The following is a 72089-nucleotide window of genomic DNA, read 5'->3' as shown; positions in this document are numbered from 1 at the left end:
TTTGATTAGATATGACATTGTCAAATAAAATGCAACTAATCTGCAACACAGAATATTTCTGACAGATTCACAGCATCCCAGATTTTCAATTGAGGACACAGACCACCCATGTGCATTGCCTGGTGCTAATTTCCCATTTAAACATCTGTCTTGCATCCCAAGGCCAGATTCACTGAGTAGAGCAAAACAGCGTGAGTGTAATCCACAAGCAGTGCTCACAGTTCTGGTTCGTTTTACAGGTGATTTAGAAAAGTTGCACTCTTTTCTAAATATAGGCACCATCAGTTTATTTCAGCATCAAGCACAAAATACAGGACATGCTTTTTTAACTAAGTAAATTTTGCACATTTTGCAGTAAACTGTGTTGCAAAATTTAATGTTTGCTAAGGAACTCCAATACATCTGTTAAAGGGTCATTTCCAAAAATCTCTAAGTTCCCACTTCTTGTCACTGCACTCTCTTTTTAAAATGCCAAATGTACTATTTTTTTTGTTAACCGGTTTTGCAACGGGGGCAAGAGAACATAGACAACTAGGTACGTAGACAAGAATTTAGAATGAAGATGATGATGAAGCTGGCCATAAACACCCTCCATTGATAGTCATGAATTATTCCAGGTGCAAGGACGGCAGACCCTGCCCAGAGGCAGACACAGGAAACAAGGATCCACACAGGCCACACCCAGCTGCTCACACAGCAGCCATCACAAATAGTATATGGAAGTCTAATAGTTTGTCACTATTAGACTTCCATTTATTGGGTTTGCAGACTCCTCCATGAAAAGAAATGATGAGTCAGTGCTGGTGTGTCGCTACCTAAACTCAATTAGCATTTTATTAGGAACACCTGTGCAATTTAACAATAACATAATGCCATCAAGGACAACACCAACACACAATACAGCTTAAATAATAAAGTCAAATATCACCTAGAGTATTTTCTTCATTTACTGTTATTAAACATCTTTTTTAATATCTGTACAGTGTGTTCACTGCAGGTGTTTTTGCACATCCAGCGCTATTTCAGGTTGATTTCTCTAGACTTGTCCAAGACAGCATTATTTAAAAAGGTACCTCGCGAGTGATTCGCCCGTGTTTCTTTAAACTGAATTTGACAATATTTTTTATATTAATAATGAATGAAATGACTGCATGCAATCTAACAGAGGCTGCTTACAGACAAGTAACTGCAGTTTTCTGGATCTTTTGAGTCACCCAGAAGGATTTTAGAAAAAAAAGAAGCTGATAAACATTTCCCAGGTGATCATTTTAATTCAATTCAATTCAATAAAACTTTATTGATCCTGAAGGTTGACCCCGAAGGAAATTGGGTTAAGGCTGCCGACCTTTGCCAGCGCCGACTTACCCTTCTGACCATACATACATTACACAAACATCACATGGGGAAGACAGGTCAGAGAGGTATAACAATGGAAAATGCACCACATGAGGAAAGATAAGGAGAAAAAAAATAACTCCCCCCAGACTGAGCTCCAACAGGGAGATCAGTTTGAGAACAGAAAAAAACACCTCTGCACATAGCACATGAAAAAAAAAAAACTAAATACGCCAAAGAAACACATGACAAGCAACAGGGGTGGGTAAAGGGTGAGAGACAGCCGATTTAGACAGTGCATCCGGGCCTGCGTGCGCTGGTCTCCTTGATCCACCGTCAGCATCGGGGATGAGTGTGTGCATATCAGTGTATATGTATGTGTGTGCGTGTCCAGAGTTCAGCTGAGACAGTGTCCTTCACCCTGCTAGGCTAAGTAAACAGTCTTCTAGCCAACCCAGGTGGTCTTGCATGGAATGGGAAGGAACAGTCTAAACCGGGCGACCGTGGCTCAGGGGGTTGGGAATCGCATCTGTAACCGGAAGGTCGCCGGTTCGATCCCTGGGCTCTCTGTCCTGGTCGTTGTGTCCCTGGGCAAGACACTTTACCCTACTTGCCTACTGGTGTCGGCCAGAGGGGCCGATGGCGCGATATGGCAGCCTCGCTTCTGTCAGTCTGCCCCAGGGCAGCTGTGGCTACAACTGTAGCTGCCTCCACCAGTGAATGAATAGTGGTATTGTGAAGCGCTTTGGGTGCCTTGAAAAGCGCTATATAAATCCAATCCATTATTAAACACAGTCGTTATCAGGGTGTTTTTTTGTTCGGCTCCAGCCTTGCAACCGCAGCTGGCGCCGAGAGGGTATCCGCATGAAGTGATGGTGCTTTTTACTTTAGTGCGAACAACTCATATGAATTTCAAAGCTGTTCTAACAGTCCAACACTGGTCTCTCAATCTCCTGTTGGAGAGCCACGAGCTTTCTATGATGTTATCCAAACTTACGTTCCGTGATGTTGTCGTTCTTTTTGCTCAAAGAGCAGGTTCTGAGAACTCACGACCGCAGTGCACTTCCCCAAGATGTGATCGAATTTGCGCTCAAAGGTGTTATTCGAGCTAGCCCCTCCAGATGTAATCCAGTTTTTCACTCAGAGGTCTTGTTCTGAGTATTCACGGCAGCCAAGATCTTCTCCGTGCTGCACTCAATGAGCCCATTTTGAGAAACTCACGCCTCGTCCCGTCATTTCAATCCCAGCGGGCAGCCTTGTGGGGGTTTGAACAGCCGGTTCCGCTTCCTTAATTCTTCGATAAGTAGTGTTTGTGTTGCAGACGGGTGGAAGGGAAGTTTTTTATCCCCAGCAGGCTCACAAAACAAGTATCATCACTTGGGTGAAATGTGTTCAGGTCCATTACACACACTGAGGCTGTGTTTGCTTTTTAATGTCAGGTTCTGTTTGTAAGGTAAAGAAACAATCCATACTGCAAAGTAAGTTACGGGAGTTTTGTATATAATTATAGAAATGTCCATGAAACAGTCTGAATTAATGCTAGTACCTGCACCAGCTGAGTCTACTACATTTTTCGATCCACGGTCAAAGTATCCCCAAGGTGGTCCTGATGCTTTCATCAGGGTGCATGTTAAAAACTTGACACAGGGAGAAAGTGTGTGAGTAGAAAAGTGTTGTGTAAAAACCAGTGCGTTTACCATTTACATAAAAATTCAAGTGCTAAGCCAACATAAATGTGCAGTTTGTGCAGTGGCCACTTGTGACTGACTCCAAAAGTGAGTCCATCCACACAGACTGCCATGTTAAAATGCCTTATTTAAGATCATTACAGGCAACATATAGTACAGAAACCAGCGGGTGATATCACACAGATGATATTTCACATGCACTGTGTACATAAAGTAAAACATTGAGTTTTACACAGATGCTCATACAGACAACACGGTGTGCGATACACATGCTTCATCATCAGTGTTGAATTAGTGACTTGCAGTGTTGGTCAAGTTACTTGAAAAAAGTAATCAGTAACTAATTACTGATTACTTATTTTCAAAAGTAATTAGTTACTTAGTTTTTTTTTTTAAATATTTACAACCTGAATAGGTGATAAAGTGATAGATCTTTCAGCCCAATTCTATTTTTTCTGCATAATCCATCATATAAAATGTAATCAAATGAAAAAGTCTCTTTTTGAAACTAGTTTTATTAGTTTTAATCTTTTACTGTGGGGCAGGGATAGCTCAGTAGGTAAAGTGGTCACCCCATGATCGGAAGGTCGGCGGTTCAAATCCACTTAACGGCTACCCTGAGGTACCCCTGAGCAAGGTACCGTCCCTACACACTGCTCCCCGGGCGCCTGCTTAGTGGACTGCCCACTGCTTCACTGAGTGAATGGGTCAAATGTAGAGAAAAACAAGTAATTTCCCCATGGGGATCAATAAAGTATCCATTATTATTATTATTATTATTATTAACTTTACGCATCAAGCAAACATTAAATTATATGCAACATGCTCTGACTGGAAGAAATTTGTTTAACATTTAAACCTATTTTCTGCATATTCCAGCACATAAAATAAAATATTTTTTGTGTTTACATTCACTCTTTCAAATAAATGCACATAAAACACAGCAGAAAATAAATAAAATCAAAGACTCAGTGGTCCCGTTGCTCTATTTTTACCTCTATAGCAGGAGTGGGGCAGGCGGAGGTTTGCCCTGGTGCAGATGTGCCGCAGCGGTCAGTGGAAGCATCTGGGAGTTTCCCATTCCGTGGCAGCGTAAAAAGAAGTTTTCTTCCCACGCAGTGAACAGCGGACGCTAATGTTTTTGTTACTTTTTACGGAATCAAACTCAAAGTAAGATCGGTACTTCCACGCTTTAAACGCTGCACGCTCATACTCTCTGCCGCACTCGTTATATTATCCATTGTTGATCTGCACACAGTTGTTGCCACGAACGTCGCGCTCGCTTACGTCATTATCATGAGACACTCTCGCAAAAAAAAATCACGTACGGTCCTTACGGGAAAGTAACAGTAATCTAATTACCTTTTTTGCAATAGTATTCCCTTACTTTACTCGTTACTTGAAAAAAGTAGTCGGATTACGCGTTACTGCCCTCTGGTGACTTGTAATCGAGACTGATATTCTTCCCTGGAAAATCGAGTGCACACTAACACACAAGTGTGGACTTTCAAATTAAAAAATGATCAGCAGGGTTTCAAATTTCCCTGATTTATGTTTCCTATAGCAACGAAGTAGTGTGGCCTATAGGTATGATGTAATGTGGAAATTGTAGGCCTGATTGATTGATTTTATTATTATGCCACATATTAAACAATATTCCCAGTCTGAATAGGCTTACAACAATAAAAAGACACCAATAACAAATAACCCGAGCCAGAGTAGACCGTACCTTACAAGCACTAAATAAAAATCCAACTTGACATCGTTCCTATTTGTTGCTGTGAAGCAAAAGCAGTTGTAGGTTTGTGTCAGTGTAGTTGCTCTCGACCTTAAAACTAAAATGCATTATTGCTGATGCGGTCAACTCCACCTCATCGCTAAACCGCTTCATGTATCGTTGATTGGCCATGTTGGACAGAAAAGAGCACTTCTATAGAGATTTAATGACTGTAATCACTCTAATTACATCGGATCACCAACCCCTCAATTAAACCCAATCATTATTTAGCAAGCAGGCCTGCTTTATTCCTGTGACAAAGGCGCTGGTGCTCACCATCCTCACAGTGAGCCACGCTCCAGCCATGAGCTGGACAAATGTGATTCTGGATGTCGGGGGCACTGAACAAAACAAAATACCGGGTCCCTAATGAGCATTAAAAAAATCAGCAGGAAGAAACCGAAATCTTCTGTCTGTGCAGCTCCACGTCTCAGCATTAGCTAATTCCAGCTTCCTGCTCATTGAGTAGAAAGGAGTAAATGTCACATGGTAGAGATCAAAGGCAGCAGTGGGATGACACTGACGCCTCATTTGGGGAAGGAAAGTGGGACTATACAGAGATAGAAGTATTGAACCGCCCAGAGCCGATCAATGAACCGCCTGCACATCTGGAGGAAGGCATAGCTGCATCCCTCTTTATTGATCTCAGAATTAATTAGTGCAGCTTCCACCAGTGTTCTCACTTGCTCCTTAAAAAGGAAGAGGATCAAAAATCAAAGCGTTCTCTGCCCCCACTCAACCGCAAAGTCCACTGACCCCACCAAACCTCCAAACCCTGCCCCAGACTTAGGTCATCCTGGGAAAAAATACACCGGGTGGAGGGGGAGCTGACTGATGATAAAGGTGGGAGGAGGATGAGAATAGCATAGCCGAGGGACATGGTGGTAAATGGGGTTTATGCCATACAGACAGGTCTCTGTTGTGTTGCCAGTGTGCTGCATCAGGGGGCCAGCGGGAGGTCTAAATTGCTGCATTAGTCAATAAAAAGAGGTCCATTACACTTATTGGAGAAAGAGTTTTCTCAAGGACAGATTGACCTGTTGGAGGGATCCACTTGGCAAAAAAAAAACATGTTTCCACTATTTCTCTATGTCCTCAGTTGACAAGCACAGACAGTGGCTGTAATCCACAGCTACAACTTGACCGCATGGGTTTAGGCATGAATCCCTCTTTCTGTGGTAAAGCAGCAGTCTCATGACCCTCAGATGTCATATGCAGGAACACCTTTATTCATTTTCCACAGCATATATCCACTGAGAAAATGATCATTTTTTTCACGTAACCATCATTTTTACAAAATAAAACATGGATAAAGCAACTCTGTTGGTAAACATCCATCCATCCATATTCTTCTGTTTATCCGCAGTCAGAGCCTGTCTTCAGTCACCATGGGGCAAAAGGACAGATGGGGTGGCTTGACTCGGGAGTGAGAGTGGTGGTTCAGTGCCTCACTGCTCTAGTCTGCATGCCAAAGTATCGTTGGCTAAGACGCTGATCCCTGATTTGCTCCCGATGTGTTCATCAGAGTGTGAGTGTTATGATTATCTTAAACAAGTTACAGTCAAAATTGAAACTAAAGTAATATTTGGGTGATTTGGATTTTTTTCTAGGCTCTGTATGATGTCATAGAGAGCAGATATCAGATACCTATGGCCATCTCCCACACTCAGGCACACAGCTCTGGCTGGGACCACAGAAACACCAACCTGACACTTTTAAACGTTCTGTTTGCCCCTACGAGGGGCAGTCAATCACAATAAAAATGCTTTCTGGAGGAAGGAGTTAAAAAGCCTGTTTCAGACAGTGGATGAACATGAGGGCTGCATAAAGGCACACAGTGCCAGATAAGAGTGTGACAGCGTAAAACACAATAGAACAACCAGAGAGAAGACAGAACTGGATCAAGTGTGAGCTATTAATGCTGCCTTTGATATTATACAACAGTACTATAATTCAGTGTTTTGCCTTGTTGCTGTTCTTATTATGGGACTTCCTCTGTCTCTCTCTGCTTTCCTGTTTTTGGATCTAACACCTAATAGCCACTTTGTGTCAGCTGGCGGGTGCATGAACAGCTTGCTGTGGCATTTAACAAAGCTTTTTCCGCTGTAGGCTAATTACTACTTCTTGAATCTGAAATGTAAATGTTTTGTTTTTTGTGTTTTTTTTCTCCCAGGCATAAGCTTTGTTGAAGCATTTGGATTAGCCACCTGAGGTAACCTGCCTGTGATGACTTTGCCTTACTGTTTTTAGAATTAGTGCTTAATTACAGCTGTTTCTGCTCCCGCTGCAGTTTGCACCCCCTCTCTCTCTCTTTGAATCCCCTTTCCTACATCTGAATGTTGCAGCTTGAATAGGCTCATTTTGGAGCTTTTAGTTAATCACTCTCCTCCTAATCTCGGATATACAGTAGCAGTTGCAGCAGTGTAAAGACGCACAGTCTCAGCAGTGGGAAACAGAAGCCTGATATCAAACGTTAGCCATATTTGAAGACGGTCAGCAAGAGGGATGAGTGTTATAAGGTTTCTTTACTTGAGAAGGAAGAAAGCCACAAGCCAGATGCTTTATATTATAGTGTAAAGACCCTCCAATATTAGAAAGACAACAATCATACAACCCTATGAGCAAGCACTTAGCAGCAGTGGGAAGAAAAAACTCCCTTTTAACAAAAAGAAGCCTCAGGCATCCTGGTCAAAAATGACTCCAAGGTTCGTGACAGTATTACTGGAGGTCAAGGTAATGCCATCTAAAGTAAGTATCAGCTACACATCGTGTTTCTGAGATTTTTAGAACAGAGTACAATAACTCACAATAACAGTTTAGTCTGAATTTAGAAGTTGGATATTTTCCAGATCATCCAGGTCTTCATGTCTTTAAGACTACAATTCTAGTTCTAATAATATTACCCAAGAAAAGCATTAATGACACGTTGTGATCTCTGCAGCAAAATATTGTGGCCAACAGGGTTGAATGCTGCACTGAGGGGTAGCAGAAACAGCATCAAGCATACTGTAATTTGACCAAATGTACATGAATACATGAATATATGTACATGAATTTCCAGGTTATGATCAGCGCTGTTCAGGCTTTTTGTGGTATTTCCATTCGAATCACAGTGATAAGAAATTTCCTCTTTAGCTAATGTCTTTTATAGAAATTGCTTCACATATTTATGCTTGTCAGATTAGTGGAGGATCAGTAAGTCAAGATCAGTAAAGCTGATGTTGAATTCCTTAGACAAACTCCTCCATTACATTGTGTCGGTATTAAAGGTCCTTGGCGTGGTGTACTCATGGTCCCCAGAGGTGAAAATCGTGAACTGTTTTCAGAGTTATCATCAGAACAAAATCCTTTATCAGCACATGCACAGTATCACCCAACTTCACCTGAAATATAACAACACTCTGTAACAGTTTAAAGGGTCTAAAATGGCTTTTTGTGCCAGAGTGATAAAGTGCATTTTAAATCTCCACTGTTGCCATCACTGTCTGTCAACCTGGGAACCAAGAAAACAGCGAAGAAGCTTAGAGAATTTGTCCTCAGGGCATTGGCCATAAAGGCATGTTAACATGTGGTCACTGTTTTGAAAGGGTGTAAACTTGCATTCTTTTAACATGAACCCCAGTTTTTGTAGCTGAAGCACTGATAACAGAGCAGCAAGTAGCTAAAACATGAGAACCACTTCTTGTCAAGTTGTCAAAACGAGCTCAAACTCAGCACTGAACTTACTTGGGTCAAGAGCAATACACCTGCTAAGTTTGAAGCTGAACAGGCTGTTGATGAGATGGGTGGAAAACAGATGGCTGGAAAAAGTCTTCTTAAATTATTAGGAAGATATACTCAGAAGCAGCAGTTCAAGCAGAAACTTGAGCAAACTTTGGGTGAATAACCATCCTGCCTTGCTTCTGCCAGTGTCCAGCTGATGATTACGAAAAGAAAATCTATGTAAGTTATTCATTTATGTCTCCACGTAAGCATTTCCCCAGCTGATTACACCGTTTCACTTTCCACCTGAGGGAAAAAGAACAGACTTCACAAAAAGCTACTGGAATGACTGATGATTATTTACATCAGCAAGCTCTCAGCTGGCTGGTTGTTAGGTAATAGCAGGAACTTCAAATAAACAGATGTTTGGTCACAGGGAGACATTTTCCAGGCAGGAAGATGCACAGTGAGTCACCTTGTCGCCCACTGTGGGCTATTCATGGCTTCGTTTTCAGTTTCCATGTCAACTAGATGGCTTACATATAGCTTGAACGTAAGGCAAGAACGATGCATCGCAGGGAAGTGACGGTGAGAATGGAGCAGCAGTTCTTTTACTGGGAGCAGAAGAGAAGATCATGTACAAGATCACAGAAGCTGCGAATTAGGAGAAGATAATAAGAGAAAACATGACTCTGTAAGACGTGAGGTCGTGGATTGCCATGACCAAACATTCCCCAGCAGCACAGGAGCAATCTGAAACATACAAAACTCATGAAAACTCATCGTCTCACATGCTCTCACATCACTGCACCTGTCCCGTGCATCTGCACACAAACAAGCTGCTGGTTTTACAGATCATGAAGTTTTGCATCTGTGCTGTGTTCTTTCTACTACATGAGATGGCAGCAAGGAGAAAAACTCTCTGAGATACAGCTTTTAAAAAAATGCTTTGGCCCCCGAGCTTGGTCAGGGAGTTGGCGGAAGAAGGGATGTGTGAGAGTGGGGGAGTGGTTGGGAGGTTTCTACACAATCTGACAGTCTGTTTCTCAACACGGTGCATTAAGCCGTGTTAAATATTTAGCTGCGCTGCCTTCAAACAGCCAAAGTGGATGTTTAGAGTCCTTGGTGGATTTCCGACCTCTCCTGGCCTGCTTCCTAGTTTCCGAGCATTTCCTCCTAATAAATAAGCCGAGCACCGTCAGAGCGTCTGCTACGTTTACTGGGATTAATTAGCACCACAGAAATATACAGCATAAGGATGGTGGAACAGCAACAAATAAATGCTCCTAATTAAACATTTCAGAGACTAATAATGCAGAGGCCTCGGTTTTTGACTTTGTAGCATTTTCCCCGCATTTTTCAAAAGTAAATAAGCAAGAAGACACACTAATTATTTCCAGCTCAAGTCATTACAATTAAATTAGATAGAGGTAGGATTGCACATCTAAATATAGTCTTGCTTCACAGTGTAATCTTGAAATATGTGCAATATCTGGTTTGATTGTGAGAAAGGAAAACAAAGTAAATATGTAATGAGATAACTTAAATAATTAAAATGAGTCTTTAAATAAAGAGAAAAAGAAAGAAGAAAATCTGAATCTGCATTTTTAAGTTAAAATGTTTGCTTTTATTTCTTTGTCGTCTCTTAGTGGTCTGCCTGCACCACTTTTTTGTTTACATTTTTTGTTTTTATTGGTCTCCCATCTTTTTGTAATTGTCTGAAGTCCTTTTTTTGTGTCTTTGTGATCATTTACTTCGATTTCCAACAAGAATTGTTAACCATTAAGAACACAAACGGCACATATTCCTGGGACTCTCCACCAACTGCTCTTAAAACTGAAGAAGCTTCTCGGATCTGAGGTAAAACGTCTTGAAGGAAACCTAAAGAAGTCCAGACGCTTTTCTTTCCAAGCTCCTTAGACTGGATGACTGAGAACCTTCACAGACAGACAGGTATTCCTGTTAAACTAAATCAATGTGGAGTCTGAAAACAGACCCTGGCCTGCTGCAAATTATATTTCTTTGTCATCAAAAGCATGTTGCTCACTGATGTACCAGACAAACTAGACTCAGACCTGCTGATTGTAAAAGTGTGGGAGTGTCTCGTGACTCTTTGACTTGGAATATCTACACTACTGAAACATGTAGGAGGAAAGTTAGATTGTCTTCTCATCTAGACATGAGTGCTGGTGAAAGAAGACTCATTCTAAAAAATAAAAAAGAATAATAATAATAATAATAATAATAATAATAATAATAATAAGTTAATGTTGGCACTTCTTTAAAAACACGACTGGCTGAGGAGATATTTTAATAAGACCCAGTGGAGGTGAACTGCAATGCTACATTTAGACTTTGTTGAGTTGAGTGTTGTGTGTGTGTGTTAATGATTGGTGCTCTACAGCACACAGTCTAATACATTTTACTGTACATCAGACTGAACTTCACTGTATCACAAAGCCAGACACTTTGAAGGATTGTTGAGAGACAGGTAAAACAGCATGCACGCATCCCTAGAATAAAATATGCACCAAGAGGAGAGTTGTGCATCTGAAAGCACAGCTGAGAGCAGGACCCTGAAGTCAAGATGGCCCTTCATCCTTTGGCTTCTGAAAGCAAATGTTGCACTTAGGCTGTTTGTTACCCTGCTGATAGTGAGAATAAGGATCAAGTGTCACAGGAGAGGACTGCACATACCAAATGGCCAGACAGTGGTTGGACATGGCCCCTCTGACAGTAATGTAGTAAAAGACACTGGCTATGACGTATCAAAACTCCATGGCAGGGATAGATTAGCTTTAGGACCAGGAAAGATGGTGATTTTTGCAGAACTGGAACAAGGCCCGCTGATTGCTGTAAAACGTGGAGCCGTATTGTCCATCAGTGTGCTTTCTGCTACGTGGATAAAACATCACGGTACATCATCATGACCTTGTCATGTGCGCAGAAGTAGCAAATGGGAGGACTGTGTTTTGTAAAATCAAGGCTATGGCTGTGAAAGAGAAAATTGCATTACTGTGGTGAAAACTGATGGAAACCATGCTTTTTGATCACCATTATCATGCATTTAGGGTCTGCTTGCATCCAGAAGGCACCTCAATGAACATCACTGAGTTGTGTTACTTCAAGCCTTTTGATGTCCAAAGGAAATGTGGCACAACAGATTCATCTCTGCTCATATGTATGCACAGTATGTCTCATAAGCCAACATAAGGGTTGTTTTAAGCGTTTCTATATGAAATGCTGATATTTCAGGGCTGGTAAGGCATCATTTGTGGGGGGTTTTGTACTTTTTAAACATATTTATTGGTTTATTTGAAAACTTTTTAGTGAAAACTTTTGGTAATTTAACATTACTTAAGAATGAAGAGTTTAAAATGAACACCACAGACATTTTTACAAACAGTGTTACATTTCAGTAACATTATGCAGTGTGAAGGGGTGTTGGAATCATGTGCCATCAGAGGTTTGTTTCACTGCAGAAGAACACATAATCTACAGAATAGTGAATAACATCACCACTGCTAAGAGTTACATGAACCCCCAACCTCAATTGTTGTACTTTAGTGTACACACAGAGTGTTGTACTTTGATGACCTTTTCTTTTGTATCATTACTGAAGTAAAAGTTCTGCTTCTTCCAGCGTCACATGTAACAACCACTAAAGCCCAATCAGCATTTCCTCACTTTGGAAAATTACAGTAATTCACTTTGAAACTTGTTAGAAAATCTCTGGGATCTTGCACTTAAGGGGGTCAGTACATCTTAAATCAATCACTTCTGGAAAAAGGGGAAGAAAAACAGCAAACCTTTTCAGTTACAACGACTCATACTAAGAACATTTTTATATATTTAATGTTCTGTAAAAAGAAAAATGGCAACAAAATTATCTTCAGACCAACTCCAAGTGTCCCAACCTAAGGGCAACGTTACATTCTTGTAATCATCTTCGAGCCTCATGTTGTCTGTGGCACAACTTTCCCAGTTTGCCTGTGATGTAAAGAAACAGAAACAAGCACTGATACTGTAGAGTCTTGTCTGTTCGCTGATGATTCATTGGAGAAAACTTTAAGATGTGCCTTTCAGGGCTCATGTGGGAAAGGTGGCTGGTCAAAAAGCTCTATAATAATCTGATAATCTGATCCTAATCTTCTAACAACAGTAAAGTCATATTTTAACACTTATGAATGTAGCTTGTGGTTGTGAAATGGAGAAAGACTAGTGATCACGTTCTGAATAAGTTTGGAAGTATCACATCATCTCTGCTTCCTGTGACTGGAGGTGAATTAAAAAGTTCTCCATACTGTTATGTACTTCCAAGTCCATGTAACTTTGAAAGGCTTTAAATATAATATAATTTATTATTATACAAAAAAATTATTATACAAAAAAGACAATCAGCTGTTCTTGAGGGGATGAGCTGAGAGAGGCTGACAGATTTGTGATGGTCCAATCCTCCGTGAATGTTCCAAATCCAAATAAATACACAGCAACAGGTTGTGTTTTCATGGCTGTGTTATGTGCGTGTGGGCTCGTTGCTACACCGGTAGCCTTATTTATGACAGGCAAGTGGGAGGCTTCGTACCCTCTAATACCGCTGTCTTCACTGATGAGAGACAAGATTAAAAGCTTTCATCTCATTCACGTTCTTATCAAACAAGTATAAGAACATGACTTATTCAGAGTTCATTAACATGACAACAATCTTCCTCATAAAGCACATATCCTCTGTTTATCCTCTGATTATGAGGCTTATATTACAGTTTTTCTCAAATGTTAAAACACAAAAGCCAATCCTGTAACCCAAATGACCAGTAGTCTAAACACATTTACTAAATGTAGCCACCATATTCCAGTACCATAAACACATGTCACATGAAGACACAATTCACAAAACACAACCCTCTGTACTCATAAATCTAAACACATTTTTCCTTGCTAAAACACATGTTGCAAAACAACTCTGCTCATATCCTCAAATGAAAGCCCATGTGATGCAAAATGCTTGCCACAGTCACCAATCTTTGAACACAGGGAACACACCTGGCGTCATTCACTACACACAATGACTCAAAATTGAAGACACTTGTTGCTAATGCTGTACCCACATGTAAAAGCAAGTTCAGAGTGCACAGTATGCTGAAGGTTCCAAACAAACACAATGGATGAAGGCAGAGTCAGGGGAAGAGGAATTTGATGCAGAGGAGGGAGAAGAGCTGGCCCTGGAAGAAGAGGAGCAGGCCAATGAGGAAGAGGAGTTCAAATGAGAGGAGGAAGAGGAGCGACCAACGAGGAAGAGGAGAAGGCCAACATGGGAGAGGAGAAGGTCCAGGAGGGAGAGCAAGACAACCTCGCACCATCATTACGGACGAGATGCGAGCAACAGCTCAGCGACATGATGCCGCACAGTGATTGTGGTGTGTGTGTGGTGTGAATAACGTAAATAAAAAAACTTCACACCCTGTTCATGTTTTCAAGATTACTGTTGTGTGCAATAGATTCTGTTTTTGCATTGAGTTGTGTTACAGTAGTGTACGTACATGCAGGATTTTCTATAGATTTATACTACTCATATGAAACTCACAAATCTAAATGCCTAATCCTCTGCAGAGATCTACGACGATCCGTTACTGTATAGTTTCTAAAATATGCATTGGCAGTTATGAAACAAAGAACCTTCTCACAAATTGGGCATTGTGTTTTCAATTGTTTTGCTGTAGTGTGTAATGCTGTGTATAGTGTTTATAGTTTTGACAGCTTCGAGCTGCTCTCTTGGTGTGGGAGTTTGAGTTTTGCAGTGGGAAGGTGTGGTTGTGTTTATGTAGCTTTAGAGAAGGGTGTTGTGTTTGGACATTGGGGGACCTGGTGGTAACGTTTGTGACATGTGTTTTAGCATTTGAGAAAAACTGTAATATACACACATTCATAACTGTCGGGGCTTTTCTCTCCTCCTCCTCCTCCACCTTAATCCCCCCCACACATGGAGAGAGAGAGAGAGAAAGAGAGAAGGGGCAAGACACCACAGAGGAAAAGGAGGGGAATGAAAAAACAGCAAGAAGAGAAAACTGATGAAGAGGGAAAAGAAAGGAGAGGAGGGGAATAAGCAAGAGGAAAATGCAAAAGATGGAAAATCACAGGAGAGAAGAACAGGACTTTGACACAAAAAGGTGGAGATCAGCACAAGGAAACAAGAAGGAAGGGGTAGGATATAAGGAAACAAGGGAGTATAAGGAAATATAAAGGAAACAGGAAACAGAAGAGATGAAGAAACAAGTCACAATGAAAGCAGGAGGGTAAAAGAAGAAGAAGAAGAAGAAGAAGAGAGTAAGGGAGTGAAATGAGAGGAAACAGACAAGTAAAGAGAAGTCAAAGGAAACAACAAAGGAGGAAAGGAAAATGAAATGAGGGTAAATTGAAAGAAATGAGGAAAAGAGATCAGAAGAAAGAAAAGCAGAGGAAACAAAGAGGCAAGTGGCAAGGTAGAGTAAGGAGGGCAAAGAAGGAGATAAGAGGTGACGATATAAGCAAAATGGTAATAAGGAAACAATAGGAGGAATTATTGGGGGGGGTCCACAAATTAATACTGCAGCATGAAAGAAGAGAGAAAAGAAATGAAGAGAGAAGAACCAGCTATGTGATGGAAGAAGCAATAAAGGCGAAATGAAATGAAGAAATGAGAGAGGGCTGGAGAAAAAGTAGAGAGGATGCTTCCTCTGCAGTGATTTGGCAGAAGCAGAGAAAGAGGAGGAGAGGTGCATTAGAGACAGAGGGGCAGAGTGAAAGAGTTTTCTGTTTTTAGAGAGGAACCCTTGGAAACAGCAGAACAGGAACTTTGTGAACTCCAAAATAAAAATGTTAACAGAGAGACAGACAGGGCATGACTCAGCTTGAAAAAAGGGAGAAAAAAACAAAAGTCAGAGTCAAAGAGATTTTCTGTTCCTACCATTGATGTAGTGAGACGGTCTCTGATGGCTTCAATCTAATATGTCTCACACAACTGGATAAAAGGTTGCAGTAAAGGTGCAGGACTGACGTAAGAATGCATCCAAATGCCGTTTCTTGTAACCCATGAGATTGGAGCATGCCGTGGGAATTACAGGTACTGAACGGTAGTTTGAATCATCTCTAACGTGAACAGTTTGTTCATGTTAAAGGAGAGTCCTCGTCACACACAAAGGTTAATCATGGAGTTCCACAGGGTTCTGTGCTAGGACCAATTCTGTTTACTTTATACATGCTGCTCTTGGACAGTATCATTAGAAGCCATACCTCAAACATTGTGGTCTAATTGTTGGGTTTTCTCTGTTTTTGTAGGGTCTTTTAATTTACTGAATTTAAATTTAATTACACAAATACACATATTATTAATAGCCAATGTGACTTAAAACTAAGTATAACAAAAGGTGCACAGAAAAGACAAAAACAGAAAAAAAATGCATCTTTATTGCTGGTAATAGGCATGTGACCTCAGCATAGACACTCCCACAGTCTGGCTGTTATTTGGTTACCAGTTTCTATTCTGACAATGTACAGTGATGCACCGAGAAGGCCACATGCAAGATAACATTTATCGTTACTGTTGTTGCATAATTCATATCACGGGAGAAATAAAGGCACCGCTTAATGCTGGTAAAAGAAGAAAGCAGGAAGTTGGGTTTTACAGCAAATGAAACGGAAACGATTGGAGAAACATTCAGATACACAGATCCTGGCTGTCTCTGGCTCAGAAATCCATGCATTCAAATGGGAAAGTATAGGAGATATTCGCCTGATGAACGAATTCAGCAGATACGTAGATGCAAATGATCTTCCTTTTTCTTCTTCCCTCCTATGTGACTGTTTTGGGATCAAAGAAAGTCTGTACAGAGAGGAGAAACAGGAGTGTATATAATTATCAGCAGTGTTGTTACTACTTTATTCTTTTATTTTTTTTTTGCTGTAAAGAGCTCAGAGCCAAATGTGTCCAGGGGCTTTGGGAAAATTCCAGGCAAGAAGCCTCATGTGAGCCACCAGGGTTTAGTGTTTGACTGATGATCCTAATTAGATCCTAACGGCAGTCCACAGCGTGCCCAGTCTCCTGGGTGTGACCAGCACTGAATCAAGCACAGACACAGGAGCTCAGATTCTGTGCTACATGAGGCGGCACGGTAGCACAGTGGTAAGGATTATTACTTCTCAGGAAGAAAAATTCTGGGTTTGAACCTCTTGATAGGCTCGGGCCTTTCTGTGGGGTGTGGATGTTTTTTAGTGTCTATTCTTTTAAAGGTTTTATTTCCCTGTATAAAACATAAACAAACAGCTTGTGTGAATGAACTTTGGTTTTTAAAGTGTCGCTTTAACTGTGACCGACTCACCAGATCGAGTTTAAACCTGTAAACTGTAGGTCTCTGCTGGCCTCTGTTGACCACCTCAAGTACTGCAACACACCACAGTTCAGTTCAGAGGAGCTCTCTGGGCATGTTTTTGGGTTGTGGGGGAAAACCAGCACATCCAGAGAAAACCCATGTAGGCAAAAGGAGAACATGTAAACTCTCCATAGAAAGGTACCAGCAAGTTTCACCTCTGACAAGGATCTTCCTGTGTCAGGGGTGTTTCTTCTTGTTTTAGTGCTCTCATTGGTCTTGATCATTTGACTGCTCAGAAAATCCATGACAGTCACCTTGGTCTTCAAACAGCTCTTCAAAGCTTTGAGGTGTGTTGGGGCTCTTTGGCTTTCTGCTCACAGCTTGAACGCAGAGGGCTGGAGCAGGTCTCTGATGAACATAGTGCTGATTGGTTACTGCAGGTGTTCCAACTCCCATCAGCCGTCCAGTCTCACCACCTCAATAGTTTGGAGTTGGTTCCTGTCTTGGTTTACAGATACTTCTTTCTCGTAGGCAAACTCAACCTGTAAAAAATGGAGTCTTACTATTTCTGCATGTGTTCATCCGGTAAACATGCTTCCTTTAAGTCTTCCTGATCTTGGTTTGGATACAAATGATCCAGTTTGGTTAAAGTGTTTTAAAGCGCAACCTCTTAGATGCTGTGAATGTCTACTAAAACTTTCTCTTTCAGATTTGTTTAATGTTTCAAATGCCTGAACTCTCTTAGGTAAATATTCTTTCAATTTCTTTTAAAGTACCCTTCAGAAATAGTTCAATCTTCTTGAAGGGCATTCAAACATCTTTTTTGGATGTTGGCTGCCTTTTGTTCTGTTCTCTGTCAGGATGATCCCACACTGCTTTAAAGATGATGTCCGAGCTGTGGGGAGACCCACCTTGAGTGTTCATTGTGTATCTATGTGGCTTTTCTTTCTATCCAGGTATGATTTATTGCATTAGGTGTGTTTGGGATCATTGTCATGCTAAAAACTGAAGCCCATTAGAAACTTTCCTGATGGTACTGCATCACTTTATGTTCATAATTTCATCAGGTTTGGTAAGATCTCCAATACCACTGACTGAAACGTAGACATAAACCACGATAGAGCCTCCACAGGTTGTAGACATTCACTACTGTACATCTCTCCCCCGTATATACTGTGATGACTTGACTTAAAAATGTCAAATTTGATCTCATCACAACATAATAATGTTGCCACTGATTTTCATTGCAGTTCCTTCTGTCATTTGGCATACCTCAGCTCTTTCTCCCTGCGACAGTCACCCTTCAATTCCGCTGAGGATTCGGTAGATGATCAACTGCAGGGCCAGAAGAATCTCTCAGGTCCCGTGTCCGGTCTTTTGGATGTTTTGCTGTTTCTTAAGTACATGACTTTCAGGTACCGCTCATCTGCTGTAGATCATTTCAGCAAAAAGCTCTTTAGAATTATTGTGTTAGTGCAAAAATACTATTTTATGGGACTTTTGTTTTGTTTTAATCCAGCTAAAGAAATGTGAACACATGATATAGTTTTGCAACAGGCTGCAAAGTGTCTACATACAAAAAGTAAAATTGGATCTCAGTTCTCACTCACACACATTCACACACACACACACACACCCTGTGAACCCAGTGAAATAAAGCAATTCAGCATCTGGGCTTTATCACAAAACAGGTTTAATTTAATATCTCTTTATTTTTTAAAATAATTAAACATTTGTATTTCTCCAACCCTTTTTTATCTTTTTTTTTTCAGCTTTTAAATCATATTACATCTGGGCCATTCTAAAGCACACATTAATTCTGCAAGGGAGGAGGGGGTGAGGTTCACTGTCAAAGACTCCCAACAGGGCAAAAGTGGTCTGCTCAGTGCCTTCCCTCTACACTCGCCTCCCTCCCCCCTCTGACCCTCTCCTGCCTACCTGCCCTCACCCCTCCCTGCTTTCCTTCCCTCCCACCCTCCCCTCCCCAACTAAAAAAAAAAAACAACAAAAAAAAACAAAGAGAAAAATTATATATATATATATATATATATATATATATATATATATATATATATATATATATATATATATATATATATATATATATATGTGTTCAAATGGTCAAAAGAAACTTCATCAAAATATTCAAAATGAGATAAAAACCAAGAGAAGCGGGAGGAGTGAGACAGAAAGAAAAAAGAAACAGACTAAAAGAAGGGGAAACACTATCATAAATACCAGGAAGTTGTTCCATAATACCTCTTTATATACTGGATACTCCTCTCCACAGTTTCCTAAGCAAAAAACATAGGCTAAATTACTACAAGATACAAGATTATCAGTGTACTGCATTCAATAACAATTTACAGGGTTGTCTTTTTTTGTCACTGTTGCTGTAATACTGTGAAGTCAACGCGGCGCCCCCCCAGTGGGCTTAGAGGGACGAGGCGAGAGGGGCGGGAGGTGATGCGAGGCGCTCGTCTTTTCACACGAGGAGTACTTTTCTTTTTTGGCGCTCCTTTGAGGACCCGTTATCATGTGTGTGTGTTGTGTGTCTGTCGTTAGCTGTGAGTCCCCCGTTATGGCCAGACAGTACCAGTGCCAGACTGATACCAGCGATACCTGGTATGGCAGGAGGGACGGGGTCAAAAACAGAGAAGGAACGTAATCAGCTAATGGAAGGTAGCCTTTTTTTTTTGGAGAGGGGGAAATGAATAGGAGTGTGTTTACATGCAGATGGTTCTGGATTCAAATTGTTTCTGGTTTGTATGTGTTAATCTCTTTCTGTTATAACATCGGGCAACCAGCCACATTGCCAGGGAAGTTAATAAAATGAGATGCTGAATAACTATAAAAGACTCAAAAGAGACACTCGTCTCATGGGACAGGTGAAACAAAAGCACCAGGAGAAAGTTTGCACAAAGCCCCCATCACCATTTCAGTTATTGCTGTGTGGAACATTTATGACTGCACACGTTTAAAGTTTGTTTTGAGCCTTTTTGTTGTTGTTGTTTTTAACATCATCTGTATTGGCACTACCACCAGAGGGCGCCAAAGTAAAGGGGGGAAAAAAGAACCCTACACTTACTGCTCAATTTTCAGCATTTCAAATCCCAAGTTTGACAGTTTTAGTCAGGATTTATGTAGTTATGTACTCTCCTGATTTGCATGGACACACATGTAAACACATTTAAAGAGTCAGTGGTGTGTTTGTGTGCACTGTGAAAGGCCCTGTTGTCAGATTAATGTGTGTTTGTTTGTTCGATTCATTGCCTGTTTTAAACAGGAAGCAGAATTCGCAGACAGGTTGGTGAGGCCAGGGAGATTAGGGGTGTCCTTTGGATGGAATGGGGCGACTGTGATTGGTTCACTTGGGGCCTGGTAAGACCGAGAGGGAACAGAAAGATGGAGGCAACAAGAGGAAAAGCAAAGAGGAGAACCAAGAAAATAAAAATGACATATGGGACTACACTGAAGAAGACTGGGGTGAAGAGTTAAAATCAATCTAACCTCTCTTTTTTGTGTTTTTTTTTTTATATTTTCCAAGGGTTCATTCCATGTCCTACAGTCCAAAACGTTTTTTTTCTTGTTTAAATTCCCCTCCCACACAAGTGATTTTCTCATTTTCTATTTTTTTCTTCCTTTTTTATTATTATTATTACTGTTTTGTTTTTCCATTTGCAATAATATCAGTTTAAGGGAGAAAAAAAGAAAAAAAAACAATTATTTACAGTGCTGTTGGAATAATGAAAACAGACGTAATGAATCTACTGTAAAGTAAGTCGCACAAACACAGGAGGAAAAAAAAAAAGCATAAGAAAAAAAAGAAAGAAAGAAAATTAAGAAACCAGCGAGCGCTCTGTGTCGATCCAGAGACGACAGCCTGTATCAGGAGCTCTGGGCAGACATGGCTAATGTCGAGGGCAGGAGAGTCGGGATCAGGGCAGAGGAGGAGCGGGGAGTCGGATGGGGAGAGGAGGAGGAGAGGAGCAGTAGGACAGGGGAGGGACAGAGGGGAGCGCGGCGCTGTCTTTGTTAAGTTGGGATGATTCCGTCGCTCCTAAGGCCCCGCTTCAGCTCCAGGTCCTCCAGCTTCTTCCACAGCTCCTCCCGTTCCTTCTCCTTCTTCTTCTCACTGGAACACAAAAACACATAAGCATTAAGCACAAAAAAAGCATTAGCTCCAAGTGAAAAAAATAAAGAAATGTTTTTATTGAATCAGTCACTCTAAACGGAAGTCTGGTGCTCTAACTCAAAGTATTTATCAGTGTGGCTTTTCTTTAACCAACATCTAATATTGATCCTGAGACTGACACAGTGGGGTGATAGTAGCACTGTGTGTGTTCCTGTAATGTGTTAAGCAGCTCCCTGGAGGCATCACAAACTATCACATTATTCATGAGTCCCCATCACCCCTGCTGCTGCTGCTGATGTGAGCAGCTTCTTACCGCTGGCGGTCCGACTTGTAAGTGGCTGTGAGTTCATCAAATAAGGTACTGTTCATCTCCATGAAGGCCTTCAGTACGTTGTATACCAGCGCCACGATTGCCCTGAGAGGGGAAAAGCACAGACAGAGTAAGACAACTTACAGCGGCACATTTTTATTGCTCCTTCAGACTTCTGTGGTGGCAGACACAGAGCTTCCAGCCTTCATTTTTGGATAAATTATGGAGACATCCAGCGATGTGTGCCCAACTGATTCGCAAACTAACAAACATTTTTTTCCATTTGAGATCAAAATCAAGCCCATTTGTAGATTTTTCCAAACATTCCACATTTATTCTTAAAAACAGGAACATGCTGTTCCTATTAGCACTGGAGTATAACCCTCTTTAAGATCCATATGTGCCCCATGCACCCCACAACAGGCACAGCCAGCTGGCATGTTTCGATGACTGGTTGTGTCTACAAACGTATCTGAATAATATCAACACTTGGCAATAAATTCGGAATAAAACAACCAAAAAACAGGTACACGATAATGAAGTATTTTTCAGTAATTTATATTTTCACCACTGGCCAGCTAAAGTCTAATTTGCTGAAAATCAGGAATAAATGAATGTGCATGCATGTTTTCCTGTGTTAGAGCCCTGACTTTGCCTTAGGAGAGGAATCCTGAGGTGACTAGTAACTTAAATGATCATATGCAGTTTCAACAATCTACTTGTGATCTTCAAATTAACACTAATTCCCAATTGATATCAGTTTTTTAAGCTATATTTAGCTGTTCGGAATTCAGATTTTTCTCAAGAATGTGGACCATTGTAATGCAATTCTGCTGGGGTACAGAGGGTTGCATGTGTGACTCTACTCAGGTCTTGAAGTATACATTTCCTAATGAACATCAGTAGAAAGTGAAAACATTAAGCCTCATCTATTACACAGAAGTCATGCTACTCACGGGTTCCAGTGCTCTTTGGAGATCCTGTAGAGGCTGGCAAACATGATGGGCAGGATGACGCTGGAGTTCTCCTCAATCAAACTCATGATGTACTCGTTGTTCCAGTAGTAAAGAGCTCGCTCTGCAACCTGGGACGAGACGGACGCACACTAACTGAGCCATGTCTTCATGCCACCAATAACCACTCGTCACTCTTTAATAACCAATAACTGTTTAAGCACAAATGTCCCCCATGATACAAATTAGGCCACCCCCACCCCACAGGAAACGTAGGCATTGTCACAATGAGTCATCGCTGACCTGGAAATGTGGGCTGGAGACACATCTGGAGATCTGTTTGAAAAGCGGCTCCTGGATCTTGACGAACTGTGTGGGTTCGATGACGTCCAGAATCTCCTCCAGCTCCCCTAGAAACATCACCTGCAGTGCCGTGGAAGAGGGACAATATCAACAACACACAAGATGATTGTTATTGTTGTTGTTTTGGGGGTTTTTTGCATTTAGCAACAAATGAGCCTCACCTCTTTTTGACTGCAGGTTTTTGGCCAGAACTTCAGTAAGCCTCTGATGACCTGAGAGAAGATGCCACAGTTCATACAGTTGGCTCCTTTTCCCACCCCCCCACCCCCCCCTTTTTTTTCTTAAATACAAGTATTTGAGTTGAAATAATAATAACAGTAATGTCATTCTTTACATTTCTGACTCTGTCGTTGATGTGAAACACTTTCATGACAAACTGGGAGGGGGAATGAAAAATGAATGTCACACAAAGATGACTGATAGGAGGAGTTGTGCATAGATACTTACTGGTTCTGTTAATGTTGGGTCTTTCTCTAGGAATTGTACAATGCAATACGCCAACTGTGAGGAGAGGAATCCGGAGGTTAAAACTAACATCACATTAAGCCTCGAGCAAGGCTTACAAGAGCAGCTCAGACGTACAAACACAGCAGTGAAAGAGCTTTCAAATGATTTTACTTTTTAAACCACTGTGTTTCTGCTGATTTTCACGGCTGCTGTCAACTATAATATTATTACACATTTAGATTCCTTCCGTGTATAAAAACACACAAACATACACATAAGCTATAGCACGAAAGCACACCTTAAAAAGCAAACAGGATACTTTTCGAGGTTCCAAGTTCTGTTTGTGGATAAACTACGCCTGGGATTCCACCAAATCTAAAGGTGGCAGATATTAGCTTTTACCCACATACTCTATACACACTATTGTTACCTGTGCATGGAAGAGGGACAGACTCCTGACAGTGTGGAGGGGAATCAACACTTTGACCAGAAACTGTTTATGCTCTGCTTTCAGTGGCAGAGCAAAACCATTGATTATACTGGAAGAGAGAAGGAGGAGACAAAGAGGAAAATGTGAATATAAATTAAACAAGAACACATAAAAGAACTTTATTGTGACCCTATGAAAGCAAGTGGAAGATCAATGAGCTGCAGACCAAAAGAACACTGTTTATACGGGTGATGTGGCCTGGGGAAGAAACACAGACCTGATGATCCTCACAAAAATCGCAACAATCCTGTTTGTTTTACATTGTGTTGTATCAGATTCGTGTTTGTTTAAGCGACAGTGCTCCGTGTCTATGCTGTGTGCCAGACAAATGTCAGAGATGTTATTGAATGTATGTGCCAGCAAGCTCTCCAAGGAGAAGCCCGTCTCATTCCCATAGTTGGAGTGTTTCTTCTGGAGTTGGTTTGACTTCATCTAATGTTGGTTGATTGGTTTGTCACGCTCGTCCAGGCTCTCCCTGACAATCAGTTGAAGCTTTGATAGTCAACAACAAAAATGTATGACTGTCAGAGGTCGGACTGCGGATCATGTTCCATGAAACACATCGTGTAATTTGTTATCTGCCGACCTTAACGTCATATACATATCAGTGTTTTCCGCGGGTTAACCCTCTGTTTGTGGCACAAACACACAAGCATGCATTCCTAACTGAGCTACTAAATAATACTTTTATTTTTTACGTTCTTTGCAATTATTTCAATTGGCTCTATTTTGAATGAGTCTCATTGCAGTCCAAAGCTACTGTCTCAGACTGCAGGTGGTGAATGCACCCCTGAAGTCCTTGTTGTTATGCAACCTCGACGACCTTGGCAAAAGGTCACATGAGCCAGTTCTCCAACTTTTTGCAGTTTCTAGTTAGAATGGCCCTCAGCTCACAGTGGAGCTCCAGAGGAGAACAGAGACTGCTGTTGCTAGCTGCAGTCCAATCAGTGTGACCACAGGATGAGATCTTCTCCGAAGAAGCGGCTGAACGATGTGGAAAAATGGTACAAAAGCAAACTCAAAAGAGCTGACGCTAGAGATTGCCTCTCCCAACTTTCCTCTTATTTAAGTTCAAAGTCTGATTACAAAATGTTTTTAAAATGGTCAGAGTGGGCACCCAAATGTTAAGTAATGTCTGTGTAAAACACTGCAGGTTCCAGAGCACTGAAGACGTTCCAAGGAGGTTATCTGGATACGTTTCTGGATATTAAAATATTTTTATTAACAAATAAAGTATTACAGAAAAATGCCCTTTTCTCTGTCTGACCTCAAACAACTCGAATCACAAAGTCAATGTACTTTCTATCTTGCTTCACTGCTTAAAAAGACTGTTAAGCTGAAAGGAGGATTAATTTACTTCTCATCTCCAAGTCAAACCGTGCTGCTGGAATTCACTCTGCTCTGTTAAAATCCTGTTTTTATGGAACCTAATCATTCAGCGTTTTAGTTCCATGTCTTTAGCCTCCTTGGGTATCTTAAAAAAAAAAACTAACTCCAGCTTGCCTGATTAAATTAAAGATGTTAAAAAAAAATCCTCATTGTTACATCTACAAAACCACAGCAAGATAGCAGAGTTGAGTTGAGTTCTGCTGTCGCTCTCAGGTCTCAGTCACTCAGGCTAAAAGCATCAGCAATAACAGAGCAGAATGTAAATGTGTGTCTGAGGCTCAGAGGCCCCCCACATACCTCCCCAGGATCTCCAGCAACTCAGCCACCCCGTTGAAGTGCTCCGTCTCATAAACAAAACTGCAGACAGACAGTGAGGGAGGCAGACCGAGGAGGAGATGAGAGAAGGCACACGATGAAAAGACACAAGCACTAAAACTCTCAAAGAATGGCAAAAAACAGGTAATTTGTAAATTAACACAAATAATGACAAAACACACACACACACACACACACACACACACACACACACACACACACACACACACACAAAGAGGAGATCCAGGTTTGAACCAACAGCCACAGATATTTCTAACATCCTTCTCATCCTTTGGCTGTACAAATAATCAGAACAGAAGCAGAAGAGTCTCCGTAAACTCTCAGTGTAAGCTTGTTTGCAATAACTGGCTCTTTTGGGTAAGCGCATACTTTATTCATTTACACATTCAGCAGACACACAGTGCCATGATCACTTATTCTGGGGTGGGTTTCTCCACGTTTGAGTCCCATATTCTCTTTATTGTGGCCTTTACAAACTTCTGAGGAACACTGACACAAATGTAATTATATTAAAGGAAAAACCGTCATCGGCTTTCAACAGTGTCATTGTGCCTGGGTACTGACTCTATAGATGGCAGGGATAAACTTCGTTCTTCTGAAACATATTTTGTAATTTGGAGTTTGGATGATTGTGAGAAAGAACAGAAAAAGAGTGAAAAAGAAGGTGTAGAAGAATAAAGTGAAGAGGAACATCAAAGGGAAGGTGAAGGGAAGGTGAGGTGAGGAGGAAGAAAAACAAGATGAAAAAAGGTGATGAAAGTGAAGAATGAGGTGAAAAACAAGGAAGAAGGTCAAGAATTATTATAAGACGAAAAAGGGGAAGGAGATGATGATGAAGAGGACATAAACTTCCACGTGATGTCACCAACAGGAGAAATCAGGTTGGGACGCTAATCAGAGTTGTCATTTTTCACATGCATCACACAGCAGGAGACAGTCCACTTTAGCTGCGTTTCCACTAATAGAAATGTTTGGTTTATGGAGGAAATGTGACCCACTCATATGACTTCACTGAACAATTAGCTGCTCTATTCTTGCATACGATCCAATCAGAAGTTTGGTGCAGGGTGCAGGACTCAGCCTGCTTAACAACATTTGTGCTTTCTGGCATTTGTTGGATGATGTCTACGAAAACTCGGGGCTGCTGTGCATGTGTGCAAAGGGCGTAGGACATTGGTCCATATTTCCCACAGGTGTTCAGCTGACAAGACCATAGCTTACAGCTCACATCATTTTCACTTGAACAGCACCGTCATCCAGGAGAACAGGGTACACATCATAAGATGAAGGAGATCGCTCAGAACAAGTCTGTATTGATTTTCAGTGACCTTTCCCTATAAGGTGAGAAGTGGAGCAAAGCTCTGCCAGCAAATATTCTCTACTGAATAAGAGAGCCATCTGATCCCCTCACGGCAGACATCAAGAATTCAGCTCTTTGCTTTTATTTGTGAGCCTTGTCTATTCGAATTTTTAGCTCCACTCTGTTGACTGGCAACTTTCTACCGTGGCTTCCTTCTTATCGTGAAAAAAATTCCACTCACATACAAACACAAGCTTTTTCCAGCCCAGGCATCTGAAGAATTCATGTTTACTCACCGTAGAAAAATATTATTGATCTGTTTTCGTATAAAAGCCCTCAGCCCCAGGAATTTGCCGTAGATTCTATGCAAGACTGTCTTCAGATAGTCTCTCTCCCGAGGGTCCTCGCTGTCAAACAACTCCAAGAGCTGGACACAAGGTGAGGGGGGAGAAAAGTCAATTTTAGGGAGTAAGGCAGAAAAAAGCAACGTGCCTTAAAAGCAAAGAAAGATACGAAAACGCTAAACTGACAGTAAAGAAGATGATGAAGTAGAAAAGCAGAATTCTGAAGGTGACTCAACAACTCACCTGTAGGACAAACTTCTGGTCTATGTACTTTTTGGCAATGCTGGGCTGGAATTCCTGACTCTCCAAGAACCGAATGAAGAACTCGTATACCAACTGGTGATAGAAACACGGTTGATAAAGAATTCATGTTAACCTCCGACGCAAACAAAACTTTGTTTCACATGATAACAGGTGGAAAAGAATAGAAAAGTCCAAAGGCTCATCGCTTCTTCTCAGATATTAGTGCATTGAATTAAGCCCATAAATACTCAAACAGAACTGGATTAAAGGGAGAAACGGCTCAAAAGTCACAAAAAGCAGAGTAATCTGGGATGAGCAAGGTAGAGAAAAAAAAGTCCATTTAAGTTAAATGGAGTTTAAATGTATATTCTGGGAAATATCATCATCCATTTTTCCATATAAGAATGAAATAACCACTCTCACAACCATCATAAGACTAGAAGCATGGGGGCACTGCTAGCCTGCTTCTGTTTGAGATTCAGCAACAGGCCTGCAAACACCTCTAAAGCTCACTAATTAGCGTGCTACAGCTCTTTCATGTATTATGTATTCAAACACAACAGTACAATTTGGTCTTGCTCTTGTAGGCAGCCACATACACCCTTCTCCACACGTGGACTTTCCAGGGCACACCTCCACCCCTCTACCTGCTGCCAACTTTCACTTCAAATCACATCATTATCTGCAAAGCTACGGTCCACAAAGACTTTCTGCAGGCCTGCTGCCTTATTGCCATCCTCACCTGATCCTAGCCAGTTCCTTCCATTTTATGATTTCCTATCTCAGGATAGTCCAACCTTCTCTACTTCCAGCTTTTCAGCACACTCTCTTCACTTCTCCATCACCTTAACTTGTGGTACAACCTTCCCAGCTTAGCGCCTCCTCGTGTTGCCACATTTCTTATTAAACACTGCATTGTTTGCTCATCCCTATATTCCCTCCTTTTAGATTCCTAAATTTTCTCCTTACATCTCAAGACTCCTTGACACCCTTCCTCCAACTAGATCAAACACCTGTATCATAATGACTGCCTCCTTTGGTTGGCCATCTTTCCCATAACTCTCCAGTACTACTTTGCTCTTAACTTCCTCCTGAACTCTACCCACCACTGCTCTTGCTTCAGCCTGTTCTAAGGAGCTTTACCTGGCAACTCACTGATAACTGCACAGAAATGTGGGTATATAGACAAACTTAGCAGACGTTAGTAAAGAAATTACACCAAAGTACCCCTAAAGGGTTGTCATTACACACACACACACACACACACACACACACACACACACACACACTTACTTTACCTGTAAGTGTGGCCAGGAGGCCTCAAGTGTGGGCTCATCCTCTTCAGGGTCAAACTCGTTACTGTCACTGGGCGGAAGGGTCCGGAATATGTTGTGAGACACCTGGAACAAGAAAGCGGGAACTTCATTCCAGTGACTGGAAATTGGGGTTCTGACCCAACATATAGATGATAACTGCTATTTACATGAGGGATGCTTCAATGCAGGGAACTGTTCCCTCTTGTCTAAAGTCTAAATCTTATGTACACATAAACATTTTAACTGAAACTAGGTGTCAGTTTAAACAACTTTCCAAAACCACATTTCAATTCATGCCTTAATATTTGAGCCTCTGCTTCAGTACTTCAGTTTTTCTTCGAACACTTTCTTCGAGTGGATTGACAGGGTTAAAATTTAACAAAACATTTTTTGGGGAATTATTACACACAACCATGGACCTCCTTGTCAACTATTCTGATGCATTTCTCCATTGAACAATCTTCAAACACTGCATCTTTAACCAGACCAGCATGCTTTAAATCTGGCAAGAAGTCAGAAGTCTCACAATCCTCACTGCAGCATCTACATATGTCTACACTTCAGCTTTAGAGTACTTAATTATGTGTTCATAGTCTACTAGATAACAAAAACTACCATGAAGCAGTACATTTAGCCACATACAAAGCAAACCTAACAGAGTTTAGTGTAAACCACATCAGTCCAGATGTGTGTGGCAGGTGATACATTAGATTCACTAAGAATAATACAATGAATTACAATGCTGTCCACATTAGGGCTGGGCCATATTATACCGTTCACGGTAATACCGGTATAATGTTAGGCAACGATAGGAAAATGAAATATCGCGATAGAATGGGAGTAAAACGCGCATGCGCAGTGCCTTTGTTTTCATACGCACATGGCCGATTGTTGAGTGAAACAGATGAACCAGAATTGGTTTGTACAAATGGTGCAACTTCCGTGATGTGGAACTGGTTTGGTGTTTGTCCGTCAGATACACGACAAAGCACATTTTTTTGCAGAACATGCAAGCGGCCGTCGTTATTGTCGGACTAAGATGCTCTTAAATCTGGGAGTAATCTGGGTCCTAAACTCCGTATCATTCTGGTCAAACGAACACTGCAGCATCACTGAGAGTTAAAAACTGTCTAAATTCTTTCATCTTTAATAAAACGATCAGCATTGCTGCTTTACGAGGTGTAACTATAAAGTTTAACTTCCAGGCATCCATGAAAACAAAATTTATTACATTTAACGGAGTTAGAAGTTAGCAGGAAGCTAGCGGAAGTTAGCTCGCTAGTTTCGCTAGTTACCTAAACATGATATTGCATGTTCTGACTGAGAGATTACTGAAAAAAATCAAACGTACAGCAGGATGCTGTAAACGGACCAAACAACTGAGATAATCCATCCACAATACGAGGTTAGTCATTAATATACTGCAACAACATGGGAATAGAGCAGCTGCCAGAGAATTCAACATTAATGAATCAATGGTACAGAAGTGGAGGAAGCAAGAAGAATGAGTTTAATAAAGTTTGATTTATCTGACTGCTTTGTTTCGCTTAATGCCTTATAATCCCGTGCACCTTATGGTCCGAAAAATACGTACTGCACACTGCAGTTTAATGTTGCAAAGCACCTCTTTTTAACTTCAGTGGATATTATACATGGTTATGCTCAGGATATGTCAGCCCATTTCTACTGGAAATGCCTTTTGGTTAAACTTTCAGCAAGGAATTTGCATTTGCACTGTTACATTTTTATAAAGCTTTAATGTACATAAAACCAGCTTCTTGTTTAAGTGAAAATAAATGGAAGGTTGTCTTTTTGCGCTAGTAATGTTGTGGAGTTGTATTTTGTCTCGCATCAATTATATCGTCAGTTATATCGTTATCGCAAATTTTCAAATATATATCGTGATAAATATTTTTGGCCATATCGCCCTGCTCTAGTCCACATGTATGTCTCTTCTTAATGAGACCGACTTTGTTAACTCTTATCAAAGAGTTGTCATCAGGCAGAAACCTCTGAAAATAATATTGTGCTGTGTCAGTTTTTCTAAATGTCCATTAGACCAGTATGTTTTCTGTCTCAGCACAGGACTGCTTCTTTTACAGTACCTGTATGTACTGCAGCAGACCTTCAGTTATGACTGTCCTCAACGGCCTGAAGATATACTCTGTGGAAGGCTCCAAGTAATTAAACATAATAACAACTTGGTGCACTAGGTTAAAAAAAAAAAATTAGCTTTGAGTACTTCAGGGCCTCTGTTCATTGTGGGGTCTGTGTTCATTAGCTGAACATACGTAGCTGCCAACATGCACACCAGCTCCTGTTCTGCTCTTATTTTCCTCCTGTGCATCTGCTCATCTCCTATGTGTCTGTACACAGAGCACTCAAAAATCACTGCTATGCCCCTGCTGAGCTAGGAAAAGAGGGAAGCAACATTTCAACCACACAGGATTAGTTATTTATTCTTTAGTAGTAGACTTTACATACTAAACCCAAAAAATGGACGTCCCGTGGGGCTGGATAGGGTCTGTGGCTGCTGCCAAATCAAAGAACAGAACTAAAAGTGAACTAACATAGCTCATAAATTTGACTGACCTACAAGAGAGAAAACGAAAAACAACTACAACTACTCCTTCCCTGAGAAAAGAACACAGCAACACCCACTCGCCTGCTCTAGTGAGTCTAATTAAAGAATCAGACTGAAGCTGAATCAGTTTCCTCCCACTGAATAATGACAAGTAACAAATTTAAACAGAACATTTTCACTATGTCCACTCACACCTTTACACCATCAGTGCTGAGGGCTGCAGGGGGCCGACATTTTCCAGCCGTGAGACAAAACATGACTGCACAAAAAGACGACTGGGAAAAGTGAAATCTAATTATTACAAAGAAGCTTTTCTTTAAGAAGTAAGCTTTGACCCAAAGGAGGCACACTATGCAAACATGTCTGTCAGTACTCATTTTCAGCACCATTGGCTTTACACACCAACACTACCTACAAGGGCCACACAGCACTGCCCCATCAATGACTCGAAATTTCAAGGTGCATGCTACCTTAATGTTTCACGTGTGTCAAAAGACAGTAAAATTCTTTAGATATGGGGATGACACGCTAAGACAGGAAACATCTCCAGACCCCACTGACAAAAACAGACATTTTTACCTCATTAAATGTAATAAAATTTACAGTTTTTAGTACCTGCTCCAAAGAGGTTACAATTTTGGTAGCAGTCTGTGAAAAACGATAGATTGTAAAGTTTTGAATGAATGGCGAACAGTCCATTAAAATTTAGATTCCATCCACAAGGTGCTCAAGGTCAGCTTAATGATTTATTGGTCAAAAATTGACAAAAGGGCTTTGTGCAGACAAACCAACACCCATCACTGCAAACTTTCCTCCATCTTTGAGATGAAGATGGTGTAAAGTTGTGAGTGGACATGGCGAAAACAAAAAAACTGAACTTCAGTGTTCTGTACAGACAGAGTGCAAATCTACTGTTTACGCAGAATGGGCAGATTCATTCTTTCTTACCATTTTCACAACCTCGGGGTAGGCCTGTTCTGTCAGGTAGCCCCGGCTTACGGTCACGTAGTCCACCAGCTCGTTGAGCGTGGAGCGCTTGTACTCCTTCATCTTGAGGTCTGACAGCGTGTCCATGAAGTCAAAGACAGTACAGCACTGCTGCAGCTTCTTCAGGAACAGCTCTGGCTGCTCCGCCGCCGGCACGTCTAGACAGGCAAAAGCAAACACAGGGGAAAGAGAAAGATGATGACAAAGGTTAGATAAATTGGTAAAGACACATATCTGGAGCGAGCAGATGCTTCTGACTCCCGCAGCTACCAGAAAGCTGTAATAGCAAACACCACATGGTCAAAGACGGGCAGAGTAAAAACAGGGATTTGAGCAGACCTGGTGGGACAGAGGCCTGACACACAAATAACCACATTAATATTTATTGATTTCTTTTTTCATTACCATTTTATGAGAAAAGCAATTAATGGTCATGGTCTGGATTCTACCCTTTGAAGCTAAAAACCTGCTTTCTCCATGAATTTACAAACTAAACAATTAGCACAGCAAGTTGTTGGTAATGAAAACCATTTTTAGCCACATTGAGATCAAGTTATACTTTTTTTACTTCTTAGTCAATTGTCTACAGGCAGATTGGGTTAAAGACACATCCAATACCATGTAGTAGTTAAACTGTTACTGATCTGCCCTCATCTCGTGCTGATTTTGTCGCTTCCTGAATCACCTGTTTTAATATTTGGAGCGAAAGCAGAGCATCTCTGTTTGGTGTAAACACAAGATGAAGTAGGTGGGTAGTTACAGCCACAAAGAAGAAAATGTGTGACTTTGCCTAGAAGAAGAAATCGAAGTTTCCGAGCTCTCCAATAGATGTTCACGGAGGACTGTTCAAAAGAAACGAAGGATGCTACCAGTGCATGCCTCAGTTGTAAAAGTGTGCTTCTTGCTCTGCAACAGCTTTTAACTTATTCATCTTCCCTGCAGACCCCTGTCTGCACAGGCAGGATGAGTGTGACAGCCTCATTATCCAGCAGCGAGTGTTTCTGATGGGAGAGGCAACGCTGTCACGAATTGTGTGGATGTGCAGGCAGAAGAAGGCGGCAGGTGTCTTTATTCTGATCCCACTGTGACAGACACGACAAGAAGGTCGCACAGAGTTCAGACCTGTGGGGGAGATGAGCAACAATCTTCCCAGATCGCCACAACTCAAGACCCAGTGCTCTCATCCCGGCAGGACTGGGCCATTATTATGTAAGAGATAAGCTGCTGCTCTGAAGACAGCACACTGCTACTACTGTGCATGTGTGCGCTCCACAATTACACTTCAAAGCGCTTGGCTGCATTTTGAATTCTATTGCTACTGACGATGAGTCACAATATACATGTAAATGAGCGAGAAAGTTAGGGAGTACCGGTGAAATGACTTTTTCACCTCACCATAACATGCAGGTTTTGTGATAATGAGTAGGTGATTCCTTATTTTACCTCTGAAATACTTCATTTTTCACCATTTTCAATTTTACAAACCAAATAATAGACTGAAAGAAGGAAATATGCCTATTTTATAGAAAGAAATGCAAAAGTTTTTTTGCATATTTGTTGATTTTACTGAGCTCTCTCACTTGAGCAGGCTCTTTCCAGTAGTAGAAATAGTGAAAAGCACTGATAAGCGACATACAGATACACAAACTGTTACATCAAGTCTAGTTTTAACTACAAATCATTATGAAAACAAAGAGAAATTCAATGCGATGCCTTCCTTTAACGTGCTTCCTGTCAGTCTGTGGCAGCTCCAGTTTAGCCTAAACTAAGATGACTTTAGTCAACAAAATCCAAATCCAATTCAGCTTTGTAAAAACTCTGACAAGAGGGGAACTAATAAAAGTTCAAGGACACATGATGTGTGAAGCGTCTATACATCGGTGTTGCTGTTATGAAGAAGCAATCACTGTGAGGCTGAATAGTGCATAAACTGTTTGTATGGCAGAGAAGCAGAATCATATTAACGTATGACCAGAATACTTCAACTGTGCTGTAAGCATCCTGTGTAGCAAACCTCAGCATCCTGTTAGAAATAAAAAGGGTTTAAAATGTCTTCTACTTTACTTCCTTTAAATAATATTAACTTGGGAAATTAGAAAATGATCTGCGGCTGAAGAAACATAATTAAACTTCTGTATAAATGGATGATTTGGTTCATTCTTCCTTTTTTGTCAGCTCATTACAATGAATGGCTAAAATCCTCTTCCTGAAGCTCTGACCGTTTAAAGAGAAAGTGCAGTTTCCTGTCCTGGGGAAAAAAAGTCCTCTGCAGATCTCCTTGAGCGCATTTAAAGTGATTATGCTGAATGTGTTTTGATCCAAATGCCACTAGTTACTCACGACCTGCTGGCCTCCTGCTTTAGCTCAGCTCATTGAGGATGCATCCAACCGGGCCAGTCACAATCAAACCCAAACCCTGGCTGACTGGCAGCAGTCCTAATCCCTGCTCCACTAACTTCCACAATAAACGTTCATTTATCAGAGAGAATGCACAGCAAGCTGATTTTAGCTGAATTTTTCACGTTTGGTTGAGGCGTTACAACACACGCAAAAATATTCTTATCCTGCCAAGTTTACTCAGCGCTCCAAATAGCCCACAAATTGTGCTGCAGTCTTATTGTACACATAAGAGGGATTCACTCTTTTCTGCTCAAATTAAACAATCTGCTTGATAAAGAACATCAGAAATTAAGACAACTAGAAGATTCATTTGCACTACTTTATTGCGTTGCTGACCCCAGGGATGACCTGGTTTTGTGGTGTTTCAGCATCCATTTCTGTTCACTGCTTTAGCTTAATGGCCTGCAACACAACCCTTATTTGCTCACTCTTATCACTCATCAGTGTTGGATTCAGCAGTAGCAGACGGCAAACCCAAATAAACCAGCACACACAGTAACACAGTAAACAACTTTCCTGACCTATGGTCTCTCTAGGTGAAGAACGAAAGATTTTTTGGGCCAAAAATATTGGTGTGTCCTCCGTGTTCTATCCCTGTATGTTCCTCTCCACATCTAAACCTGTTCCTTTAGATGAGAAGAAAAAAGGGCAGGTAAAGATTGTCCTACGTCATGTCTGTGTGTATGTAGTCTTCTCTTTGAACACATAACTGCAAAACAGGAGAGTAATATGGCATCAAAGTGGTCCCTCTTCTTCCACGTCATGTGTTGCATGTGAAACACCCTTCATGTGCATGCCTATGCATCGTGAAATATGAACTGTGGGCTGGAAAAAAGTGCATGCATCTTTATCAAGAAGGTTTCATCTGTCACATTGTTGTGTAATATGCATATGGGTGACAAGGCTGTATACAGAGGACAATGTTCAAGAAAGTGCTATACAGTGTATAGTGAGTGCAGAGGGCAGTGTGCAATACAAGAATAAATATGCTGTCCTCTGAAGATGCACCTTGATATCTAGCACGATCTAGCCAGATGTTAGTAACAGTGCTGTAAGACGGTAGCGTCTGAGAAACCTGGAGGCCAAGTCAACACTTCAGAATTGTTGTGCTCCTCAATCCATTGCTGAACCATTTGTGCTTTGTGGCAGAATGCATTATCCTGCTAAAAGAGGTTTTCCATGAAACGGTGTACATGGTCTGCAACAACACTTAGGGAGGTTGTATGTGTCAAAGTAACATCCACATGTAAGGTAGGACCCAGGGTTTCCCAGCAGAACACCTCTGCCGGCTTGCCTTCTTCCCATAATCCATCCTGACTCCAAGTGTTCCCCAGGTAAGCAACACATAGTCACCTGACCAGCCATGTGCTGTAGAAGAAATTCTGATTCATCAGACCAGGCCAGTTCTCACATGCCCATCAGTGCTTTTTATAATTTCTGCTGCCATCACCTTTTATGGTGGTGGACAGGCATCTGCATGGGCACCCTGACTGCTCTGCACCTATGCAGCCTCATACACCACTGTGATGCACTTTGTGTTCTCACGCCTTTCTATCAGACCTTTTTGGCTCCCCACATGCATCAATGAGCTTTGGTTGCCCATGACCCTGTTGCTGGTTCACCACTGTACCTTCCTTGGACCACTTTTGACAGATACTGACCGCTGCAGAACGGGAACACCCCAGAAGAGCTGCTATTTTGGAGATGCTCTGACCGAGTCGCTTAGCCATCGTAATTAGGCCCTTGTCAAATTCGCTCAAATCCTTACACTTACCCATTTTTCCTGCTTCTAACACATCAACTTTGAGGACTGAATGTTCACTCGGTCCGTAATATATCCCACCCACTAACAGGTGCCATGATGAAGCGATAACCATTGTTATTCACTTCGCCTGTCAGTGCTCATAATGTTATACGTGATGGGTGTATATCTGAGGTTCATCACCCCAGTGGCATCAGAAGAGAGCTCTTTCTTAGCCTCTGTATTTTATGTTTGGCTGTGTATGCGCCTGCAAGCTGTAACAATATACATTATTATGTAGTCCAATTTGTTGCACATCGCAGCAAAAAAACAAAAACAAAAAAAAATGTTCTTGCTTGCTTTGTGTGTACTCCTGCACTCTTTGGTGTGTATGTGTGAGTCCTTCCTCTCAGTACAGCAGTGTACAGTATGCTGTACATCATTACTGTAATTACCCACTTCACAATTCGGGGTCGGATTGTGTTGGAGAGCCCGGGGCCTCGGAATCCTGCAACTCTGCTTCTGTTGAAGCATGTGAACAGCCTTAAAGGAAGCTATTAATAGACAGATAATCACAAAGGACAGAGTAATCCCTCCACACAGACAAAGCGAGGGGGCATAGCTAAACGGCTTGGAGCTGGCTGAGAGACTACCAGGGTGAATGAGGGGAGAGAAGCAGAGAGAGCTAGAGACACACTGTGCATAAAAATGTGTGCAACTGTACTTAAAAGTATGTGAGAGAATAAGCGCGCGCGTGTGTGTGGCCTAGGATAACCCAGAAACCACCCTGATATTGCGCGCACACATATAATCTCAGTTAGGCCCAGAAATCAGCACAAAGAGCAGCCTGTGGTGCAGCCGTATATGAAACCTCTGAAAGGGGTCCCAGAGAAGGTTATTCTCTGTGTGTATGTACATCAGAGTGGATATCAACAAGTAATCTTCTGTAAAAACAGCCTAAATGATGGAGGGGGAAAAAGAAAAGAAGAAGAAGAAGCAGCAGCAACAAACCAACCATATTCCATCAGCATTTTCTAGTAAGATAAAACTTCAAATCTTCACAAAGAGTTGAAGGTGAGGTCTACTAAATACTTGTTCGGTCAAACTAACAGTCCAAAATCAGAGTTTATGTTTAGCACTGATGATCAAATTAAATAACTGTACAATGTGGAGCTCCCTGAATGCAAAATAACTATGATGTTTATGGTTCCACATTTTTCATGCCATGCTCCCCTCTCCTGTCTGCCTCCTCACAGCCTATTATCTGTAATTTAACCACAGCAGCAGCTAACAAATATTGTCATTATCCATTGTAGTCACTGGGTCTTCAAAATGCCAGAAAAGGCTTTTAAAAAGTCCTGTGCGAGTCGGCAGTGCATAAGGTGGCATATTCAAATTCCCTGCACTGTCAAAAGGCCAAAAATATTCAGCTTAGTAAAATAGAAAAAAATTTAAATGTTCATATTTAACAACTGAAACTGGGGGACTTTTGGCTTCCTGGCCTCATTAAAAAGAAACATATCCATCCCTCAAAATTTTCTCTTGTAATTTCCTTTCAGTAATAATCAAATTATTTATTTCTCAGCTACTGTCTGCTTTTTTTTTCCCTGTAAAACATTACGGTGTTAATTTGAATATGGGAATAAAAATGCATTCAGAATATTGTAAAATAATGTCATTCTGAGAGCAGAGTAGTGGGACAAATGCAGGAGAGGGTCCATTCATAGCCATTAAAAGGTTACACTCCACTGCAGACTGCCACGTTGTAGCTAATGCTTCCTATTAAAAATGATCAAAATCATCATGAAGGATAACACCACACATTATCTAGTTAAACATTCAAACATATACCAGCTTCAGTAAGACCCTTCCAAGTTAACCTGTCTCTTTAAAATCACATCTCTGTGTCGATGCAGAGGGCGGAAAGTGATTTTAACGCAAAGCCGCAAAGCAAAAGGACGAAAGGATAGAAAAACAATTACTTGCCCACACACAATCTAATTGTATGATTAACCACAATAGCCCCATTCAAACAGCCAAACCCACTCACCTTCATGGGCTGCATAACCCTACTACCAATGTTGGCAACTGTAAGCATAACTGATGAAGTTGATCTCATTTCAGAGTGTATATAGTTTCATATATACAACTACCCATATCACAAAGGGCTTTTTACTTCTACCATGCCTCTTTATCCCCAAATCCATTTAGCTGGTACAAATGTGCTCTGTTTTTTCTTTAATCCGCCAGCCACTCTGGACAATCGATGAAACTCATGAGCGTTTAGCGGTTGCTGATCCACACTGTCAGTCTCTTTGAGCAACAGCAAGCCATGATTTGTAGGATCGGAATGACAATATGACTGCAGCAGAGGCTAGTAAAACGTAGGCTGCAAAAGAAAATAGTTGGAAGGAATACGCCTGCATGTATTCTGTTTTTTCTTATATATCTAGACTTGCTATGTCTGGTAGCTTCAATACCTTTATGATGCTTAGGTCAAGAACAGCTTGGTTTACATTTGTGGTTAAGACTTGCAAATCGAGAAAACTTTGGGGGCACTTTTAGAAATTAATACTGGCTATCAAATATAAGTCAAAACAGTTGGTGCCCATGGATTAGCTAAACTTATTTCAAGCTTTGTAGGTGGGAAGTACACTGACCAGCATACAGGGACCAGGAAAAAAGAAGAAGAAGAAGGAAACCCTAATGCACAAACACTCACAGCTTCTCTGCAAGTCTAACACAGACGAAGAACGTGATCTATTAGATGCATGCAATACAATGTTAAATACAACATTACATGACCGTCCCTGTTACACCATCTAAAAAGAAGTAATCGTCCATAATGAAATCCTGACAAACATAAATCAATAGAGATTGATATGCTAAGATTTTATTTCTCTAATTCAACCATTTATTCCATCTGAGTGAAAAATCCTCATACTAAGTGCTGCCAAAGCTTCTAACCAACTTCATTATCACTTCATTATTCAGCCTCAGTCTAAATGACAAAATAATAAACTCTCTCAGATTATCAGCAAAGGCAAAAACAAGCACTGCACCTGAAGTCATTTGTGTTGTCAGCTTCTAGATTACTTAAGTAGCCTGAGAGGTGTTTATTAGTTAAATAAACTGTAAGATTTATAGCAGGGTGAACATATTTGCTGCACTCCTTTCTGTTCCCATTTGACTCACAACTTCACGCAGACATCATTAGACAAACAGACCTTCAGCCACAATAAGAATATTAGACAGAGGTTTTGAACACTCCACAATACAGATGTGAACTTCATAATCCAATGTTTCAGGGGTATCAGTCTGGAGTAACACTGTCATATTCAATTGTCCAAATGAATCTTTCTGACTCAAAGAGCAATTTCTTTAGAAACCTCACAGACTTTAACTCTGTGTCCTTGAAAGACCATCAAGCATGATGGTAGACACTAGGTCACAGAACTAGAAAAGCTTCACAACTTCTTGCAAAGCAAACTGCTCTCATATCAACGAAACTATTCTGAGATACTTTATGAGCGCGGCTCTGGCCTGCGGAAACACTGATGCACCACTCTGGCTTCAGCCTCACCCTGATTTTCTCCTCCTCCTCCCTGCCCTCTTAGTTCTGTTCCGTTTCTCAGCTTTGGAAGAGACTCTCATCTGGGCTCCCTGGCAGAGGAAGAGAGAAGTCGGTGCTGCTTAATTAATGGTGGAAAAAAACTTAACTCACAGCACGAGAGAGCAGTTGGATGTCTCGCTGCAGGAAATCCTATAAGTCAGGCTAATTACATAACAGCATGAACCTATTGAATGAAGGGTCAGAATCCAGCAGCTTACATTTGTAATTGTCTATTTAAAAAAAAAGCTTGTAAAATCTGTTGTTTAGTAAGCTTATCATTCAGCCATTTAGCAGAAATTCTGAAACGCATGCTCTAATGAGTTGGCAAAAATAGTGACTCTGCAGTGGAAGCAAGCAGGGCACAAAAAGTGTTTGGTTTTTTTTCTCCATCTACCAAAGCATGGCATGCCTTTCACATTACAACAGCATCTCATCATTAAATTTAGGGTGGTGGGTGAATGAAACAGGGGAATTTTAGCATTTAGCAAAGGTGATTTCAAAAGCAAACAGTCATTTCCTCATTAATAACATGAACGAACCGAGATATTAAGACTAACAAGGGAAAATATAATGTTTGTGCCCACAGCTAATCATGTGAGTGATGACGTCTGTCCTTGGAACAAGTGAAGTTGAGCTGAAGCAGTCAACTGTTTCCGTGTGGCCTGCGGGTGAACTCCGCATGTTGACGGGGTATAAATACAAAGTGGGGCACGGCTACTGGGATAAATATACACAGAAAACTAAGGCTTTAAGACAGCGGCAGGTTTGGAAACAAAGAACAAGACTGAATCAAAGCCTTTGGTGAAGAAATCCTTTGGAACAAGAATAAAAATAAATACAAACAAAAACACAATAAAAATGTGTGGGGAAAATTATCTCACCCCCTCACTCTGATATGAATGAAAATGTAATATCGATTTTAGCACAATTAAATTGTGCTAAAATTAATTGCGCGCCAATAAAATTTGAGGAGACTATTGAAATGCTAAGTGTCTCAATACTATCCTTCACCATCTTTTAGATTATACTATCGTCCGTGCAGTACAGGAGAGACTTTAGTGGAAGTACAAATCTAGGAGGGGAATCATAGAAAAGTATCAGGTGACCAGGCGGCACACTCTTTAAGAAGAGTACACACACACAGACACACACAGTGTAAATGGGAAAGTCCCTCATCTCTAAAAGCAGTCAATGTGTGTGACCGGGTGAACAGGCTTGAGTTACAGCAGGAGAGAGAGAGAGTAAGAGTGAGAGCAAGCACAAGCGGCTGCAGCACATGGGCATAGTACGAAGGTTAATTTGCAGAATTAGTCCTGTGAAAGAGAGAGAGCGCTCTATGTACACACACACTTTGTCTTCTGCCAACGCAAACAACAGTCATAAAGGTATAAACAGTCAGGACTGCAGATAAGGAGTAAAGGCAGACATACCCTCTGATGGAGGGATGCTTTGGGTGTGGCCTTTGCACTTCTTGCTTCTGATTGTGGCTTTCAATTAATGTTATTTACGCTGATAAAAAGGTGTTGATTCTTTATGGAGAGAGATTCGCCTCAAAAGGGTTGCAAGTGTGTGCAATGGGATTCACAAGCATTAGCTAAGATTTACAACTGTGTACAATGGTCTGTGTGTAACTTTGGAGGAGTCACACGTGCATGCTTCAATCCACACACAAATACAAAGCAATCTGACCACGTGTGACTCCACAAAAGTTACACACAAATCATTGCACAGAGCTGTAAGTCGTAGTTTGAGCTTGGGAATCATATCGTTCACATTTGCAACCGTTTTCAGGCAAATTTCTCTCCATAATTTTTCAGCCCCATCCCCTTTTAGCAATTGAGAACAAATAGCCAGTGAGAGAGGAGAAAACAGGGATTAACTATGCCTCATCAGCAGCTCTACAAAAAAATGACAATTTTCACTTTGTCATCTCCAAAAAGAGGGCAACTAAGTGGATAAAGTGCTCAAATACTAAGCTTTTAACATTGTCAAGCCTGTATTGTTTTGCAAAATACTCTCTTTGCAAACAAAAATAGAAGAAACTGCTAGTTTAAGGGGACCTTTTATGTTCATTTTCAGATCTATAATTTTACTCTTGCACTCTGCTAAAGTAGCTTTGATGATTCATGCTGAGCCATGCTGACTTGATAGCATCATGAAGATGCTGCAAATTTGTCAGCTACAAATCCATGACGCAGTTTTCTACAGTTCTAGGGGATGAGGGCACTGTAGTCATAAATGGATGGACATGGTCAGCAACAATACTCAGATAGGCTGTGTCTAAATGATGCTCAAACGGTACTAAGAAGCTCAAACTGTGCCAAGAAAAAATCCACCCACACCATTACAACACCACCAGCAGTCTGCGCTGGGATGGATGGATCCACGCTTTCATGTTGTTTATACCAAATTCTAACCTTACCACCTGACTGCTACCCACTAATAGTAGTGCCAGTTACCCCAAGGCAATGTCAAATCTGGCTTCAAACTTCAGCAAACAAAATATTTATACAACTGTTTAAATTCAAAAAGGAACTGTGTGTTTTCAGTCTCCCCTTTCCCAGCATTCACTGCTGTCAATACAGGGCCCATGAGCCAAAGAGGTTAAACATTACATAAAGGATTAAAGTGAGATGAGATGATAAATGCTCACTGTCATAACATCTGTTCGGTTTTGGTCTTCAAACCAGGATAGACGTGACCCAGCAACATCAGCTGTCAATCCCAACCTCAACAGGAAGCTGATTCACCACCAACTAACAGATGATCACGATGCTGGGCTGAAATGAACGCAACTCAAGTTAAAGGGCCACTGTAACCATGGCAACCAAATCAAACAAAGGCTGAAATGGTTCAAAGTGCTGCTGCTTAAAGCAATTACACTTTCAATGCAGAACTGAAATGTTCCTTAGTTTCACCTGTATAGAATGGCAAATGGGCAGTCTCCTTTTCTTTTTGGACATACCTCCCTGACATTTCACTATACGGACAGCTTCCTGTCAAATGGTACATGTGGTTTAAGGATCAGATAATTCCAGTACTTCTTATCACATTCTGAAGGAAGATGAGGCACCAAAGACATGGAGGGAGGCGATCATTTCAATTATACCACACACAAAAAAATTTAAATATATAGAGACCAATTTAGGTACAGGAAGACCTTGGATAATTGATCAGGTGAATTAGGAAAATATTACAGTAATTAGTAAAGATGGCAAAAGGCCTCTCTCCCTGAGACAGCTGGGATAGCATCCAGGCCCCATTTAGTTTATTAAATGCATCAAAACTTTGTAAAACTTGCCAAATACCAGAATTAAAATTAGCAGGCACCTCAATCAGAATAGAAACCCAGAGAGGGGTTGCCAGCACGGATGCCCACTTAGCCCTACTCCATTTGCTTTGTACACTGAACCCCTAGCACAGTTAATAAGGGATGATGCGAAGCTAAAAGGAACAATGGTCAGAGACCTTGAACAGAAGATTTGTTTATCTTTTTGTTGTTTGTAACCACAACAAAGGTTACCATTCCCAAACTCATGTTTCTGCTGAGAAGATTTAGAACTTACTGAAGCTATAAAGCACATGAATTTCACAACTACACATGCCATTAATGGGAAAGAAAACTCTATATAGACAGCACACTGGGAGCTAAAACCAAAGGTCACAGAATGGTCACAGTGAGAACTGATGGAAGGTTTAAATATTGAAATTAGATTGGTATCAATTCCTAGCGTTCAGTTTCGTCAGATGGAGAACTGCACTTCTTCCAGGAAATTCATATAAAGTTACGGCTCAGGTACTTTAGAAATACAACGTACTTTAATAGTAAGGATGGGAATCAAAGACTTGTTCTTGTAGAGAACTGGTTCTCAGTAGACCAATTCCTTGGAATCGTTAGTCTGCCTGTATATCAATCCCGCTTATCGGTTCGTGCACTCTCGCTGCAATCAGATGATTTCAGTTTGTGTGTCAGTGGAGGAAAACAGTGGATATGGACATTACTTTTATTTTTATTGCATAAAAGGGTGGGAGCTTTATGGTAAAATAAAGCCTGCTCCAGAACAAAGATGCATCGTACTGTTAACACAACTTCAGCTTTTTACAAGCACGTGCACAGACAGCATGCTAAGGCTAAGCTAGCCAAGAAGGCAGAAGGATGTTAAAGCTGAGTTAATGCTGACCCCAGCCCAGCACTGTGATAAAGTGAGCTGCTGCTAACTTCAACAGGTAACAAACTGTTGACTAATCAGGCTGCAGCCTCTATTTCTACCTGTTCATGTGTCTGCAGTAGAATCACGGGGACGATCATTTTGAAGTCTCTTTGTGTTGGTTTTCATCTTTGCTTTGTGTTCATAAACACTAAAAGAAAGATCATATTTGTGTCCTCATTAGGATAGGAATTTGTGTTGGTGTGTGGGGCTGTAGCCTGCAGGTTTATATTGTTAAATAGCAATTATGGTAATGTGTGTTTCAGATCATTTTACCAAGTAACATGAAAGTAACGTAACAAACAGTAGTATAACAAAGTCTTTAACCTGGGTGTAATTAAGTATCGTACTGCATTACTTTTAAGAAATGTGTTCTGTGTAATAATTACTTTTTTGAGTAATGACCCCAGTAATGATCACAACCAAGAGGGGAAATACCTTCAGCATGCACAATGACAATCAATAAGGAAATCAAAAATGAATGGAATCGATAAGTGATATCAATAATGGAACTGGAATTGCGAAATTCTTATCAATTCCCATCCTTATTAAACAGTAAAACCAATAATGAGCAGGAACAAACTTCTTACTAACATTATGAATGGGGGAAAATGAACTAATAAATTGAAATCTAAATGGAAGAATGAGTGTAGGGTTTGTATTTCAGACGATGACTGGCAGAATGTGCGTACAAACAATCTAAACAAGCAACGTGGAAAGTAGGACTCAAAACAATCTGCAGATGTATGGGATTTTTCTAATCAACAAAATAAATGTACATTGCATCAGAATAAAGGGATATAACCACTCAGTGACCATTGCATAATCATACTCAGTAGGTGAGAATAGTAGTCTAAATTTAAATGAGTTGATTGTGATATTCATACCAAAGGGCAGTCCAATTTTCTCCTATAGAGTATTTCTGGAGGGCTTGCTGACTTTAGCTTATTCCCCTTTTTACCCACAATCTAGAGCGTGCAAATAGTTCATACAGCTTTGTTCATATTAGCTGGGTCACCTTTACTAGTTATTCTTAATCTTCTACTTACAGAGGGCATTTCTAACAGCTCACTGAGCTCAGCAGCAAAGATTGCTCTCTTATGGTCCAATGCCAGAATACAGCATGCATGAATGAAAGGTGGGGGCAATGATGTTGAGATCACCAATCAAATGATCAAAATCATTTCTTTTCAACAAAACAAAACCAAAAACAGAACTACAATCAGACATTATGTGATCTAATACATTCTGATGTTTCCTTGTTTGCAAAGGATTTACATGATTTGGATTTACATATCTTCCCGAAATAAAGTTGTACATACAGTACAGGTAGCAGGGTAGGACTGGTGTAATGGAAAAACCTGAACATAAATATATATTCATGACCCAGATACAAACTCCCTGTGCCCCTATCTCTGTGTTCTCAGGTCTCATATAAGAGTTCCTGCAAGGCGCCAGGACGCTGTCAATCATTAACACATGCACTTGTCCTGGGTAAACTTTGCTCCCAACTGCTGCAGCCAACAACACAACAGATGGCAGGGCCATGGAGGCCCTAGTCACTTTCACTCAATCACTCTGATAGCACTGTGTCACAGGTACAAAATGCCTGAAATATATTTCATTGTAAAACAAATGCAACTTCTACAACAGATATAAGAAAAGGATAAATGGAACAGCAGTGCAGCCTACCCCTCTGAGGTTAGGTTTGCAGACCCTGCAGAGTTCAACTTGTATACATGACATATAGCTATCACAGTGTGCATAAAGGTTTCTATCCCTGCTCATCCCTGCTAATAATGCTTGTGGATAATGAATTTCATTTTGAAATAGCAGCTAAATATGCATAACAATGTTTTAAACTACCTCTGAATGAATAGTACCTAAAGTGGTAGGTAGGTTATGGGCTGTTCAATGCAGTTAGCATCAAGCATCAAGCCATGGTCAATTCATTAATATAAAATGAAAGTGTTACCTAAATAAATAATCCAAAAAAATAAATGTATCTATCATTTAGAAGGCAATTAATCCATCTCAAGACATCAGTATTCAGTGTAGCAGCAGTATTTCACATAACTGAAAGGTCAACTATTTGGACCGGCTGACAGCTGATGTGTCATATCAAAGTTTCCTTGAGTAAGACTCTGTTTTGAGAGCATCAAGTCAAAGCCTGAAAACTAAAATCTGCTCTCTGAGGCAGCAGCAGAAGCAGCAGCAGCAGCAGGGACGATCACCTGGGATGGTTCAGACAAAGACGCTCTTCACGAGTCTAGGTTAGAGGGCCAGGATGCTTGTAGATCTCACATAGCGGGAATTCCAACAGCTGTTAACACCAACACAGCACAAGACAGGAGGTACCCATCCCTCACCTTAAGCTCTCTCGCTACCCGCTGCTGCAGTGTTTTCCAAAAACACAACAGCCACGTCAGGAATTCCATCAGCACTTTTTGATAGGCCAAGTTCAAAAGGCAGGTTATGAAATGTTAATACTACATGTGTGTAGTACCATTTCTACTACCAAGTAACAAGAGAAACCTCAACACAACATCAAAACAATGATTAGTGCCTTTTTTGACAGTTACAGGATCAAGAAAGTCAAGTAATTGGTTTATTAAGTTTGCTGGAGTTATACACAAAACTACCACAAGTCCATTAAGTTTTGATGCCATCCGATTTTAGGATGACCAATGTGAAAGAATCAGGGTTATATCGCTAGCCAAAAAAGAAAGAATGAAAGAAACAGAAGAGATAGAGGTGATAAAGACAAAAGTGTTTCAGACTTCAACTAAGATGTGCCAGGGGATCACTTCTTTATATCCTCCAGCTGTTATAGCCGAGCCAAGGGGAGTATAGCATGTAATGGAGGACTACCAGCTGTGCCCCTGGCAATGATCCAGCAGGTAGACTTATCATGGTATAGTCTACATGTATCATACTTGATGTGCTACCCACGTTTATTAGACCAGTGTTGGATAACATGGCCTTAAAATGCAACACTATTCAGTTATACAGTATGTTGATATCTGAAGTGTTCTGCTAGTTCAACACTTTACAAACTAAACTCTTATTTAGCCACTAAAAATGTTATTGAACAATCCACATCTGTAAATATTATACATGTGCACTGACCTAAGCTTAACAATAATGCAGATGGAAGTGCAGCAGCACAGCTAACACCTGCTATGCTACAAACTCAAACATTCCACAACCTGTAGAAGAATGTTTTCACTTTCAGGATAAAATGTCCTCCTTCCACCAGCGAACTTTCCATTCTCCTTTCAGCCAGCAAAAACACTCATCTTCTGTTACCATTCCCATTCCATTTTAAGTCTACCTTTCCGTCTGTCTCACACACACATGACAGGCTAGGCCGGCTGGTATCGGCAACAGCCCTTGACAGCAGAGGCTAACTTTAACACTCAATGCTCATGGGCTAGCAACTATGCACTCCCACACAATACTCACACATAAAACTGTCACTCACTTAATCAGGTTTCCTCTCCCTATTAGGAACCAACAGCAGAAACCGGCAGTCATGGACGTCACTATGTGAGCTGGTCTGAGTCGAACATGTGGACAACAGAAGTTTTGGGGAACCCGTGCTCTTGTTGTGGCTCGTCTGTACTGAGTCGGGCTGAAAAAAAAAATGTAAAGAGACACCTCGCAGCTCGGGTTTCTTCTGAGGAGAGGACGTGAGTGGTGGGGGACGAGGAAGCACGTTGGTGGGATTCATTGGCCGAATAGAGAACAGAGGCAGCCGCAAAGAGAGCTACTGGAGGGTTGTGCAGAATTCTACATCTCCTTTTAATTTTTTCTCTCTTTTTATTTATTTTTTTTCCTTTAAAGACTGCTGTCCAAGGATAGGTCAGAGACAGACCAGTCCTCCTACGCCAAGTGGACATGAGCTTAAGACATGAGGGGAACCTAATTTGGGTTGAAAATGTCAAGGACACGTTCAACCACAGGAGAATATAGCCCACGTTAGCCTGCGGTTGCTGTCAAAACCAGATATAGCCATTAAAAGGCTTCTATTGTTATAGTTTTTCCTATTTCTACTACAGCAGCTGTAATTAGAAGGAGCTGACTATAAGACATCAGCGTGGCATGAGAGGAAAGCACCTACACGAGAGCTGGGAAGAGGAAAAGGACAATGTGCAGGAGTGGGAAAGGAATCCTGAATCCTAAAGGAATTCTCTCCACACAGCAGTTAGAGGGCTTCAGATCTGCTGTAGTAATTCTACTTCATGGACTAAGCTCAACAGGCACAGGCAAGTGTTAAAACAGCAGGTGAAAGGTCCTTTTTGTGCTCAGACTAGAGCTGGGCGATATGAGATTTTTTCATATCACGATATGTTTTTTTCATTTCAGGCGATAACGATATCTATCACGATATAAGCCAAATAACTTGTAAGAATTTGTAAGATTTAAATGTGCCGTTGCTCACAAGTAAAATGTGAAATAATCAGCAGCTTGTTCTTATTTAAATATTTATTTCCCATAATAAGTTCAACAGGGTAGATGTACTTAAGGAACATGAGACTTTTTCAGATAAATAAAGGCAAATATTGCAAACTACACAAAAGGCAGCCGCTAAAGCGTTTAAGTTTCAAAATAGAACAAACGAAACAGACTAAATTGTCAATTCCACTTAGAAACAAAATATTAATTCTAAAAAATAAATCTTAGTTTGTTTTACAGAAGAACAGACAAAACTGACTAACTTTTGTCAATATCAAATAAACTGAGAACTAAAAGGAAATTCTCAATCTCTCCTTGTTGTATAGCTTAGCTTTTCAAACAGTTTTAACAGTTACTTTAGTCTGACAAAAGCCGAATGACGAATTAGCGCTTCCAGTCAGAGACTGAGGCTACGTCCACACGTACACGGGTATTTTTGAAAACGGAGATTTTCCGTTTTCGTTTTAAAAATAATCCCGTCCACACATAAAGGCAGAAATGAAGGAAAACGCTGCTATGAACATGCAAAGCAGCAGGTGGCGCTAGATTCCTAACCGTGCAGAAATGTTGGCCAATCAGAAGTCTAGAAGCCTCGGTGGGAAAAAGTAAACAAAGCTGGGGCATAGAAGCAGAACCGAGTCGTATGTGTGGAGGGACAGTAACTGTGTGTATATGTAAGCATTTAAACACTGCAGAGAGTAGAATTAACAGTATTGTAGAAATTCATTTCACCGAAACAATAACGTGGCGCACAGTGTGACGCATGCACCAGTTTATTGTATTTCCAGACTTGTTTTCGGCACAATTTACAGTGCACGCTACTCTGTTTTTTTGTCAGACTTGAAATAGCCGAAATACCTTCACACTACGGAACTTCTATGGCTCTTCCGTTCGACAATCTCTCCGGCATTGGAACCATCATCTGTTTTCTCTTCGGTCACGCTCGGTTGATTTTTCTAGTCGGCGCACTCATTTCCTCCATTACCCGCTGGCTGCTTCCCAAACAAACACACGTGCGGCTTGGCACTTGTGCTGTACGTAACAAGTCACGCGACGTGACGCTGCGGCTGTGATTGGTTCGGCTCTGCGCTACTTAATTTGGATTGGCTGACCTTTTTTTTTTTTTTTTTTTTAAGAGGACAAGAGCAGCGAGGTCTATCGCGATAGCTTAATTTCTCTATCGAGTAAAAGTTATATCGCGATACATATCGTTATCGTTCTATCGCCCAGCTCTAGCTCAGACTGACTGAAAATAATCACTTAACCAGAATAAAACTGATGAGACAAAAGACATAAAAATCAGTCACTGGTTCGTTTAAATCTCAATCTTATCTGCCGATGGATTGAAGGCAGTCAGCACAGTAAATATCAATTCATGAATCAGGACATCCTTAGTCATTTTAGCTCTCAGGAAAAGGTGAATGTATTAAAGTTTCAGCGTCTCTAACTAGCTCCTTTCCCCAACAACATAACATTAGAGGACTCTTATGCCTTCCTGCAGGTGACCCACCAGGCTGATCACCACTCTCTGCCTCTGCTTATTCATCCTGCCTCCTTAAATGAATGTAGCCAACTGTAACAGGAATGTAAATTAGATTATATAATTCTGTGCATATTTACAATGTCACAGCAGTATCCTTTAACTGTGTAACTTGCACGCTGGATGCATCCAGCTAAAGGGATGATTTTGTTGCTATGCCAACTCTGACAGTAAGTGGGGATCGTGCTGGCAATTTTTTTCTGCCTTCCTCTTGTGAATGTTTATCACGTTGGAGAAAACTTTTACTACGCACAAGCACAAGTAGCAGCAAGCTGAAACTCTTAAAGTCCCCAGAGGTCTGCAGAGAGCACGAGCCGTGTACCGTTTCCAATTTTCATTTCAATCTTTTAGAGGAGGGAGCAGTTGGCTTTCTATTTAAACTCTATTGATTTTTGCTTCGCATTCACAGTTATGCAGCCCAGCCTGGGAGATGTGTAGTACAAATGCAGTCTTGTTTGGGAAGATTTAGCTCCTTGCTAAAGGGCAGTCTGCCAAGTGGAAGCTGAGGAGCCGAAAGCAGCATCATTCTCAGTCTTTTTTGGGATGTTTTGCTAATTAAAAGAATGAAACCAACGACCTCCACTGTCTACAGAGTACAAGCTGTAACTGCACATGCACCCATTCCAAATCAGGACACTGAGCCTATGCAGGCTTCTTCAGTTACACTTTATTCAGCTTGCACGGTTTTGAGTGTATAGTTCACCCAGTCACATTTGGCAGTTACTGTTTGTTAACCAATAAGCTAAAATCATTTATGATATAGCATATATACCCAAAGATTGTTCTATTAATTATTAGACTTAATGTCAATAACAAGTTATTATTTTCAGACATCAAAAAGCCAACAATGTTAGCACACAAGGTGAAGAATGGCATGTTTGTACACGTCAAACACAACATTACTGTTACTGAGTTTCTCCAGTATACATTTGTTTAATTTGGTAAATATAGCATACACCCTGAACACAGATGCTCAGTTATTTGTTCTACACAAAGATACGCCAAACTACATCGTCAATTAACTATACAGCTTGAAGGGAGGCGTTGATTTTTATTTTTAACATTTTGCTATGTGAAAATCTGAAGAAGCAGCTACATTCAGCTGCTTCCTTATTCACAAGGGGCCGTCACAGCGGGTATCTCCGCATGTTTGATCTGGCATTTTTACAGCGGATGCCATTCTTGAAGCAAAACCCAAAGGAATATGCGTCTCCTCTCGGGATCGAACAGGGGATCTTTTTAAAAATGTAAAAATATGACATTTTTATTTTTATTCATGTCGGATGTGGTGTACACGGTGCACAAGGTGCACACATTCTCGTGATCCTGTTAATCATTACAATACCGAGAAATGTGTATACCTGCAGAAGACGGGGTGGTGTCATTCACCGGGTTTATTGTGAAAATTCCTGGCAGTGTGCGTCATCCTTTCCCCTCCTCCCCAGGATTCCCTTGAGGAGACAGTGTCTTACTTGTCTTCCTCTAAATATCCAGGAATGAGCCTGCTGCCAACGACTGGATTTATGTAATCCACCGTGCCTCATCAAGACCCTGCTTGTCACTTCTGGCTCAAGTCTGACCTGTGCCTGCAACTGACCCACAAAAAGGAGCAGGAGAAGGAAATGGAGAGGGAATACGATATGATTTGTGCATCCTGATGATGTGCTTTTGCAGTCTGCTAAACCTCTAAAGTCAGAATACACTAGACCAGATTAACGCCCACCTCTGCTACACACATGTACACCTCAAGGCAGGAAGTAAATATAGAGAGCTTATAGAAATAAACAAGAAACGTAGGAAATGAATCATAAAATACGCACCCCACAAGACTACACGAAGGATGTGAAAAGAAGAGAAAATCATGAAAAATCAAGTAGCAGGAATTTCAAACTCAAACTTCAAACAAATAGGAGACATGTCTTCAAGGCAACTAAAACAATCAAAAACTACAACATAAAAAGACAGAATAATCTTTAAAACAGTAGAAATGTATACAAATGTATAATATATATGCCCCAGTTCTTTCTCTGAATGCTGGTCTAAAACACTCCCAAATGGTTTGAGTCATGGTGTGAACTCTGTAAGCCAGTTAATAAAATACAGCATAGTTGCCCAGCACACCTCTTCCTGGCAGTTATATACTGCAGAGAGATTAGAGGTAGAAGTGCCTGTCAGTAATTAAACACACACACACACACACACACACACACACACACACACACACACACACACACACACACACACAAGGAGCGGGGCCAACAAATGTCAGTCCTTGTGTTCGCCACCTGGAGGCCACAAATGCATTATGATCATCTGACGCTGGCTCTGTTTGTCTTCAATGACTGATTTCATGTATTAACTCAATTTTACTGGTTGGTGCCTTAACACTGGGCTTTTGGTATTCGTCACAGAGGGCCTGCTGTTTATAGTGTAAAGTTCAAAACAGACAAGTGGAAGAGACAAACTTAATCCTTGTTCTTTCACTTGGTTTAAGTGGACATATATGGGAGTGGAGGGAGGCTCAGAGGTTGGTGCAGTCGTCTTGTGATCAGATGGATCCAAATCCTGGGAAATAAATGAGACCGTCCGGGTTCTCTCCAAACTCAACGCAGCTGTATGTTTGCATGTAGACACCAGCTCACGGTGAACCAAAGGGCACACGAGTGTCATCAGTGTGCTCTATACACCAATGCTGACAGTAAATCTGGTCTGAAACCTCTTTGATGTGTTCTTTCAATCAGGTAATGCTGACAAATCACAAAGTGCTGAACCATTCCTTAAAGTCTATGTAAACTAACAATTTAAAGCTTTTTTTTTTTTAATTTCAGTGGATTCCATCTACATTAAGACTCATTCAGTATGTACAATGTGTAAAAACAGCCACAGTCAACAGTTAAGCAAAACTGTGTCAAGTCACTAAAACTGTCACAATAAGTCTTAATTATACTGTGTTGTGGACAGGGACTGCTAAAGGCACGATGGCCGAGCTGTTATTCCTGTTCTACTTACACTGCCTGGGGTGCAACGTAATGAAAAGTCTCTGCAGACAAGTTCATGCAATCATTTAAAAAAAAAAAAAACAAGCAGGCATGCAGACGTTAAGACCCTTAAGCCTACCTTCTGATTATGAAATGTTACGCATGTTATTTTACGCAGACACACGTGGATGCTCAGGGACTTGCAAATGGTCTTTAGTCTTTACAAGCTAACAGCAAACATGAGGCTCACATACTTGCCCAAACCATTTTTCACAAAATGTGGTGCAAGAGTGACATCTGAATGAAACAGGAGTCACTGACTGATGGGTCTAAATAGCAAGCTTAATTGTTGAAATTTCCTTTAAAGCCAATACTTGTGCTAACTGGCTAATGCTTGTCAAGCGTATGAAGGAGGCGATCAGGGCTGGGAACAGAATGGCAACATTAAAATGTGTTCCCGGCACAGAACAGCTTGATCACATCGCAGGGTTGAGCCCATTGATACATTCAATTAATACTGTCGTTGTGCTGACATTCATAATAAATTAAAATCTGCAAAGCCCTAGTTTCACATCATGCCTGCACATATAACCGACACTTGCAGCACAGACGTGTCAGGGCGCGCACACGGGTTCACACCCGGACTTCTGTGTGTGCTTTAAAGTTAATGTGTGAGCTTGGAGCCAGTATATGGATCCATCATAATCATCATCAAAGAGCGAAAACAGGAGGACATGGATACTTCTGACTGTGGATTGACTTTCAAAATCAGTGTGATTTGACTGTATCTGTGCTGACCTTTTTCCACTGGGTGTTATCGAGGGACAATGAAGAGGGCAATAGAGACAGATAAGGCACAAAAAATATAAATATATAAACTGGACGGGATTTGTAAAAGTAAAGGCCACACAGCGAGCGCATTGCTGAACTGCCCAAAAAAGAAAAGAAAGAAAGAAAGAAATTTGTCCAGTGAAATTACAAAGTCTGTGTAATCGGCTGCATTAAGAATCAGTATAAAAACAATCTTTTTACACAGACACGTGTTTAATGCAGAGGTTTCTGTCTACTATTGCAGGGTCTTTACCTTACAATATAAAGCACCTTGAGGCAACTGTTGTTGTGATTTGTATTATATAAATAAAACATAAATAAAACTGAATTGAATTGGTGCAAACCTCAGGAGGTCCATGTTACTGAAACATTTTTTTTTCTTTTTAATTTTCCCATGAGTCTGTGCTCAAAGAGATTCTGAAGAGAATCCAGTATAGAGGCAGGAGAAAATGAATAACAGCAAAAATTCAAATCCATAATAGGTAAAGAGACCGTCCGGGGCTAAAAGTGGAGCTCCAGTGGAGCTGCTGAGGCAGTGGTCAGGAGCAGCAGACTGTGATTGTACTGAGGAGGTGGGAAATGTGTGGATGTGTGTGAATGCAAAGTGAACGTGTGAAACTGAACCATGGAAGTGTTGAAAAAGACGGACGGTGTGCCGGCTCAGTCACTGAACCACAAATAAATACAGTAAGACTGTAAAATAAACCACTGTTAGCTGTTTACATACACTTCATTGGTCACTATTAAGCTATGTCTGCACTAGCCCACATATATTTGAAAACGGCGTATACGTCTGAAAACGCTCCGCGTCCACACTATCGTTTTCATAGATTTGTTCATCCACACTGAAACGGGTGAAAACGCTTACGTTCCAGTACTGCGCATGCGTGAAACGCAATACAATTCGACCTGCCTCATTTCTGTCTGCTGTTTATTTACTTTCCAGCTCTTTGAAACGTTGCTGCAAAATGTCGAGGAAAAGCACAGAGTTTTTTTTAAATGGACCAACAATGAGGTGGAGTTGTTGGTGCGAGTAACACAAAAGTACAAGGTTGCAAAAGCGAGCGTGAATTAAAGAACTTGAAGAAAAACTATCTGGAGCATGTACACACTGATATTAAATCTTTAATAGAGCTGTCAAAATTGAGAGCAAACAAAACAACTGCTGTGTAATGCCCTCCACTATCTTAGTTTAATTGGTCACATGACTGCATCACATGACTAAAATATGTCATCGTTTTCGAAAAGGCTCCGGGTTCGCTGTCCACACTGCGCCGCGAAAATAGAGTTTTCAAATGAATCTGCTTTGGAGAGCGTTTTCAAAACGCTCCGTTTTTCCTGACTGAAAACACCGTCTCAGTGTGGACGGAAGGCCAAAATGATGCGTTTTCAAACCAAAACATATTAGTGTGGACATGGCCTTAGGTACACCTCTTAACACAGATATCTAATCAGCCAATCACACGGCAGCAACTCAATCCTTTCAGGTATGTTAGACATGGTAAAGATGGCCTTGTTTAAGCTTAAACTGAGCATCAGAATAAGGAGTGGAAAAAAACAAGGTTATTTAAGAGTTAAGAGATTTGTATCGTGGATTTGGTGCCGACAAGTAAGCAACTGTGTGATGTTATCGTGTCAGTATAGCCAAAAACCTGAGAAGTGTTTTAAACAGACGGTGAAAACGAGTCATAATTATTACTGTGGCAACTACGCTGTCAGTATCAGAGCTAAACATGCACGTCAGTGTTAAAACATTTTGACAAATCTAAAGTAAGTACTGGATGTGACTCTCTTTGAGGAGATACAAAATATTAAAAGACTGATCAAGTCAATAAGGACATCATTGGTAAGGACAGGTTTAATTGTAAAAGCATTTGATATTTAATTGTCAATGTAAATCCCAAAGAATTTATGACTGTTTAAAGAACAAATTGCATCTGGGTTGTCACTTTTAAAAATGAAACTGACTCACAGGTTACTGGGTATGGTTTAAATCACTAATCGTATCAACCACGTACTCGAGGACCTGAGGTCACACTGAGTGGTGCTGCTGTTTAATTATCAACCTACTCTATCAGATGATTCCAGCATTTTTTGCAGTGGTGGTTTACTGGGAGGACAACAGGACAGAATTTCCTGAGAGCAACCTTTTGAAGAAGAAAGCAGAGCCTTTTGCAAAAACAGTACAGGAAATATGATCCGCTGTACACTTGCTGCTTTTTAACGGCTTCACTGCACAAAAACACTTGAGAAGGGGGATTCCTCTCTGACACCATAACTGTGGTTCCACACACTATGGTTCTAATTGTATTTATCACTGAAGCTGTTTCTACACATCAACAGTCTCCTCTAACCACCACGTCCCTAGTTCAAAGTCTGTGTGACTTCCGATGTATTCCAGAGAGGGTAACTCCCACCGTGAATTCATGGCGACTGAGTGGACGTCATGTGTCCCACCTTCAGCATGTTTTATTTAATAATAATAATAATAATAATAATAATAATAATAATAATAATAATAATAAGAAGAAGAAGAAGAAGAAGAAGAAGAAGAAGAAGAAGAAGAAGAAGAAGAAGAAGAAGAAGAAGAAGAAGAAGAAGAAGAAGAAGAAGAAGAAGAAGAAGAAGAAGAAGAAGAAGAAGAAGAAGAAGAAGAAGAAGAAGAAGAAGAAGAAGAAGAAGAAGAAGAAATTATTTATAAAGCACACTAAAAAACCAAGGGTATACCAAGGTGAAGTTTAGTCTGCGACCTCACCTGAAGCACTCTTACCTGCTCTGTTTCTTGTTTTTTATTTCCTAATATTATCATTGTCCAGGTGGATTTGCTGTTCTGCTTTTCCAAAAAAGGAAATGAAGCATGGCTTTCTATTAAATGTAGTTCTGCATTTCTTTGAAACATTTAGAACTACCCTGATGTTTTTGCTTCTCTCTTTAGCAGACAGACTATACCTCTTTACTAAAAATATCTGCAGCTCATGGAAACCACAGTAATCAACACAGGTTTGGAGATCAAGCGTGTTGCTGTGTGCTGACAGAGTCTACATATACAGCACAGGTGTCACTGAATATAAGCTTCTATGAGATAAGAGAACAGAACCATTTGACAGTTAGCACAGAGATTATGATTAACTCAGTGCACCAAGTGTAGTAACTTGTTAGTTTAATGTGTAATAGACGATGACCTTAACATAGTTTTAAGACAAGAGAGCCTACTGTTATCTTCAGCTGCCTTCATCAGTCACTTCTGCCTCTTCCTGCATCCTGAGATGGAGCTATGAAGTGACTTTCCCTCAGTCTCAGAGAGGAGGAGGATCTGTCTGGTTTCTGTCTGACAGCATTCCTGCTGTCACTACCAAACCACACCACCACACTGTTGTATTTACTCAGGTGAAACGTCAGTGTAACACATTGTGTATTACTACACCCAGCTACATAGCACAGATGCCTTATTCACTTAGCATGTCACAATGCAGGTTAAAGTTATATGAGATGTGACGTTTGAACACATTCCATTACTTATTAATACACTGAGACTCTTTATCGAACAATTTAGAGAAAATGCCCTTATAATGCGGCATGATCAAAAACATACATATGGGTGTAGATCCGTTTAAATCGATCTTTGCCAGTTCCTCCTAACCTGAGCCTCTGGACTTTCTCAGCGGTTCTATGATAACTGAAAATGTATCCATGTTTCCAACTTTAAACTTGAAAAAACCTCTTGCTTAAACAAAATGTGAGGAGCCAATCTCTGTTCAAGGCAGTTCAAATGTTAAGTCCATTTCATCATGACAGCCAAATAGCTACATATAACAAGAACAAGCTTAGGGTATATTATTATTAAACCATTTGAGGAATCAGAAGATTCCTCATATTTTAACCTATGATCTTCTTATTCCTCACATACATCTTGCATTTAATGAGAACATCTTTAGACTGATTTTTTTAGCCAGTATTAGACATTTGCTGATATAATGGTATCGCAAACTTATAATGAATGAAAACTCAAAGTAAAGAAGAGACGGGGGAAACACCCTTCAACTCTGTTATGACTGTTGATGTCACACAGCGTGCCAAACAGAGGCCACTTCCCTCTTGGTAAGACACATGCTTTAAAACCCACAAACTCAACAACCAGCTGACCTGAGCAGAATCGGGCAGAGCAACTGAGTAATCCATGACTACTTGTGACAATAAAATAAGATTATTTTTAAGGTGGACTGTCTTAATACCACAGTAAATTTTAGAATGGGTCTTGTATAACTTGTACAGGTCGTCCTCTAGCACCAACCTGCTCTCTGCAATCATCGAAATGATCTGCCTGTCTAGACATGTCACTAATAAAACACTCGCATACAGAGAATAGTTGGCATAGAAAAGCAGCTGCATTCAAACAGAACTAAACCAACCAGACTATACAGAGCAATGCTACTAAATTTGCCATCAATGGGCAGAGACAAAACACAAATTGAAGGTGAGTGTCATGATTTAAAAAAAAAAAAAAACCTTTCTGTTTTAATGAGCCATCTACGCTTAAAGCCCCTGGAAGGTCCCCCTTTTACAAGCCTGTGTTGTGCACTTAAGGTAGGAACGGTGTCCACACAAATTATTCACAAGTGAAAACATCATGCAGTTGCTTATTTTCTGTCAGATACACTACTGGTCAAAGGTTTTAGAACACCCCAATTTTTCCAGAGGGGGGGGGGGGGGGGAGTGCCACACCCAAAGCCCTGAAAACCCTGAAGAGAAGTTTAACACTACCACGAATGAATCTCCACTTCACATTTAAGACATTTTACTTACCTAAATATCAAACTTCATGGGTTTACACATAACTATCATCTGCTCTGCTCAGCTTGATTTTAACTAATCAGAACAAATCTGTATTCTGAGTAATTACTGCTGTAGCCGCTTAAGCATAATGGGGGAAATTTGCCATTTGCTGGCTTAGTTTTCACTTGGGGTGGGCAGATTGATACAAATGATCAATGCTATGAATACCATCATTGTTATTAGTATTAGTTGAATACCTGTGTGATGTGATCGATAGCCTACTTTCATTTAATTTCTCTGCTGTATGTTCAGAACATTAGTATCATTTCATCAAAGAGTAGACGTGCACATTTTATCCCCTATTTCTTTGCAAAAAAATACTGCAAACTGTGTGCGTTTATGGAGGCTATTTGCTAATGTGGCACTGTCATCAAATTATTTAACACATAAAAATGTGAAAAAGAGGAAGTCCCTGAAAGAGCCTCTGACTAGTGTAACAGATATAGAGGCAAAGCATATCCAGTTAGCTTATATAGTGGTGAAAATAATATTCCAGTCATGACTTATCAACTGTTGGATCTTCAGCATTAGTTTATGTTGATTTCGAGTGCTCATCACAGCTGTTATTTCAGCTGATTGATTAATGCTAGACTAGCCTATATCCAGACATTTATGTTACATTAATTTAGTCATTAATTTTGAAAAAATATACTTGTGAAATATGAAAATGTCTGAATATAATAACACTTTTGTGTACATTACACGCAATGAAACTGAGTCAGTGAACCAGGGTTCAAATTCAGTACAATTAGATTAACAGAAGCAAAGCTAGAGGGGCCTTTTAGATGTTACTTGTATTTGATTTGGTCATCATCCCTTGTGCCTCTCACCCCACAAACCACAGATTTCTCTCACATTAGGGCTGAACGATATATCGCATTTGCGATAATATAGCGACATGATCAAGTGCAATTTTCTAACCGCAAAGGCTGCGATTATACTCTGGACATGTCCAAATTCATGGGCTGCATCCTCCTGAGGCCGCATTTGTAGACCGATTACGTCACAGCGACGTGCCGAAGGCTGTCCAAATTACTACCATATCCCAGAATTCATAGCGCGGCCCAGCCAAACTCCAGTTTCCAGCAATGGCGGCCGCTACTAAGTTTTAAAATTACTCATACTAATCTTTCTGGGTCACAAAATAAACTTTTAACATATTTTCAGGCGAGAAAGTAGTTGTGTAAACATCAAATATCTGCTCGGTTTATCAAGATATCCCATATTTGCAAAAGTGCTTCGACGTTTTCAGAGGCGTCTGCTACCCACCAGCTCGACAGCTAGCCGGGAGCTCGAGGGTTACTGATGCGGCCGAGAATGGCACAAGTCCCGGCACATCATTTTCAGATCACCGCGGAGTTTCGCTGCTCGGGTTAAACGTAATATATAAGTCACTTAGACAACCTAAAAATGTTATTGTTGGGCTTTTTTCAGTGTTTTGTTTGTTCGTGAGTAAATCGGTTTGGCTGAGATTAAAGTTATTAGATTAGATAAAATAAAACTTTATTAATCCCCCGGGTGGGTTCCTCCTTGGTTTTCACACAGCTGACTAAACGTCAAACAGAAAACTTATTAAACAGAAGTATGAGACAGTCGAGAATTTACACCAGTGTCTGGTTATATTTTAGATAGCAAGAAGCAGACGGCCGAGTTTATTAAACTCCACCGAGACAGCGGTGACGCTAATCAGAAGGCTAGACCGTCCAATTTCACGCCTTTAAACTTTAAAGGCGTGTTTGTGTGTGTGTTTATACAATTGCTATTATGTTTGCACTTTATGTGTAATGTTACTGACTGCAGAGATCAGTAAGATGTGTGTATTTTTTATTTATTAGTTTTATTTATTTAATATTATTTTTTAATTTAATGACTGTCTAGTAGTTCACAGATGTCGAAAAACTGAGTGTGGTAAAGCCACTGATTTTGTTTATGTATATTTCTGCAATCTGCACATTGTACTGACTTTCATTTTAATGTTTACACCAGGGTTCCTTGTCAGCACTTTATGCTCAGATGTTTGTAAGCTAAAAATAAACTATTGTGTATGTTCAAATATACTGTTGTGATTGAAGTAGTTAAATAAAAATATCAGTCATCAATTCATGCATCACCTCATGTCATCATAACAGAGGTCTGTCTTCCAGGAAAGAACAGTTTAAAATTAATGTAATATAGTATTGGCCATACTATATGAAGTATTGCTTGTCTTTGTTTAATAATACAGAAGACAAAGACCTTAAAAAATAATCGCATATCGCATCGCAATCGCAATATTGGGGCAAAAAATCGCAATTAGATTATTTTCCATAATCGTTCAGCCCTATCTCACATACACGCAAACATGTGTTTCTACTTACCCTTGAGCAGGGGCAAGGGCGTGAGCTCTATAGGTTTGCCCTGAGAGCGGAACTGGGACGAACTCTGCGACCGCTTCTGCTTGGCCTTCCTGACAGACTTCCGTGAAAATCCGTCCACTTTGTCCACAGAGGGAGCTGTGGTGGCTGCCGAGGACATAGCCCTGTTGAGAGAGACACAGGAGGGGGGGGGGGGGGGGGGGGGGGGGGGGGGGGGGGAGATGAAGTCACATTAGACGTGTTCAGAAAGCTCCAAATTTAGAAAGCCAAAGTGATTAACCACAACACTTTTTCATGGGACAGTTACATTTCATAACACTTTATTTGTGATCATTTTTAATGTCAGTCATCATGCTGCTGGTGCCGTCACCGCTCACTCCTCCTCTCACTTCTCAGCCAATTGCACGAGCTTGTGTTGATAGCCATGTGCTTCAGTGTGTTGACATCGCTCGAAATTATTTTCAAATTTACTGGTTTGTTAATGAAATGTAGTGATTTGTCCAGAAATCATTTCTCTCAAGCTCTGAATTATTCCAAGAATTTCAGCATGGAAAGCAAAAAAAGAAAATCTTTAAAATCATATAAGAGATCAAATAACCCCATCTTAAAACAATTATTTTTAAAAGTAACAAACACACACACATATATAAAAACAACCTATATTAGTGTAATGCCAGTATTGGCTTTAAATTAAGCATTCTCATTCCAGTTTGAATTTAAGGCACAGGAAGCACATTTACAAGTTTTTGTGTGCGAGCGTGTTCGTGCACTAAGGTCATGCAGGTCAAGAGTTCTTTTTTTTTTGATAGTAAGCGCATGCAAATAGAAAAAAAACGAAAAAAAACAACATCCCCTGTTACAGTTTTAGCTCTCTACGAGTTCATTTTCCTGCAGCCAAAGCAGACAGCCTCATTTTCCCAGCATAGGAGACACTTTAGACTTCAGTTCAAGCATGGTTACAGTACACAAACAAGCGGCACTCCTACCTGCCAGAAGACCATCAAAGTATCTCAAACACACACACAACTTTTTAAAAAAAAAAAAAAAGAAAAAAAAAAAAAAAAACACACAAAACCCACATACACATACACAGCGGCACCGACAACAATGGAGCTGGTTCTGCAGCTGCGAGCTATTGACACAGTCGGAGGAAGCTGAGGAAATGTCAACTGCTGTGTGTGCTGGCTGCTGATTGCATGTTAAAATAACAATTAAAAAAAGAATCTAACAAACTAACTTCTCAAGCAACAAAAACAAGCCGCAGCAGAAGTCACACTTGAGACTACTTTTCTGCACCACACCCAGGAGCACATGTTTGGAAGAGCACACTCAGGATTTGTTTTTGGCTGTCAGAGGTACAGATCTATAGGGTGGCCACAAATGTGGGTGTGGTGATGTTTTTTTTTTTTGGTTTTTTTTAAACCTCTTATGGGGCTAAACTTTTTCTCAAAGTTTCACATCTGCAAACTAACCCTGTTTTTGTGGTCCTCTGGTTACATTAGCATCTATGATGCACACTGCTCAAAGATATGCTGTCATCCTTTGATATAAGCACGATACCCTAACTCTGCAAACAAGTAAATATTCATACATACACCAAGCTAACATGCTAAGATTTTCATTAGTGTCAGTTAGGCTGGTGTACTAGCCAATTCAGTTGTTCAGGTAGTTCGCTAACAACCTATAAAAATACAAACAAAACCAATGAAACATCCATTTAAAAAAAACAAATGCGCGCATGGACAGCCTGGACTGTCCGAAGAAAAACCAATAGTTTCAAAAAATGTGCTGCTCTGGCAGAGGCTGAGAAGAAAACTGTAAAACTGTCAATGATTCAAATTCGGCCAAAAACTAAAGACATGATCCATTTTTTAAGTTCTTGCAACATGATGCTTTCTGGTGCAAAATAACCAAAAAGCTCAAATAAACCCTCCTTCTTCCAGGTCATCCAGGGGGATGCTGGCAGACTCTGCTTCAGATACCAATGAAGGAACAGAGACACCAAAACACAACATCCCGGTTGCATAGAAAAGTTTCTCAACTTCTGTGAACTGAACTGTGTTCTGATCTTAATCTTAACCTAAATTAAAGGAAACACAGTGATTAGAAGCCTGAGTTGTCACAGTGTCCCCATAAAGTGTGAATCCTGACAACATGTGAACCATCACAACAAGTTTCAAATAACCTTAGAAGGAGCATGAAGTCATGAACTCATCTTTTGGGCCCTGACCAATTACATGTATTATAGCATGACTTAAAAAGGACCACTCAAGACATCCAGGAAAAACATTTTTTTGGAAGAAAAACGATTCAACGTTGTTGCGCCAGTGTAATAAGTAGTGGTGCAACGGATCACGGTTGATCCGTAATCCGAACCGATCCCACTCCACGGTTCGGAACGCACGTGATCCGAAGATTCGAAAAAGAAGAAAAAAAAAGTATGTGTATGGTGTGCGTGGTGGGTCTGTCAAGCGATAGTTATGGCCAGCGCTAGCCGTCCAAGTGGAGGAGCAGAGGAAATTGCGGTATTTAAGCAGCCCTTTACTGCCCAGTCCGACCGGGCTAAAGTCATTACAAAAGCTACTGGGGTGTTTAGCTGCAGACAGGAGGCCGTATTCCGTTGTTTAAACTATGATGAACGTGCTTGAGACACGCTATGATATCCCGTTGCGCGTCCACTTTAGTGGCAAGATCGTTTCAAGCATGTACGAGCAGGAACAGTTTAAAGTTATGGCTGAACCGTCCCAGGCATCTTCTGTTGCCCTAACTACTACAAATGGGCAGACCTCCAGGGCAACGGAAAGCTACGTGACCATGACAGCTCATTATATCACAGCGGAGTGCGATATAATGAGCGGTATGTATTATTGTAGGGTCTACCTTACAATATAAAGCGCCTTGAGGCGACTGTTTTTGTGATTTGGCGCTTTATAAATAAAACTGAATTGAATTGAGTGGTAGATACAAAGCCCTATACTGCCCTATACTGTACCATAGTTTTTTTTTTTTTAAATAATTGCGTGGAATGAGTCTTGAGTTGAATGTTTTTAACAGGCAAAAAATACTTCAATAAGTGAATAAGTAAATGTTAATTTTTTCTCTTGATCCAATTGATCCAATCTGTGACTTAAAACCGTGATCCAATCCGAACCGTGAGATTTTTGATCCGTTGCACCACTAGTAATAAGTAATCACAGGATAGAGGTTGTTGCTGTTAAAGCTTGTTCTTTGAGAACTCAGGAATTCAGCCCGTAGACAAAGATAGAAATTAATTTAATCAAAGATGTGAAAAGTACAACTATTTAGTCAGATATGAGTGTGTTTGCCTTTAACTGACCATATTTCATTAGTACTCCCACTTCCTTCTTGCAACAGTACTGTACATGGGAAAAATACAAAGCTCAATATCAACCACAAGCCACAACAAAACTGGCCTCTGCTAGTTAGCATGAGGCTAATATTTTTAGTTTATTCAGGACATTAGGAAGCTAAATGGACTCTGATTTCAGGAGAGGACAAAGAGCCTGATCACTAACTGACCTGGATGGCATGGGGTGGCTGAGAGGACATAAATTAGAGTGCTAACAAAAATCCTTATATAATAAGACATGAATGAGATGCTGCAGGCTGCGGTCTGTGCTGGCAGCAAATGTTCTGTCAAAGTCAAAAGGCTGTCATACAACATGCCCACCAAGCCTTGTATACAACAGAGCGAGGAGAGTTACTACAGGCTTGGACTTCAGTACAAACACGTACATACGCACATCATTCATATGGATAGTCGAAGCCTTTCAAAAGCTCCCTGAGGATGCACCGCTTACTGTCCGTCATAGTAAAGAATCTATAGTAGTTATAATGACTGTAGACAAGCAACATGTACATCTGTGGTTCTCTGTGATGAAACTGTCAGCACTGATGCAATATAACTACAAGAGGAAGAAGATAAAAATCAAGAGTGCCAACTGTGAATATAAGAAGATATGGTAAAACAGCCTCAAAACCACAGTCCTCTCATCTTTCTGCTAAGCATTAGATTGAAGATGTCAGTGTTTAGGACAGTTTGTACACATTTACAGCATACTGTCATTACAGACTGACTATATGTTTGTTTACATTACAATGAGCCAGTCAGCAGGAGAAAAGGCAGAGTCCTCCCAAGGACATGGGCTTCCAAATTCAAAAATCAGTCAATCTAGGATGACAATTAAAAGTTCTGGAGATTTTCAAATGGCAAAGCCTCAAGTTTAACCATGAAAAAAGTTTTAACGAGCTATAAAAGAACTTGCTATTGAGCAATCAGTTTTTCCCCTTTTCAAGTTGTAATGCAAAACTACTTTGTTCTTTTTTAAAAATATATATATAGTTTTGCAATTGAAAATCGCAACAGACTGTAAGGTCTTACTTTAAAAATATGGCAAATAGATCCAAAGACAGCTGTCAGTGATAATCATCACAATCTTCCAGGTAAACTTTCAAATATCTATTATCATTGTTTATCATTTGAATGCAGATGGAGACCCTGCTTCAAGCCAGACGTTTTGCACAACTACAACAAATTAGCACTAGCACATAGGTTTAATATAGACAGAACTACCCTGAGCTAACTCAGTGCAGCGCGCAACATTCTAAAAGGAAAACAAAAGCCTCAACAGCTCACTTACAGAGACAAACAAGCTTTTTCTATGACGAACTACAGCACATAATAGATCCCAAGGGATGGCTAAACATCTGTCCACTGTGCTGCATGCATCAGACATGAAGCCAGACTTTGATGGTCTAGTCAAAGGTAGTCGTGTCATATTCATTATTTCTGAGTGAGTGTATAAGTAGACTTGTCAACCAGGGGAAAAAAAAAATAAAATAAAATAAAACACAATCTACCAGATAAGATACAAGAAACCATTGGAGTAGATATTCATTTACAACAGTACTGATGCAACACTTGCTCTAGTTGACACACAACTTCACACAGCACCACTGAGGCTAATCAGGCACAAAGCTCCTCCCCTCACCATGAGGTACGCATATGAACAATATCGCTAACAAACCTCCACAATCATTCTCATAAAGACTGACAAAGAAGCACAACAGGATCAACTATGTAGTTGTTTGAGTCCATAATCAAGTACAGTTTAATCAAAGCTCATCAACTTTAAGCAACAGAAATATGATGCACCAGAGGTCACCAGAAACACAAGTAATAAACAAGGCTGTACATGAATATATTTTCTGCAGACCATTGCTCAAATCTTTATTTAAAAAATATATATATATATATATATATATATGTGTGTGTTTGGCGTGCAGTCATGTAAGTCATGACTGTACGCCAAACAGGATACACAGATTCACAAATGACAACACCAATTATATGACAAGAGAGTCATCTGTCAGTACTATTCACGGTCTTCACTTTCATTGTCACTCAGCAGTTAATGATCCAGCTGTGTGAATGCCTTCTGTTTGGCATCAGCACTGTCACTGTCTTGGAAAATACCTCCAGCTAAACACTGATCTCTCCTGTGGTTGGTTAGCATCAGTCAGCCTGGCAGCTAACAAACTTAAAATTCTGCTTTAAAAAAAAAAATACTATGGTCGAGGACAACACACGATAGACTTGGTTTGTTTGTTTTTTCTCTGTTGAAAGATTTCCTGCCATAGTTTTGCCTTTCAAAACTATTCAAATGTGAGCCTAAAAAGTATGTCGGCTTTATCACAAGGCTGACATACCCTACAGTATAAACATGACAAAAAACCTTGCAAATTGACACCTTGCAACTTGTTCTCTGTGCTGTTGCTGTGGGTACAGAGCCTTACAGATACCGGACAAAGCAAGGCTGAGGCGTCTAAAAATCACCTGCACTCAGCGATAATCCCCGGCTAATGTCTGAAAGTGGACTAGCTCTGACGTACGTACTCTTTGACACCTCTTGGATAATCAAGTTTTACTCTTATAAATGGTTAAATCAGCACTTCCAGCTGTCTTTTATAATGGCAAATGGTAAATGGCCTGTATTTGTACAGCGCTTTACTAGTAATATATAATATTACATTTTAATATTCTTGCTCTGTTTTGGGTTTTTTTTGGCATGGGCAAGGGTGGTCCATATCAGCTCCAAGATTCCACCATAATATTATGGAGAGACTTTCCAGCTCTTTGTGTTCATGATTTCAGGCAATACAAGTTTTAATCTCTGCTATGATGACAAAGAGCATCATTCAGCTCCAAAAAATAAAATAAAATAAAAAAGAAACAAGGCAAAGACTTAATTTCAATTTCTACCTGCTACATCACAAATGGTAAAAGTAAACAGTACAAATTGGTGCTTTTCCACTGCAGCACCACTGAAAGTGACAAAATTGCGATTAGTCACATTCGGAACAATCTAAAAACTGTACAGCCACACTACTTTTCTTACCTGTGGATAGGACCACTGGAATCCCTGTGTACAACCATCAGTGCCTCACGTTCAATCGTTCTCTCTCACTAAGCAGCTAATGGCGACAACACTACACAACACACGAGGGAGAGCAAGACTATGCCGCCTGGTCAGGCGTATGGCACCCAAGCACCAAAGCCATTCTCCTCCCATGCCTCTTACATAAGAGAACAGATGACATCCAAACAGGCTTGGTGAGGGTGGGATTAAAGAACAAGGAGGAAGGAGAGAGGAGGGGTGCATAGCAAGCAACAGGGAGACCAACCGAAAGGGAGGGAGGGAGGGAGGGAGGGAGGGAAGGAGGAAGAGGAGGGAGGGAGCTGCTGTACGACAGGAAGTCAACAAACAGGCAATGGCAAGGCCGAAAGAAAGGAGCTGGAGTAAGGGAACAAAAATGCACACACAAATATGTACAGGAATGCAGTGCTGTGGATGAGAGGAATAACAGCTTGAAACATACTATGCAGTCCTATAAAAAATTAAGTATACACTTACTGCTTTCTAAGGAATTAAGAATAGCTACATGCTGCTGATCAAATGCAGTTGGTTGTTGATCATTAGCAAGTGTGAGCACCTCAATAAAAGCAGAAGTTTGAGCAGTTTGCTGGTCTTGAGGATTTGGGTGTGTGCTAGCAATGGGGTGGATGTGTCTTGAGTTTTTTGCAAAAATCACAAGAGCTACATTTTAGACTCTACAGGCCGCAATTAGCATGTTAAATGTTAAAGTTCATGAAGGTACAATTTTTTAAAAAAAGATACTCAACAAATATGGCTTGTTTCAAAGTGTTGCCCGGAGAAAACCTCTTCTCTCTAAGAAAAACGAGACAGCATGGCTCAGGTTTGTAGAGTTGCATCAAAACAAACCACAAAACTTCTTAAACAACGTCCTTTGGACAGATGAGATCAGAGTGGAGATGTTTAGCCATAAAGCACAGCACGATGGTTAGAGAAAACCAAACACAGCATATCAGCTGTGTGCCTTATTCTAACTGTCAAGCACGGTGGTAGAGGGGTGATGATTTGAGCTTGTCTTGCAGCCACAGGATCTGAACTGGTCCACCATGAACTAGTATTCTGTAGTCAAACATGACTGTGTGACAGCTAAAGCTTACCCAAACTGGGTCATGCAACAGGGTAATGGTGCAAAGCACACCATGAAAATCTACAACACTATAGCTGAATAAGAACAGAATCAAGGTATTGCAGACCATACCCTGATCACAGAGAGGTATGCATTAACAAATGTTCACAAACCTCAATGAACTGAAGCAACGTTCTAAAGAAGAGTGGACAAAAATTCCTACAAAGGGATGTGAGAGACTTATAAAGGCATACAGAAAACTATTCATTCAACATACTGCTGCTAAATGATTGCACAAGCTATTTATTGTGCTGTGTACTTAGTTTTTCACAGGGTTGCAGTGTCCAAAATTTTCATAATACGACAAGAGTCATATTTTGGTACAGCCCAACTGCTTTTCTTTTTATTTCATGGAAATAAAAATAATAATAAAAACATTTCCTTGATATAGGCCTGCAAAATCATTATCTACATTGTTAGAAGTACATTCGGCTTATTAAACATCACAGAAGTAGTAGAAAATAAAAAATAAATAAAGTCATAAATAAATAAAGCCTTATGCAACAACAACAGCTGTCTTGGTTTGGCTGGCCAACACTCAATAACATGACTCTGATAATAACTTGCTTCAGAAAAAAGATCCTCAAAGACACTTTTTGGTTGTTAATTAAATTATTTTTTCAGCTCATCCATACCAAAAGAAATCTATAAATGCACAGACTGTTTTATTTAACGTGCTTTTATTGTTATTTATTCTACTTTTTTTTGCTAAGGAAAACATAAGTGTTCATTATAATAAGTAAAAAAAACATTTTTTTAAGTGTTTTTCAATATTTACTGCCAGCAGTAAATGTCATCTTATCAGTCAACAAAACTGAAAATATATGGTGCAGTTCGACATATAAGCAGTCAATATCAAACTGTGTGTTTAACTTTGTGTAAGTTAAACACACGATATGCCCTTAAATCCAATAATTCATCCTGCTTTGCAGCTTTTATTGCCTCCCAAAAACCAGAGTCATGCAAGTATCATGCAAGTCACAGCAACATAAAGAAGACAGGTTACTTTACATATCCATCCAATAAAAATTGCTAACAAATTGAACTAACAATACCAGTATGAATCCCTGGCTTACTGTACTGAATCCTCATACTTCCGAAAGTCTCCTGTTGTTACTATCAGCTGAATGCTGCAACCTGACAGCCCGTCTAATTGGTGTGATTCATTCATGGGTGAATTGCGCTGTTCACACATCTAAGTACAAATGAACTCAGCAACTTTCAAACACACACACACACACAAAACCACACAGAGCTGATAAGGAGGAGGCAGTTAATGTACCAGCCTTGTCATAAACACAGAAGACTTTGGATGTTAAGTTATCTGAGTTAAGGTTGGACCTGTTAACAACATGGTTAAACTCTAGAACCTTAAAGGTGAGCCAGATGTGTCACGGAACAGGAGTAAACCCTCCTAAAACACAGACAGTGCAATATGAGTATATGAAAGGCCACACCTGGCCTCCCATAAATGGCTGGGGATGTAGAGACTAGGCAAAATAAAAGCAAAAGTAGTAGTAGTACGATAATACTTTAAAGTTAGCCCGATGCATTCCACTCATCACCACCACCTCTCATCTACAATGTCACTACATTGTTATTAGAGGTGATGATCTCTCTCTCCCTCCTAACGGTTCTATACACATTACTCAACATGTAGAAACAATGGTGGTCTGTGCAAGAAAATATAAGATGACAAGTTTAGAGGTACGAGCCTGTCAGAAACAGCCTCTTAGTGCACAGCCAGTCAAAGTTCATGTAGGATTATCGCCACACCGTTTGACAGTTGGCTTCACTTGACAGGAAAGCTAAACTTGTCTCATGCTGGGTTCATGGGGCTTTTTCAACTCACGAGGATTAAACAGCAGCATTTACTTTGAGCGAACCAGCCCGTGGGCCGCTGCATACAGCAAATAACTCAATAAACCCTAGTTCCTGTACAGTGCAATTTGATGTCACATATTTACTGCTGTTATCAGCTAGAGCAGCAAAGTAGACCATCAACTCTAAGGTTAAAAATGAAGCCGTTCGGGAGAGCTGGCGTTAGCTTGGGCAAATCGGGCCTGGCAGCGACAGCAGCAGCAGGAGGAGGAGGAGGCAGCGCAGCATTCAAAACTTGACAGCGCGATAGCCTCACTAGCGTTAACTAGCTAGCAGTGTTAGCATCTCGAATAACCGTTACAAAGCCGCATTGAACGCTAGATAGTCGTCTCCAAAGAACACATAAAGCTCTAAGATAGTATAGCCATGAAGATAAAGCGGCTTTCATTTCAAAGCTTTGAAGCTTTACTTTAGAAATTATATTTTTGGTAGCTAGCTAACGTTAGTGCAACGGTTATCGCGGGTTAGCTCAAGTTGAACATGTAGCCTTAGCTTAAGACCCGCCACCAGTCAAAGGAAACACAAGAAGCTGATTAAAAGAATGAAATCTGCGATTATATCAAAGCCAATGTGTGCTAATAAGATAGAGTTACCTGGGCGGGCTCGGGCGATCACCCATCATCCCAGATGTAAATACGGGGCAGTGCTAATGCTGCTACCGTTAGCTAGCGCTCACAGACTGACAGAGTGACCAGGCTGGGAGACACACACCGTCCCGAGTCCCGACCCGAGCCCGACAAGCTGCAGCCGACCAAGTGGCTGGTAGCCCTCCAATCGTAGTACTTTACCTTGATCCTCTGCGGTTCGCAACGGAGACGGCGGCGAGGAGTTATCCTATGTTTGGAAAGCTATCGGGCTATTAGTTAGGCTACCTCCAGTTCGGTAAGAACAGCCTTTCCCCAGCAGCGGCGGAGCAGCAGGAAAATCTTTGGCCTGAAACAGCCAAACCCACGAGTAGCCTTCCTTCCAACTGAATAATCCTCAAACTCCCATTAATTACAAAATACACCTACGATACACACAAACGATTACGTTAACGCATTTACATTCCTGTTATTGATTCACTCGCTCGTCTTCCCCAAAAACCCTGGATTTTGGTGTTTTCTTTGCTCGTCTATGATCCGGGGCTGTTTCCTTTCACCCTATTGTCAACACTGCTGGGTTGAGACCATGGCACACATAACAGAGACACAGCGTAGCGTGCTGGACGAGCATCTGAACCACGTACAAAGCTGATTGGCTGCAGGGAGCGATGTCCGCAATTGTGATTGGACAGCCAGAACTATCAATCACAACACGGAGAAACGAGGCTCCGAATCCGTCGGTTAGGTAGAGGAGAAGGGACAAGGAAAAAGATCGAGGCAGAGAGCGAAGTACAGTGTGTATGTGTGGAGGCTTCACCAGGCAGCGTGCTGGAATGAGGCTAAACCTGTCCGAGGCCCGGCCCTGCACCTCGCTTCTATGTATCCGCATTTTAACGCTCGTTCTGCCCAATCGTTTATTGCACATTTATAAGTGTTTTTGAAGACCTCCTCACAGCCGAGGCGGTGCTGTGTGAAAGACGAGTGCATTTCAGCCCTAGAACCGAAATTAGAGAGGAACACAGCGAGAGTTACATAACTGATAT

General features: G+C 40.7%; 1 protein-coding gene across 2 annotated transcripts; it reads right to left on the bottom strand.

Moving 5' to 3' along the window:
• Nucleotides 1-18940: 18940 nt before the first annotated feature.
• Nucleotides 18941-71650, bottom strand: ppp2r5eb (protein phosphatase 2, regulatory subunit B', epsilon isoform b). Of its 2 annotated transcripts, none has more exons than XM_080871820.1 (14): nucleotides 71056-71650; nucleotides 61004-61164; nucleotides 32006-32202; nucleotides 28456-28557; nucleotides 27158-27250; nucleotides 26867-26997; nucleotides 25232-25291; nucleotides 23486-23594; nucleotides 23056-23109; nucleotides 22770-22820; nucleotides 22549-22668; nucleotides 22249-22376; nucleotides 21296-21397; nucleotides 18941-20982 (listed from the first exon to the last, which is right to left on the bottom strand). In XM_080871820.1, the coding sequence occupies exons 1-14, from the start codon at nucleotides 71082-71084 to the stop codon at nucleotides 20883-20885; spliced, it is 1437 nt and encodes a 478-aa protein (XP_080727946.1). In that variant the 5' UTR covers nucleotides 71085-71650; the 3' UTR covers nucleotides 18941-20882. The 2 variants fall into 2 exon arrangements, with proteins under 2 accessions (XP_080727946.1, XP_080727947.1); XM_080871821.1 differs by having other exon boundaries at nucleotides 71251-71649.
• Nucleotides 71651-72089: the final 439 nt, after the last annotated feature.

Source organism: Rhamphochromis sp. 'chilingali' (genome assembly GCF_963969265.1).
Source record: "Rhamphochromis sp. 'chilingali' genome assembly, chromosome: 21".
NCBI classification, from domain to species: domain Eukaryota; kingdom Metazoa; phylum Chordata; class Actinopteri; order Cichliformes; family Cichlidae; genus Rhamphochromis; species Rhamphochromis sp. 'chilingali'.
The sequence above is the reverse complement of the archived record's forward strand: the minus strand, read 5'-3'. Positions and strand labels throughout refer to the sequence as shown.

Coding starts and splice junctions, on each gene's coding strand:
- ppp2r5eb (XM_080871820.1), bottom strand. CDS start 71,084: ATGATGGGTGATCGCCCGAGCCCGCCCAG. Junction 23,595..25,231: donor TTGCTGGAGATCCTGGGGAG/GTATGTGGGGGG, acceptor TCTCTCTTCCAG/TATAATCAATGGTTTTGCTC. Junction 22,377..22,548: donor TCTCCAGCCCACATTTCCAG/GTCAGCGATGAC, acceptor GTCTCGTCCCAG/GTTGCAGAGCGAGCTCTTTA.